The 72,089-nt window shown below is 38.2% G+C and overlaps 1 protein-coding gene and 1 long non-coding RNA gene across 3 annotated transcripts; one reads left to right on the top strand and one right to left on the bottom strand.

The window, feature by feature from the left end:
- Positions 1-42,155: 42,155 nt before the first annotated feature.
- LOC118396729 (homeobox protein SIX2-like) lies at positions 42,156-45,370 on the bottom strand. 2 transcript variants are annotated; one of them, XM_035791119.2, is made up of 2 exons: positions 44,296-45,370; positions 42,156-42,687 (listed from the first exon to the last, which is right to left on the bottom strand). In XM_035791119.2, the coding sequence occupies exons 1-2, from the start codon at positions 44,859-44,861 to the stop codon at positions 42,384-42,386; spliced, it is 870 nt and encodes a 289-aa protein (XP_035647012.1). In that variant the 5' UTR covers positions 44,862-45,370; the 3' UTR covers positions 42,156-42,383. The 2 variants fall into 2 exon arrangements, with proteins under 2 accessions (XP_035647012.1, XP_035647020.1); XM_035791127.2 differs by having other exon boundaries at positions 44,302-45,369.
- A 706-nt stretch (positions 45,371-46,076) lies between these two features.
- LOC127909438 (uncharacterized) lies at positions 46,077-48,759 on the top strand. The gene is made up of 3 exons (XR_008071107.1): positions 46,077-46,186; positions 46,728-46,804; positions 48,607-48,759. It is a non-coding gene; the product is annotated as an uncharacterized LOC127909438 (long non-coding RNA).
- The last annotated feature ends 23,330 nt before the right edge of the window (positions 48,760-72,089 follow it).

The raw sequence follows: 72,089 nt of genomic DNA, 5'->3' as shown, positions 1-72,089 counted from the left end.
CACTTCAATGGTAACTGCCCCAAGGTCCAGCCACTTCAATGCTAACTTCCTCAAGGTCCAGCCACTTCAATGGTAACTGCCTCAAGGTCCAGACACTTCAATGCTAACTTCCTCAAGGTCCAGCCACTTCAATGTTAACTTCCTCAAGGTCCACCCACTTCAATAGTAACTGCCCCAAGGTCCAGCCACTTCAATGGTAACTGCCCCAAGGTCCAGCCACTTCAATGCTAACTTCCTCAAGGTCCAGCCACTTCAATGCTAACTTCCTCATGGTCCACCCACTTCAATGGTAACTGCCCCAAGGTCCAGCCACTTCAATGCTAACTTCCTCATGGTCCACCCACTTCAATGGTAACTGCCCCAAGATCCAGCCACTTCAATGCTAACTTCCTCATGGTCCACCCACTTCAATGGTAACTGCCTCAAGGTCCAGCCACTTCAATGCTAACTTCCTCAAGGTCCACCCACTTCAATGGTAACTGCCTCAAGGTCCATCAACTACAATGGTAAGTGCCTCAAGGTCCAGCCACTACAATTGTAAGTGCCTCAAGGTCCAGCCACAACAATGGTAACTTCCTCAAGGTTCAACCACTTCAATGGTAACTGCTTCAAGGTCCAGCCACTTCAATGCTAACTTCCTCAAGGTCCACCCACTTCAATGGTAACTGCCTCAAGGTCCATCAACTACAATGGTAAGTGCCTCAAGGTCCAGCCACTACAATGGTAAGTGCCTCAAGGTCCAGCCACAACAATGGTAACTTCCTCAAGGTTCAACCACTTCAATGGTAACTGCTTCAAGGTCCAGCGACAACAGTGGTAACTGCCTCAAGGTCCATCCACTACAATGGTAAGTGCCTCAAGGTACTGAACTAATGATATCAGTGTTTGTACTGGACTAATGATATCAGTGTTTGTACTGGGCTAATGATATCAGTGTTTGTACTGGACTAATGATATCAGTGTTTGTACTGGGCTAATTATATCAGTGTTTGTACTGGGCTAATGATATCAGTGTTTGTACTGAACTAATGATATCAGTGTTTGTACTGGGCTAATGATATCAGTGTTTGTACTGAACTAATGATATCAGTGTTTGTACTGGGCTAATGATATCAGTGTTTGTACTGAACTAATGATATCAGTGTTTGTACTGAACTAATGATATCAGTGTTTGTACTGAACTAATGATATCAGTGTTTGTACTGAACTAATGATATCAGTGTTTGTACTGAACTAATGATATCAGTGTTTGTACTGAACTAATGATACCAGTGTTTGTACTGAACTAATGATATCAGTGTTTGTACTGAACTAATGATATCAGTGTTTGTACTGAACTAATGATATCAGTGTTTGTACTGAACTAATGATATCAGTGTTTGTACTGAACTAATGATATCAGTGTTTGTACTGGGCTAATTATATCAGTGTTTGTACTGGACTAATGATATCAGTGTTTGTACTGGACGAATGATATCAGTGTTTGTACTGGACGAATGATATCAGTGTTTGTACTGAACTAATGATATCAGTGTTTGTACTGAACTAATGATATCAGTGTTTGTACTGGGCTAATGATATCAGTGTTTGTACTGGACGAATGATATCAGTGTTTGTACTGGACGAATGATATCAGTGTTTGTACTGAACTAATGATATCAGTGTTTGTACTGGACTAATGATATCAGTGTTTGTACTGGACTAATGCTATCAGTGTTTGTACTGGACTAATGATATCAGTGTTTGTACTGGACTAATGATATCAGTGTTTGTACTGAACTAATGATATCAGTGTTTGTACTGGACTAATGATATCAGTGTTTGTACTGGACTAATGATATCAGTGTTTGTACTGGACTAATGATATCAGTGTTTGTACTGGACTAATGCTATCAGTGTTTGTACTGGACTAATGATATCAGTGCTTGTACTGGGCTAATGATATCAGTGTTTGTACTGGACTAATGATATCAGTGTTTGTACTGGACTAATGATATCAGTGTTTGTACTGGGCTAATGATATCAGTGCTTGTACTGGACTAATGATATCAGTGTTTGTACTGGACTAATGATATCAGTGTTTGTACTGGACTAATGATATCAGTGTTTGTACTGGGCTAATGATATCAGTGTTTGTACTGGACTAATGATATCAGTGTTTGTACTGGACTAATGATATCAGTGTTTGTACTGGGCTAATGATATCAGTGTTTGTACTGGACTAATGATATCAGTGTTTGTACTGGGCTAATGATATCAGTGTTTGTACTGGACTAATGATATCAGTGTTTGTACTGGACTAATGATATCAGTGTTTGTACTGGACTAATGATATCAGTGTTTGTACTGAACTAATGATATCAGTGTTTGTACTGGACTAATGATATCAGTGTTTGTACTGGACTAATGATATCAGTGTTTGTACTGGACTAATGATATCAGTGTTTGTACTGGACTAATGATATCAGTGTTTGTACTGGACTAATGATATCAGTGTTTGTACTGGACTAATGATAACGGTGTTTGTACTGGACTAATGATATCAGTGTTTGTACTGGGCTAATGATATCTGTGTTTGTACTGAGCTAATGATATCATAGTCATTGTTTTTATGTACAGAACATAGTCATTGTTTTTATGTACAGAACATAGTCATTGTTTTTATGTACAGAACATAGTCATTGTTTTTATGTACAGAACATAGTCATTGTTTTTATATACAGAACATAGCCATTGTTTTTATGTACAGAACATAGTCATTGTTTTTATATACAGAACATAGTCATTGTTTTTATGTACAGAACATAGCCATTGTTTTTATGTACAGAACATAGTCATTGTTTTTATGTACAGAACATAGCCATTGTTTTTATGTACAGAACATAGCCATTGTTTTTATGTACAGAACATAGTCATCGTTTTTATGTACAGAACATAGCCAGTGTTTTTATATACAGAACATAGCCAGTGTTTTTATATACAGAACATAGCCATTGTTTTTATGTGCAGAACATAGCCATTGTTTTTATGTACAGAACATAGTAATTGTTTTTATGTACAGAACATAGCCATTATTTTATGTACAGAACATAGCCAGTGTTTTTATATACAGAACATAGCCATTGTTTTTATGTGCAGAACATAGCCGTTGTTTTTATGTACAGAACATAGTAATTGTTTTTATGTACAGAATATCACCATTATTTTATGTACAGAACATAGCCATCGTTTTTATGTACAGAACATAGTCATTGTTTTTATGTACAGAACATAGTCATTGTTTTTATGTACAGAACATAGTCATTGTTTTTATTTACAGAACATAGCCATTGTTTTTATGTACAGAACATAGCCATTGTTTTTATGTACAGAACATAGCCATTGTTTTTATGTACAGAACATAGCCATTGATTTTATGTACAGAACATAGCCATTATTTTATGTACAGAACATAGCCAGTGTTTTTATATACAGAACATAGCCATTGTTTTTATGTGCAGAACATAGCCATTGTTTTTATGTACAGTACATAGTCATTGTTTTTATGTACAGAACATAGTCATTGTTTTTATGTACAGAACATAGTCATTGTTTTTATATACAGAACATAGTCATTGTTTTTATGTACAGAACATAGCCATTGTTTTTATGTACAGAACATAGTCATTGTTTTTATGTACAGAACATAGCCATTGTTTTTATGTACAGAACATAGCCATTGTTTTTATGTACAGAACATAGTCAGTGTTTTTATATACAGAACATAGTCATTGTTTTTATGTACAGAACATAGCCATTGTTTTTATGTACAGAACATAGCCATTGTTTTTATGTACAGAACATAGCCATTGTTTTTATGTACAGAACATAGTCATTGTTTTTATGTACAGAACATAGTCATTGTTTTTATGTACAGAACATAGCCATTGTTTTTATGTACAGAACATAGTCATTGTTTTTATGTACAGAACATAGCCATTGTTTTTATGTACAGAACATAGCCATTGTTTTTATGTACAGAACATAGTCAGTGTTTTTATATACAGAACATAGTCATTGTTCTTATGTACAGAACATAGCCATCGTTTTTATGTACAGAACATAGCCATTGTTTTTATGTACAGAACATAGCCATTATTTTATTTACAGAACATAGCCATTGTTTTTATGTACAGAACATAGCCATTATTTTATTTACAGAACATAGCCATCGTTTTTATGTACAGAACATAGTCATTGTTTTTATGTACAGAACATAGCCAGTGTTTTTATATACAGAACATAGCCAGTGTTTTTATGTACAGAACATAGCCATTGTTTTTATGTGCAGAACATAGCCATTGTTTTTATGTACAGAACATAGTAATTGTTTTTATGTACAGAACATAGCCATTATTCTATGTACAGAACATAGCCAGTGTTTTTATATACAGAACATAGCCATTGTTTTTATGTGCAGAACATAGCCATTGTTTTTATGTACAGAACATAGTCATTGTTTTTATGTACAGAACATAGCCATTATTTTATGTACAGAACATAGTCATTGTTTTTATGTACAGAACATAGCCATTGTTTTTATGTACAGAACATAGTCATTGTTTTTATGTACAGAACATAGTCATCGTTTTTATGTACAGAACATATTCATTGTTTTTATGTACAGAACATAGCCAGTGTTTTTATATACAGAACATAGCCAGTGTTTTTATGTACAGAACATAGCCATTGTTTTTATGTGCAGAACATAGCCATTGTTTTTATGTACAGAACATAGTAATTGTTTTTATGTACAGAACATAGCCATTATTCTATGTACAGAACATAGCCAGTGTTTTTATATACAGAACATAGCCATTGTTTTTATGTGCAGAACATAGCCATTGTTTTTATGTACAGAACATAGTCATTGTTTTTATGTACAGAACATAGCCATTATTTTATGTACAGAACATAGTCATTGTTTTTATGTACAGAACATAGCCATTGTTTTTATGTACAGAACATAGCCATTGTTTTTATGTACAGAACATAGCCATTGCTTTTATGTACAGAACATAGCCATTATTTTATTTACAGAACATAGCCATTGTTTTTATTTACAGAACATAGTCATTGTTTTTATTTACAGAACATAGTCATTGTTTTTATTTACAGAACATAGCCATTGTTTTTATTTAGAGAACATAGCCATTGTTTTTATGTACAGAACATAGCCATTATTTTATGTACAGAACATAGCCATTGTTTTTATTTACAGAACATAGCCATTGTTTTTATGTGCAGAACATAGCCATTATTTTATGTACAGAACATAGCCATTGTTTTTATGTACAGAACATAGCCATTATTTTATTTACAGAACATAGCCATTGTTTTTATTTACAGAACATAGCCATCGTTTTTATGTACAGAACATAGCCATCGTTTTTATGTACAGAACATAGCCATTGTTTTTATGTACAGAACATAGTAATTGTTTTTATATACAGAACATAGTCATAGTTTTCATATACAGAACATAGCCATCGTTTTTATGTACAGAACATAGCCATTGTTTTTATGTGCAGAACATAGCCATTGTTTTTATGTACAGAACATAGTAATTGTTTTTATATACAGAACATAGTCATAGTTTTCATGTACAGAACATAGCCATCGTTTTTATGTACAGAACATAGCCATTGTTTTTATGTGCAGAACATAGCCATTGTTTTTATGTACAGAACATAGTAATTGTTTTTATATACAGAACATAGTCATAGTTTTTATATACAGAACATAGCCATTGTTTTTATGTGCAGAACATAGCCATTGTTTTTATGTACAGAACATAGTAATTGTTTTTATGTACAGAACATAGCCATTATTTTATGTACAGAACATAGCCAGTGTTTTTATATACAGAACATAGCCATTATTTTATTTACAGAACATAGCCATCGTTTTTATGTACAGAACATAGTCATTGTTTTTATGTACAGAACATAGTCATTGTTTTTATATACAGAACATAGTCATCGTTTTTAAGTACAGAACATAGCCATTGTTTTTATGTACAGAACATAGTCATTGTTTTTATGTACAGAACATAGTCATTGTTTTTATATACAGAACATAGTCATCGTTTTTATGTACAGAACATAGTCATTGTTTTTATGTACAGAACATAGCCATTGTTTTTATGTACACAACATAGTCATTGTTTTTATGTACAGAACATAGTAATTGTTTTTATATACAGAACATAGTCATAGTTTTTATATACAGAACATAGCCATTGTTTTTATGTGCAGAACATAGCCATTGTTTTTATGTACAGAACATAGTAATTGTTTTTATGTACAGAACATAGCCATTATTTTATGTACAGAACATAGCCAGTGTTTTTATATACAGAACATAGCCATTGTTTTTATGTGCAGAACATAGCCATTGTTTTTATGTACAGAACATAGTCATTGTTTTTATGTACAGAACATAGCCATTATTTTATGTACAGAACATAGTCATTGTTTTTATGTACAGAACATAGCCATTGTTTTTATGTACAGAACATAGCCATTGTTTTTATGTACAGAACATAGCCATTGTTTTTATGTACAGAACATAGCCATTATTTTATTTACAGAACATAGCCATTGTTTTTATTTACAGAACATAGTCATTGTTTTTATTTACAGAACATAGTCATTGTTTTTATTTACAGAACATAGCCATTGTTTTTATTTACAGAACATAGCCATTATTTTATGTACAGAACATAGCCATTATTTTATGTACAGAACATAGCCATTGTTTTTATTTACAGAACATAGCCATTGTTTTTATGTGCAGAACATAGCCATTATTTTATGTACAGAACATAGCCATTGTTTTTATGTACAGAACATAGCCATTATTTTATTTACAGAACATAGCCATTGTTTTTATTTACAGAACATAGCCATCGTTTTTATGTACAGAACATAGCCATCGTTTTTATGTACAGAACATAGCCATTGTTTTTATGTACAGAACATAGTAATTGTTTTTATATACAGAACATAGTCATAGTTTTCATATACAGAACATAGCCATCGTTTTTATGTACAGAACATAGCCATTGTTTTTATGTGCAGAACATAGCCATTGTTTTTATGTACAGAACATAGTAATTGTTTTTATATACAGAACATAGTCATAGTTTTCATGTACAGAACATAGCCATCGTTTTTATGTACAGAACATAGCCATTGTTTTTATGTGCAGAACATAGCCATTGTTTTTATGTACAGAACATAGTAATTGTTTTTATATACAGAACATAGTCATCGTGTTTATGTACAGAACATAGCCATTGTTTTTATGTGCAGAACATAGCCATTGTTTTTATGTACAGAACATAGTAATTGTTTTTATGTACAGAACATAGCCATTATTTTATGTACAGAACATAGCCATTGTTTTTATGTACAGAACATAGCCATTATTTTATTTACAGAACATAGCCATCGTTTTTATGTACAGAACATAGTCATTGTTTTTATGTACAGAACATAGTCATTGTTTTTATATACAGAACATAGTCATCGTTTTTATGTACAGAACATAGCCATTGTTTTTATGTACAGAACATAGTCATTGTTTTTATGTACAGAACATAGTCATTGTTTTTATATACAGAACATAGTCATCGTTTTTATGTACAGAACATAGTCATTGTTTTTATGTACAGAACATAGCCATTGTTTTTATGTACAGAACATAGTCAGTGTTTTTATATACAGAACATAGTCATTGTTCTTATGTACAGAACATAGCCATCGTTTTTATGTACAGAACATAGCCATTGTTTTTATGTACAGAACATAGCCATTGTTTTTATATACAGAACATAGTAATTGTTTTTATATACAGAACATAGCCATTGTTTTTATGTGCAGAACATAGCCATTGTTTTTATGTACAGAACATAGTCAGTGTTTTTATATACAGAACATAGTCATTATTTTATGTACAGAACATAGTCATTGTTTTTATGTACAGAACATAGCCATTGTTTTTATGTACAGAACATAGCCATTGTTTTTATGTACAGAACATAGCCATTGTTTTTATGTACAGAACATAGCCATTGTTTTTATGTACAGAACATAGCCATTATTTTATGTACAGAACATAGCCATTGTTTTTATGTACAGAACATAGCCATTGTTTTTATGTACAGAACATAGCCATTGTTTTTATGTACAGAACATAGCCATTATTTTATTTACAGAACATAGCCATTGTTTTTATTTACAGAACATAGCCATTGTTTTTATGTGCAGAACATAGCCATTGTTTTTATGTACAGAACATAGTAATTGTTTTTATATACAGAACATAGTCATAGTTTTCATATACAGAACATAGCCATCGTTTTTATGTACAGAACATAGCCATTGTTTTTATGTACAGAACATAGCCATTGTTTTTATGTACAGAACATAGCCATTGTTTTTATGTACAGAACATAGCCATTGTTTTTATGTACAGAACATAGCCATTGTTTTTATTTACAGAACATAGCCATCGTTTTTATGTACAGAACATAGCCATTGTTTTTATGTGCAGAACATAGCCATTGTTTTTATGTACAGAACATAGTAATTGTTTTTATGTACAGAACATAGCCATTGTTTTTATGTACAGAACATAGCCATTGTTTTTATGTACAGAACATAGCCATTGTTTTTATGTACAGAACATAGCCATTGTTTTTATTTACAGAACATAGCCATTGTTTTTATGTACAGAACATAGCCATTGTTTTTATGTACAGAACATAGCCATTGTTTTTATTTACAGAACATAGCCATCGTTTTTATGTACAGAACATAGCCATTATTTTATGTACAGAACATAGCCATTGTTTTTATGTACAGAACATAGCCATTATTTTATTTACAGAACATAGCCATCGTTTTTATGTACAGAACATAGTCATTGTTTTTATGTACAGAACATAGTCATTGTTTTTATATACAGAACATAGTCATCGTTTTTATGTACAGAACATAGCCATTGTTTTTATGTACAGAACATAGTCATTGTTTTTATGTACAGAACATAGTCATTGTTTTTATATACAGAACATAGTCATCGTTTTTATGTACAGAACATAGTCATTGTTTTTATGTACAGAACATAGCCATTGTTTTTATGTACAGAACATAGTCATTGTTTTTATGTACAGAACATAGTCATTGTTTTTATATACAGAACATAGTCATCGTTTTTATGTACAGAACATAGTCATTGTTTTTATGTACAGAACATAGCCATTGTTTTTATATACAGAACATAGTAATTGTTTTTATATACAGAACATAGCCATTGTTTTTATGTGCAGAACATAGCCATTGTTTTTATGTACAGAACATAGTCAGTGTTTTTATATACAGAACATAGTCATTATTTTATGTACAGAACATAGTCATTGTTTTTATGTACAGAACATAGCCATTGTTTTTATGTACAGAACATAGCCATTGTTTTTATGTACAGAACATAGCCATTGTTTTTATGTACAGAACATAGCCATTGTTTTTATGTACAGAACATAGCCATTGTTTTTATGTACAGAACATAGCCATTGTTTTTATGTACAGAACATAGCCATTGTTTTTATGTACAGAACATAGCCATTGTTTTTATGTACAGAACATAGCCATTGTTTTTATGTACAGAACATAGCCATTGTTTTTATGTACAGAACATAGCCATTATTTTATTTACAGAACATAGCCATTGTTTTTATGTACAGAACATAGCCATTGTTTTTATGTACAGAACATAGCCATTGTTTTTATGTACAGAACATAGCCATTATTTTATTTACAGAACATAGCCATTGTTTTTATTTACAGAACATAGCCATTGTTTTTATGTGCAGAACATAGCCATCGTTTTTATGTACAGAACATAGTAATTGTTTTTATATACAGAACATAGTCATAGTTTTCATATACAGAACATAGCCATCGTTTTTATGTACAGAACATAGCCATTGTTTTTATGTACAGAACATAGCCATTGTTTTTATGTACAGAACATAGCCATTGTTTTTATGTACAGAACATAGCCATTGTTTTTATTTACAGAACATAGCCATCGTTTTTATGTACAGAACATAGCCATTGTTTTTATGTGCAGAACATAGCCATTGTTTTTATGTACAGAACATAGTAATTGTTTTTATGTACAGAACATAGCCAATATTTTATGTACAGAACATAGCCATCGTTTTTATGTACAGAACATAGCCATTGTTTTTATGTACAGAACATAGCCATTGTTTTTATGTACAGAACATAGCCATTGTTTTTATGTACAGAACATAGCCATTGTTTTTATGTACAGAACATAGCCATTGTTTTTATTTACAGAACATAGCCATCGTTTTTATGTACAGAACATAGCCATTATTTTATGTACAGAACATAGCCATTGTTTTTATGTACAGAACATAGCCATTATTTTATTTACAGAACATAGCCATCGTTTTTATGTACAGAACATAGTCATTGTTTTTATGTACAGAACATAGTCATTGTTTTTATATACAGAACATAGTCATCGTTTTTATGTACAGAACATAGCCATTGTTTTTATGTACAGAACATAGTCATTGTTTTTATGTACAGAACATAGTCATTGTTTTTATATACAGAACATAGTCATCGTTTTTATGTACAGAACATAGTCATTGTTTTTATGTACAGAACATAGCCATTGTTTTTATGTACAGAACATAGTCATTGTTTTTATATACAGAACATAGTCATTGTTTTTATATACAGAACATAGTCATCGTTTTTATGTACAGAACATAGCCATTGTTTTTATGTACAGAACATAGCCATTGTTTTTATATACAGAACATAGTAAGTGTTTTTATATACAGAACATAGCCATTGTTTTTATGTGCAGAACATAGCCATTGTTTTTATGTACAGAACATAGTCAGTGTTTTTATATACAGAACATAGTCATTATTTTATGTACAGAACATAGTCATTGTTTTTATGTACAGAACATAGCCATTGTTTTTATGTACAGAACATAGCCATTGTTTTTATGTACAGAACATAGCCATTGTTTTTATGTACAGAACATAGCCATTGTTTTTATGTACAGAACATAGCCATTATTTTATGTACAGAACATAGCCATTGTTTTTATGTACAGAACATAGCCATTGTTTTTATGTACAGAACATAGCCATTGTTTTTATGTACAGAACATAGCCATTATTTTATTTACAGAACATAGCCATTGTTTTTATTTACAGAACATAGCCATTGTTTTTATGTGCAGAACATAGCCATTGTTTTTATGTACAGAACATAGTAATTGTTTTTATATACAGAACATAGTCATAGTTTTCATATACAGAACATAGCCATCGTTTTTATGTACAGAACATAGCCATTGTTTTTATGTACAGAACATAGCCATTGTTTTTATGTACAGAACATAGCCATTGTTTTTATGTACAGAACATAGCCATTGTTTTTATGTACAGAACATAGCCATTGTTTTTATTTACAGAACATAGCCATCGTTTTTATGTACAGAACATAGCCATTGTTTTTATGTGCAGAACATAGCCATTGTTTTTATGTACAGAACATAGTAATTGTTTTTATGTACAGAACATAGCCATTGTTTTTATGTACAGAACATAGCCATTGTTTTTATGTACAGAACATAGCCATTGTTTTTATGTACAGAACATAGCCATTGTTTTTATTTACAGAACATAGCCATTGTTTTTATGTACAGAACATAGCCATTGTTTTTATGTACAGAACATAGCCATTGTTTTTATTTACAGAACATAGCCATCGTTTTTATGTACAGAACATAGCCATTGTTTTTATGTACAGAACATAGCCATTGTTTTTATTTACAGAACATAGCCATTGTTTTTATGTACAGAACATAGCCATTGTTTTTATTTACAGAACATAGCCATTGTTTTTATGTACAGAACATAGCCATTGTTTTTATGTACAGAACATAGCCATTGTTTTTATTTACAGAACATAGCCATCGTTTTTATGTACAGAACATAGCCATTGTTTTTATGTGCAGAACATAGCCATTGTTTTTATGTACAGAACATAGTAATTGTTTTTATGTACAGAACATAGTCATTGTTTTTATATACAGAACATAGTCATCGTTTTTATGTACAGAACATAGCCATTGTTTTTATGTACAGAACATAGTCATTGTTTTTATGTACAGAACATAGTCATTGTTTTTATGTACAGAACATAGTCATTGTTTTTATGTACAGAACATAGTCATTGTTTTTATGTACAGAACATAGTCATTGTTTTTATGTACAGAACATAGCCATTGTTTTTATGTACAGAACATAGTCATTGTTTTTATATACAGAACATAGTCATCGTTTTTATGTACAGAACATAGTCATTGTTTTTATGTACAGAACATAGCCATTGTTTTTATATACAGAACATAGCCAGTGTTTTTATGTACAGAACATAGCCATTGTTTTTATGTGCAGAACATAGCCATTGTTTTTATGTACAGAACATAGTAATTGTTTTTATGTACAGAACATAGCCATTATTCTATGTACAGAACATAGCCAGTGTTTTTATATACAGAACATAGCCATTGTTTTTATGTGCAGAACATAGCCATTGTTTTTATGTACAGAACATAGTCAGTGTTTTTATATACAGAACATAGTCATTATTTTATGTACAGAACATAGTCATTGTTTTTATGTACAGAACATAGCCATTGTTTTTATGTACAGAACATAGCCATTGTTTTTATGTACAGAACATAGCCATTGTTTTTATGTACAGAACATAGCCATTGTTTTTATGTACAGAACATAGCCATTATTTTATGTACAGAACATAGCCATTGTTTTTATGTACAGAATATAGCCATTGTTTTTATGTACAGAACATAGCCATTGTTTTTATGTACAGAACATAGCCATTATTTTATTTACAGAACATAGCCATTGTTTTTATTTACAGAACATAGCCATTGTTTTTATGTGCAGAACATAGCCATTATTTTATTTACAGAACATAGCCATTGTTTTTATGTACAGAACATAGCCATTGTTTTTATGTACAGAACATAGCCATTGTTTTTATGTACAGAACATAGCCATTGTTTTTATGTACAGAACATAGCCATTGTTTTTATTTACAGAACATAGCCATCGTTTTTATGTACAGAACATAGCCATTGTTTTTATGTGCAGAACATAGCCATTGTTTTTATGTACAGAACATAGTAATTGTTTTTATGTACAGAACATAGCCATTGTTTTTATGTACAGAACATAGCCATTGTTTTTATGTACAGAACATAGCCATTGTTTTTATGTACAGAACATAGCCATTGTTTTTATTTACAGAACATAGCCATTGTTTTTATGTACAGAACATAGCCATTGTTTTTATGTACAGAACATAGCCATTGTTTTTATTTACAGAACATAGCCATCGTTTTTATGTACAGAACATAGCCATTGTTTTTATGTACAGAACATAGCCATTGTTTTTATTTACAGAACATAGCCATTGTTTTTATGTACAGAACATAGCCATTGTTTTTTATGTACAGAACATAGCCATTGTTTTTATTTACAGAACATAGCCATCGTTTTTATGTACAGAACATAGCCATTGTTTTTATGTGCAGAACATAGCCATTGTTTTTATGTACAGAACATAGTAATTGTTTTTATGTACAGAACATAGCCATTATTTTATGTACAGAACATAGCCATCGTTTTTATGTACAGAACATAGTAATTGTTTTTATATACAGAACATAGTCATTGTTTTTATATACAGAACATAGCCATCGTTTTTATGTACAGAACATAGCCATTGTTTTTATGTACAGAACATAGCCATTGTTTTTATGTGCAGAACATAGCCATTGTTTTTATGTACAGAACATAGTAATTGTTTTTATGTACAGAACATAGCCATTATTCGATGTACAGAACATAGCCAGTGTTTTTATATACAGAACATAGCCATTGTTTTTATGTGCAGAACATAGCCATTGTTTTTATGTACAGAACATAGTAATTGTTTTTATGTACAGAACATAGCCATTATTTTATGTACAGAACATAGTCATTGTTTTTATGTACAGAACATAGCCATTGTTTTTATGTACAGAACATAGCCATTGTTTTTATGTACAGAACATAGCCATTGTTTTTATGTACAGAACATAGCAATTATTTTATTTACAGAACATAGCCATTGTTTTTATTTACAGAACATAGCCATCGTTTTTATGTACAGAACATAGCCATTGTTTTTATGTGCAGAACATAGCCATTGTTTTTATGTACAGAACATAGTAATTGTTTTTATGTACAGAACATAGCCATTATTTTATGTACAGAACATAGCCATTGTTTTTATGTACAGAACATAGCCATTGTTTTTATTTACAGAACATAGCCATCGTTTTTATGTACAGAACATAGCCATTGTTTTTATGTGCAGAACATAGCCGTTGTTTTTATGTACAGAACATAGTAATTGTTTTTATGTACAGAACATAGTAATTGTTTTTATGTACAGAACATAGCCATTATTTTATGTACAGAACATAGTCATTGTTTTTATGTACAGAACATAGCCATTTTTTTATGTACAGAACATAGCCATTGTTTTTATGTACAGAACATAGCCATTGTTTTTATGTACAGAACATAGCCATTGTTTTTATGTACAGAACATAGTAATTGTTTTTATGTACAGAACATAGCCATTATTTTATGTACAGAACATAGTCATTGTTTTTATGTACAGAACATAGCCATTGTTTTTATGTACAGAACATAGCCATTGTTTTTATGTACAGAACATAGCCATTGTTTTTATGTACAGAACATAGCCATTGTTTTTATGTACAGAACATAGCAATTATTTTATTTACAGAACATAGCCATTGTTTTTATTTACAGAACATAGCCATCGTTTTTATGTACAGAACATAGCCATTGTTTTTATGTGCAGAACATAGCCATTGTTTTTATGTACAGAACATAGTAATTGTTTTTATGTACAGAACATAGCCATTATTTTATGTACAGAACATAGCCATTGTTTTTATGTACAGAACATAGTAATTGTTTTTATGTACAGAACATAGCCATTATTTTATGTACAGAACATAGCCATCGTTTTTATGTACAGAACATAGTAATTGTTTTTATATACAGAACATAGTCATTGTTTTTATATACAGAACATAGCCATCGTTTTTATGTACAGAACATAGCCATTGTTTTTATGTACAGAACATAGCCATTGTTTTATGTACAGAACATAGCCATTGTTTTTATGTACAGAACATAGCCATTGTTTTTATGTACAGAACATAGCCATTGTTTTTATGTACAGAACATAGCCATTGTTTTTATGTACAGAACATAGCCATTGTTTTTATGTACAGAACATAGCCATTGTTTTTATGTACAGAACATAGCCATTGTTTTTATGTACAGAACATAGCCATTGTTTTTATGTACAGAACATAGCCAGTGTTTTTATGTGCAGAACATAGCCATTGTTTTTATGTACAGAACATAGTAATTGTTTTTATGTACAGAACATAGCCATTATTCTATGTACAGAACATAGCCAGTGTTTTTATATACAGAACATAGCGATTGTTTTTATGTGCAGAACATAGCCATTGTTTTTATGTACAGAACATAGTAATTGTTTTTATGTACAGAACATAGCCATTATTTTATGTACAGAACATAGTCATTGTTTTTATGTACAGAACATAGCCATTGTTTTTATGTACAGAACATAGCCATTGTTTTTATGTACAGAACATAGCCATTGTTTTTATGTACAGAACATAGCAATTATTTTATTTACAGAACATAGCCATTGTTTTTATTTACAGAACATAGCCATCGTTTTTATGTACAGAACATAGCCATTGTTTTTATGTGCAGAACATAGCCATTGTTTTTATGTACAGAACATAGTAATTGTTTTTATGTACAGAACATAGCCATTATTTTATGTACAGAACATAGCCATTGTTTTTATGTACAGAACATAGCCATTGTTTTTATTTACAGAACATAGCCATCGTTTTTATGTACAGAACATAGCCATTGTTTTTATGTGCAGAACATAGCCATTGTTTTTATGTACAGAACATAGTAATTGTTTTTATGTACAGAACATAGCCATTATTTTATGTACAGAACATAGCCATCGTTTTTATGTACAGAACATAGTAATTGTTTTTATATACAGAACATAGTCATTGTTTTTATATACAGAACATAGCCATCGTTTTTATGTACAGAACATAGCCATTGTTTTTATGTACAGAACATAGCCATTGTTTTTATGTACAGAACATAGCCATTGTTTTTATGTACAGAACATAGCCATTGTTTTTATGTACAGAACATAGCCATTGTTTTTATGTACAGAACATAGCCATTGTTTTTATGTACAGAACATAGCCATTGTTTTTATGTACAGAACATAGCCATTGTTTTTATGTACAGAACATAGCCATTGTTTTTATGTACAGAACATAGCCATTGTTTTTATGTACAGAACATAGCCAATGTTTTTATGTACAGAACATAGCCATTGTTTTTATGTACAGAACATAGTAATTGTTTTTATGTACAGAACATAGCCATTATTTTATGTACAGAACATAGCCATCGTTTTTATGTACAGAACATAGTAATTGTTTTTATATACAGAACATAGTCATAGTTTTCATATACAGAACATAGCCATCGTTTTTATGTACAGAACATAGCCATTGTTTTTATGTACAGAACATAGCCATTGTTTTTATGTACAGAACATAGCCATTGTTTTTATGTACAGAACATAGCCATTGTTTTTATTTACAGAACATAGCCATCGTTTTTATGTACAGAACATAGCCATTGTTTTTATGTGCAGAACATAGCCATTGTTTTTATGTACAGAACATAGTAATTGTTTTTATGTACAGAACATAGCCAATATTTTATGTACAGAACATAGTAATTGTTTTTATATACAGAACATAGTCATTGTTTTTATATACAGAACATAGCCATCGTTTTTATGTACAGAACATAGTAATTGTTTTTATATACAGAACATAGTCATTGTTTTTATATACAGAACATAGCCATTGTTTTTATGTACAGAACATAGCCATTGTTTTTATATACAGAACATAGCCATTGTTTTTATGTACAGAACATAGCCATTGTTTTTATATACAGAACATAGCCATCGTTTTTATGTACAGAACATAGCCATTGTTTTTATGTACAGAACATAGCCATTGTTTTTATATACAGAACATAGCCATCGTTTTTATGTACAGAACATAGCCATTGTTTTTATGTACAGAACATAGCCATTGTTTTTATGTACAGAACATAGCCATTGTTTTTATGTACAGAACATAGCCATTGTTTTTATGTACAGAACATAGCCATTGTTTTTATGTACAGAACATAGCCATTGTTTTTATGTACAGAACATAGCCAATGTTTTTATGTACAGAACATAGCCATTGTTTTTATGTACAGAACATAGCCATTGTTTTTATGTACAGAACATAGCCATTGTTTTTATGTACAGAACATAGCCAATGTTTTTATGTACAGAACATAGCCATTGTTTTTATGTACAGAACATAGCCATTGTTTTTATGTACAGAACATAGCCATTGTTTTTATGTACAGAACATAGTCATTGTTTTTATGTACAGAACATAGCCATTGTTTTTATGTACAGAACATAGCCATTGTTTTTATGTACAGAACATAGCCATTGTTTTTATGTACAGAACATAGCCATTGTTTTTATGTACAGAACATAGCCAATGTTTTTATGTACAGAACATAGCCATTGTTTTTATGTACAGAACATAGCCATTGTTTTTATGTACAGAACATAGCCAATGTTTTTATGTACAGAACATAGCCAATGTTTTTATGTACAGAACATAGCCATTGTTTTTATGTACAGAACATAGTCAGTGTTTTTATGTACAGAACATAGCCAATGTTTTTATGTGCAGAACATAGCCATTGTTTTTATGTACAGAACATAGCCATTGTTTTTATGTACAGAACATAGCCATTGTGTCACGTTCTGACCTTTATTTACTTTGTTTTGTCATTATTTAGTATGGTCAGGGCATGAGTTGGGGTGGGCAGTCTTTGTTTGTTTTTCTATGATTTGGGTATTTCTATGTTTCGGCCTAGTATGGTTCTCAATCAGAGGCAGGTGTCATTAGTTCTCTCTGATTGAGAATCACACTTAGATAGCCTGGGTTTCACTGTGTGTTTGTGGGTGATTGTTCCTGTCTCTGTGTTTGCACCAGATAGGGCTGTTTTAGGTTTCCACGTTTCTTGTTTTTGTTAGTTTATTCATGTATATTGTCCATATTAAAGAACCATGAATAACCACCACGCCGCGTTTTGGTCTGCCTCTCCTTCACCTCAAGAAAACCGTTACACATTGTTTTTTCCTTCTGTAGCTCAGTTGGTAGAGCATGGCGCTTGTAACGCCAGGGTAGTGGGTTCGATTCCCGGGACCACCCATACGTAGAATGTATGCACACATGACTTGGATAACGGCTTTGGATAAAAGCGTCTGCTAAATGGCATATATTATTTATGTACAGAACATAGCCATTGGACATCCTCTGCAGGATTTCAAGTTGGTCAGACCTGCTTTTTGTATAATGGTGCCATCTACTGGGCATGACATGGTTACATGTTACTTTCATGGAGATGGTTATAACAACTGTCTTACAATACTAATAAAAGTCATTTCACCATCACCCTTCTCTCCAGACATGCCATTTGAAATCTATAGTTTGTGTCCTCAAGCATGATGGAAAGAAACCACTAATGACACTACAGCCTCAATTCATTAACCATCAGTGTGGCAATAATATGATGAACTTCACTAACCTTCACTTCATTCATGCTGGGCTTCTCTTCTTTAAACATTAATCTTCACTAACTTTCACTAAGCTTCAATAATTTTCACTAACCTTCAGTAACTTTCACAAAATTGCAAAAATCTTCACTAACCTTCATTAACCTTCACTAATCTTCTCTTGATTTATGCTAGTCTTCTCTTCGTTTTCCTTCTCCATCCATATTTTTATTGTCTCCTGTTTAAATAAAAGTTGAATAAAATACAAAAAATAAAATACAAAAAAAATGTGATTGTACCATGTCATATTCAGTGTGTCCCCGTGATCAAATCAAAACAAATCTAATCACATTTTAATTGTCACATGCACCGAATACAGCAGGTGTAGACCTTACCATGACATGCTTACTTATACAAGCCCTTAACCAATAATGCAGTTCAAGAAATAGAGTTCAGAAAATATTGACTAAATAAACTAAAGTAAAAAATAAAATAAAAAGTAACACAAAATAACAACAACGAAGCTATATTCAGTGGGTACCGGTACCGAGTCAATGTGTGGGGGTACAGGTTAGTCCAGGTCATCTCTACATGTAGTTGGTGTAAAGTAACTATTCATAGATAATAAACAGCGAGTAGCAGCAGTGTAAAACAAGGGGGAGGGGGGGGGGGGCAATGTAAATAGTCCAGGTGGCCATTTGATTAATTGTTCAGCAGTTGTATGGCTTGGGGGTATAAGCTGTTAAGGAGCCTTTTGGTCCTAGACTTGGTGGACCATGATGTTTGTTGGTGATGTGGACACTAAGGAACTTGAAACTCTCAACCTGCTCCACTACACCCCCGATGATGTGAATGGGGGCGTGTTCGGTCCTCCTTTTCCTGTTGTCCACGATCAGCTCCTTTGTTTTGCTCACGTTGAGGGAAAGGTTGTTTTGCTGGCACCACACTGCCAGGTCTCTGACCTCCTCCCTATAGGCTGTCTCGTCAATGTTGTGATGGTGTTGGAGCCGTGCTTGGCCACGCAGTCGTGGGTGAACAGGGAGTACAGGAGGGGAATTAACACTGCCATGACGTTTCCCTCTTTGGGTACAGCGAGCATCCCTCCCTCTGCACTGGCCTGTTCTATGCACCATCCCCCTACCCCCCTGTCTCCTACACCCAGGCTGCTGCGGTCAGAGAGATGTCGTAAATTCCTGGAGGAGATTATCTCCTCATGGCCACAGTATAAAGACAGAGTGAATTTTCATAGAGAACAAAGTAATTTCTTCCACCTCACAGAACTGGAGAACCGAACAACATTTATGTTCTGGAGAAGGTATAAAAGATCGGTGACGAATCCAGCTACGAACTGGTCCGTTTGGTACAATTTTGTGAAACTCATGGGAGCTAATACGGCCACATTACCATAACGCTGTTTATATAATAGCCTCAGATATGAGGCTTACATCTAATTGTTGTATAAAATGAATGAGTGAGGATGATACTGTTTGTGAAATTGTGTAATGTGATTTTGGACTGTTTAATGAAGGAAACTCCAATTCCCTTTGGAGTTTAACCTGTTGCGACTCTAGGGGCAGTATTTTCATTTTTGGGAAAAAAAAACAGTCCCGTTTTAAACGGGACAGGACAAGATGCTAGAATATGCATATAATTGACAGCTTTGGATAGAAAACACTATAACGTTTCCAAAACTGCAAAGATATTGTCTGTGAGTATAACAGAACTGATGTTACAGGCGAAAGCCTAAGAAAAATCCAATCCGGAAGTGCCCCATATTTTGAAAGTGCTGCGTGCCAATGAGTCCCCATAGAGCTGTGAATTTGCTATGAACCAGCTTATGCTTTCTACGTATTCCCCAAGGTGTCTACAGCATTGTGACGTAGTTTTACGCATTTATGTTGAAGAATACCTGTAGGGGGCTACATTGCGCAAGTGGTCACATGATGCTCCCGGAGAAAATCTCGCATAAAGTACAGAGGTAGCCATTATTCCAATCGCTTCTACTGAGAAACCAATTATCCCGGTGGATATATTATCGAATATATATTTGAAAACCACCTTGAGGATTGATTCTAAACAACGTTTGCCATGTTTCTGTCGATATTATGGAGCTAATTTGGAATATTTTTTGGCTGTAGTGACTGCAATTTCTGGTCAATTTCTCAGCCAAACATGAAGAACAAACGGACCTATTTCACCTACAAAAATAATGTTTTGGGAAAAAATGAACTTTGGCTATCTACCTGGGAGTCTCGTGAGTGAAAACATCCGAAGTTGATCAAAGGTAAACTATTTAATTTGATTGCTTTTCTGATTTTCGTGACAAGGTTGCCTGCTGCTAGCAAGGCATAATGCTATGCTAGGCTATCGATACATTTACACAAATGCTTGTCTAGTTTTGGCTGTAAAGCATATTTTGAAAATCTGAGATGACAGGGTGATTAACAAAAGGCTAAGCTGTGTTCCAATATATTTAACTTGTGATTTTCATGAATAGGAAGATTTTTGAGGAAGATTTATGTCCGTTGCGATATGCTAATTAGTGTCAGATGATGACAACGGTCCCGTTCACGGGATGGGGTGTCACTAGAGGTTAACTAAATCTGAGGACCGCGCATGAACACAGTTATGGCTGAGCATCCTGGGACATGCCCCTTTCTGCAATTCCGAATAAACCCCCCCACCTTGAGAATTTCTCAACAGACCATGTTGCTCTCAATTACAAGAGAACAAAGGTTGCAGACCATGTTTCCCTCAATTACGGGAGGACAAAGTTTGCAGACCAGCTTACCTCGATAACGAGAGGGTCAAGGTTTGAATAGATGGCTGAATCTTTTAACCTCTTAAGACTAGGCCTCAATACTGCCCCCTTTGGAGGAAGTGCGTGCCCATAGTAAACTGAAAATATTTTTTCCCAAAATTGCTAATATATGCATATAATAATTATTATTGAATAGAAAACACTCTAAAGTTTCTAAAACCGTTTAAATTATGTCTGTATGTAAAGCAGAACTCCCAGGGCAGCCTTTCTCCCAAACTCTCTCTTGTCAAGAGAAAAGTTGGGTCAACTTTGACGTCATCGCCCCCACCCTTCCCAGGCAGCTACCGATCTGGGAACAGTATGTATGTGTTCAGCGCGATGCCTGCTTTCAAATGGCGCGTTCATTGTGAGAATCCCGCGAGCCCTCGTCGTTTGCCGGGCAAAAATGTTAGTGTCACTCTCAAATACATGCACTCTATTGCGCGCGGCCGCACGTTCTTTTCCAAGTAACAGCAATTGAAGGGGGTTTGTCTGTTCGCGCTGATCATTGTTTTACATGTTAAAAACATCATAAAGCTCGATTCTGCACATCGTTTGACCAGTTTAGTCGACATATAATATGTAAATTTGAAGTTTTGATGCGCAAGAGTGCGGGACCAGAAGTCATTTTGGGTGCATTTCAGCATATGCTAATACAGAGACACACAACGTGAAACCAAACGATGTATTGGGTAAGTATGACTCCTTCTACGTCTTCTGATCGAAGAACATCAAAGGTAAGGGAATATTTACGTGGTTATTTTGGGTTTCTGTGGACTCCAAACGTAGAGGAGACATACTGCTAATATCTGAGCGCCGTCTCATTGTATAGCCAGTGAACGAATTCTGTAACGTTAAAAATAAATGTAATACAGTGGTTGCATTAAGAAGAAGTGTATCTTTGTAACTATATGTAGAACATGTATATTTAGTCATGTTTATTGCTTGTTATCTGACGTTATCTGTCGGAGCTATCATCATTTCTCCGGACATTTGAGTAGCATTTTTTGAAATGTCGTCATTGTAAACAGAGATTTATGGATATAAATGGCATATTATTGAAAAAAAAATGTATTGTGTAACATGTACTATTATTGTCATCTGATGAAGATTTTCAAAAGGTTAGTGAATGATTTATTTATTAATCCTGCTTTTATAATTTTATATTTTCTAGGACAAAATGGCTGCCTCTCGTCTTTTGTTTCTGTGGTGGTCTATTATAAATATGTGCTATGTTTTCGTCGTAAAACATTTTAGACATCTGACTTGCTGGGTAGATGAACAAGGTGTTTATCTTTCATTTGAGCTATTGGACTTGTTAATGTGTGGAGGTTAAATATTTCTAAGAATATTTTTTTGCATTTTGCGTTATGGTAATGAGCTTGAGCCGTAGTCACGATACCGGATCCGGGATGGGTCGCCGCAAGAAGTTAACCATACCACGTGGTTAAACTCTTAGACTATAGATACCGACAGAATAAGAACAAGTCTTTGATATTAATTACTAGTCTGCAGCTAGGAATTCGGTATCATTGAACGCGAAGACCGACAACCGGCGAAACAGCTATACATAACGACATGAATGAATGTCACTCTGAACTATCCATTATAACTACGACAGAGAGAGAGGACGGACACTCTCCAACAGAAACAAACTTTTCAACAGAGATCCCGACGACACACTGAGCGTAAATATATATATTGATTGCAATTGTTCCCGAATGAGTCAGCGTTCATGTGCCAAGGATTAGCATTTCAATTGTTATAATTATCATCTCTGCAGTGACTTCTCAGCTGAGCCCCACTCCCCTTTTGTCTAACAAGCCACCATGCCGGTTTAGCTCACCAGGGCACACTCCCCTATCATTTATTGTAACCATATTTACATTGTTTCTTTGTGTGTGCACTTCTGTTATTGTTTAGTTAGTTAACCTCTTGCTCCTACCTGACACGCAGGCGTCCCATCTAGACATCTGGAAATGCAAATGCGCTACGCTAAATGCTAATAGCACTTGTTAAAACGCAAATGTTCATTAAAATACACATGCAGGGTACTGAATTAAAGCTACACTCGTTGTGAATCCAGGCAACAAGTCAGATTTTTTAAATGCTTTTCGGCGAAAGTATGAGAAGCTATTATCTGATAGCATGTAACACCCCAAAAGACCCGCAGGGGACGTAAACAAAATAATTAGCATAGTCGTCGCTACACAAAATGCACAAATAAAATATAAAACATTCATTACCTTTGACCATCTTCTTTGTTGGCACTCCTAGATGTCCCATAAACATCACTATTGGGTCTTTTTTTCGATTAAATCGGTCCATATATAGCCTAGATATCGATCTATGAAGACTGTGTGATCAACGAAAAAAATAGCGTTTTATAACGTAACGTCATTTTTTTAAATGAAAAAAGTCGACGATAAACTTTCACAAAACACTTTGAAATACTTTTGTAATGCAACTTTAGGTATTAGTAAACGTTAATAAGCGATCAAATTGATCACGAGGCGATGGAAATAATGTCCGGGTAAATCTCAACCAAAATATCCGGTCGGAGACCGGAAGAACTGCGCTGCCTTGTGTCTGTTTGACCAAGAAACAAATCGTAGGCAAATGACAAGACTGTTGACATCGTGTGGAAGCTGTAGGTATTGCAACCTCGGCCCCATTTAATGTGGATCACGTTTAACAATGGGTTGAAGTGGCGCATGGATATATTTTTCCATTTTCAGTGATCAGATTTTCCTGCACTTTTCGATGAAACGCACGTTCTGTTATAGTCACAGCCGTGATTTAACCAGTTTTATAAATGTCTGAGTGTTTTCTATCCACAAATACTAATCATATGCATATACTATATTCCTGGCATGAGTAGCAGGGCGCTGAAATGTTGCACGATTTTTAACAGAATGTTCGAAAAAGTCGGGGGTAGGAGTAACAGGTTAACTTCTTGCATCGAGCCATCCCGGATGCGGTATCGTGACTACAGCCTCAAGCTCATTACCATAACGCAACATTAACTATTCATGAAAATCGCAAATGAAATGAAATTAATCTATTTGCTCTCAAGCTTAGCCTTTTGTTAACCAGTTGAAGCTAGGGGGGCGCTATTTCATTATTGGATAAAAAAACGTGCCCGTTTTAAGCGCAATATTTTGTCACAAAAAAAGATGCTCGACTATGCATATAATTGCCAGCTTTGGAAAGAAAACACTCTGACGTTCTCAAAACTGCAAAGATATTATCTGTGGGTGCCCCAGAACTGATCTTACAGGCGAAACCAAGATGAAACTTCAAACAGGAAATGAGCAGGATTTTTGAGGCTCTGTTTTCCATTGTCTCCTTATATGGCTGTGAAAGCGCCACGAATTAGCCTGCCCTTTCTATCGTTATCGTTTCTCCAAGTTGTCTGCAGCATTGTGACGTATTTGTAGGCATATCATTGGAAGATTGGCCATAAGAGACTACATTTACCAGGGGTCCGCCCGGTGTCCTTTGTTGAAATTGCGTAATCTCCAAGCTGCTCGCATTCATCCATGTGATTGAGACAGAGAGGAGACTTCCAGGAATGATATATCATGAAGAGATATGTGAAAAACACCTTGAGGATTGATTCTAAACAACGTTTACCATGTTTCAGTCGATATTATGGAATTAATGTGGAAGAAAGTTTGGCGTTTGGATGATTGAATTTTCGTGTTTTTTTGGTAACCAAACATGACGCAGAAAACGGACCGATTTCTCCTGCACAACTAATCTTTCAGGAAAACTGAATATTTGCTATCTAACTGAGAGTCTCCTCATTGAAAACATCAGAAGTTCTTCAAAGGTAAATGATTTATTGAATGTTTTTGCTGTTTTTTGTGAAAATATTGCCTGCTAATGCTAATGCTAAATGCTAATGCTAAATGTTAACGCTAAATGCTAAATGCTAGTTTGCTATGGTTGAGAAGCATATTTAGAAAATCTGAGATGACAGTGTTGTTAACAAAAGGCTAAGCTTGAGAGCAAATAGATTAATTTAATTTCATTTGCGATTTTCATGAATAGTTAACGTTGCGTTATGGTAATGAGCTTGAGGCTGTATTCACGATCCCGGATCCGGGATGGCTCGACGCACTGTCATCTCAGATTTTCAAAATATGCTTCTCAACCATTGCAAAAAAAGCTAACGTAGCATTTAGCGTGGCATTTAGCATTAGCATTCAGCAGGCAACATTTTCACAAAAACCAGAAAAGCATTCAAATAAAATCATTTACCTTTGAAGAACTTCGGATGTTTTCAATGAGGAGACTCTCAGATAGCAAATGTTCAGTTTTTCCTGAAAGATTATTTGATTCGGACAAATCGCTCCGTTTTCTGCGTCACGTTTAGCTAAGAAAAACAACCTGTATCCAGGATTGTGAAAATCTATCCGCAAGCTCATTAGCATAACACAACGTTAACTATTCATGAAAATCGCAAATGAAATGAAATGAATCTATTTGCTCTCAAGCTTAGCCTTTTGTTAACAACACTGTCATCGCAGATTTTCAAAATATGCTTTTGAACCATAGCTAAACAAGCATTTGTGTAACAGTATTGATAGCCTAGCATAGGATTATGCCTCTCTTTCAGCATGCAACATTTTCACAAAAACCAGAAAATGATTCAAATAAAATCATTTACCTTTGAAGAACTTCAGATGTTTTCAATGAGGAGACTCTTAGTTAGATAGCAAATGTTCCGTTTTTACAAAAAATATTATTTGTGTCGACTAATCGCTCCGTTTTGTTCATCACATTTGGGTAAGGAAAAAAAAAAAAATATATATTAAGTCATTAAAACAAACTTTTTTCCAAATTAACTCCATAATATCGACAGAAACATGTCAAACCGATGTTTAGAATCAATCCTCAAGGTGTTTTTCACATATCTATCGACGATAAAATCCTTCGTGGCAGTTGACTTTCTCTTCTGAAGAAATGGAACGCACATGGACCTACAGATTACGCAATAATTTCGACACAGGACACCTGGCGGGACACCAGGTAAATGTAGTCTCTTATGGTCAATCTTCCAATGATATGCCTACAAACACGTCACAATGCTGCAGACACCTTGGGGAAACGACAGAAAGGGCAGGCTCATTCCTGGCGCATTCACAGCCATATAAGGAAACATTGGAACATAGCGCCTTCAGAATCTGGAGCATTTCCTGTATGAAACTTCATCTTGGTTTCGCCTGTAGCATTAGTTCTGGGGCACTCACAGATAATATCTTTGCAGTTTTGGAAACGTCAGAGTTTTGTCTTTCCAAGGCTGTCAATTCCATGCATAGTCGAGTATCTTTTCGTGACAAAATATTGCGCTTAAAACGGGTACGTCTTTTTATCCAATAATGACATAGCGCCCCCATAGGTTGAAGAGGTTTATAAATAAATGATTTAAGACAATTGATGTATGTATGACTCATAGTGAAAACTTGGTTCGTGCAGATAACCAACCATCTCTGCAGGTCATTCACTAGGTCCCCCCGTGTGGTTCTGGGATTTTTGCTCACCGTTCTTGTGATCATTTTGACCGCACGGGGTGAGATCTTGCGTGGAGCCCCAGATCGAGGGAGATTATCAGTGGTCTTGTATGTCTTCCAATTCCTAATAATTGCTCCCACAGTTGATTTCTTCAAACCAAGCTGCTTACCTGGTGTCCTTTGACAGCTCTTTGGTCTTGGCCATAGTGGAGTTTGGAGTGTGACTGTTTGAGGTTGTGGACAGGTGTCTTTTATACTGATAACAAGTTCAAACAGGTGCCATTAATACAGGTAACGAGTGGAGGACAGAGGAGCCTCTTAAAGAAGAAGTTACAGGTCTATGAGAGCCAGAAATCTTGCTTGTTTGTAGGTGACCAAATACTCATTTTCCACCATAATTTGAATTTTTTTTAAATTAAAAATCCTACAATGTGATTTTCTGGATTTTTCTTCTCATTTTGTCTGTCATATTGAAGTGTACCCATGATGAAAATTACAGGCCTCTCTCATCTTTTTAAGTGGGAGAAATTGCACAATGGGTGGCTGACTAAATACTTTTTCCCCCCACTGTATGTCATTTTAGGCTAAAATTGAAAAAAGTGTCAGATCCTTAAGAGGTTTTCATCAAATGAAATGAAATCATATCAAATTAAAACCTCTTGAGACTAGGGGGCAGTATTTAGATTTTTGGATGAAAAACATACCCAAAATTAAACTGCCTATTTCTCATGCCCAGAATCTAGAATATGCATATAATTGTCAGATTAATATAGCAAACACTCTAAAGTTTCCAAAACTGTCAAAATATTGTCTGTGAGTATGACAGAACTGATGTTGCAGGCAAAAACCTGAGGAAAATCAAACCAGGAAGTGGCTTCAAATTTGAAAGCTCGATGTTCCATATCCTGCCTCTGCTCCATTTAAAGGGATATCAACCAGATTCCTTTTCCTATGGCTTTTCCTTCCTCAAGCTATGAACAGTCTTTAGACATAGTTTCAGGCTTTTATTTTGAAAAATGAGCGAGAAAGAACCCATCACGTCAGTGGATGGCTGGGTGCCAGCAGTGTTTGTCATACACAACAGCCATTTTCTCTCTCTCGCCTATGGAAGAAGCTACATTCCGGTTGACATATTATCGATTATATATTGTAAAAACAACCTGAGGATTGATTATAAAAAACATTTGACATCTTTCTACGCACTTTACGGATACTATTTGGAATTTTCATCTGCGATGTCGTGACCGCTCGAGCCTGTGGATTTCTGAACATAACGCGCCAAACAAATGGAGGTATTTTGGATATAAAAATAATCTTTATGGAACAAAAGGAACATTTATTGTGTAACTGGGAGTATCGTTAGTGCAAACATCCGAAGATCATCAAAGGTAAGCAATTTAATATTTTGCTTTTCTGACTTTCGTGACCAATCTACCAAGCTTTTATTGAAATCTGACACGCCAGGTGGATTAACAACAAGCTAAGCTGTGTTTTGTTATATTGCACTTGTGATTTCATGAAAATTAAATATTTTTAGTAATTTATTTTGAATTTGGTGCTCTGCAATTCAGCGGAAGTTGATGACAATTATCCCAGAAATGGTGCACCAAGAGGTCACAGCTTGAGGAATCAGTAGAGTACATACATACAGTACCTAAATCTAACTGCCTGTAGCTTCAGGGCCTGAAGCATGGATATGCATATTCTTGATACCATTTTAAAGGAAACACTTTGAAGTATGTGGATGTGAATGTTCGGAGAATATAACACATTAGATCTGGTAAAAGATAATACAAAGAAAGAAACATGTATTTTTTTGTACCATGATCTTTGAAATGCAGGAGAAAGGCCATAATGTATTTTTCCAGACCAGGCGCAATTTAGATTTTGGCCACTAGATGGCAACAGTGTATGTGCAAAGTTCTAAACGGAGCCAATGAACTATTGCATTTCTGTTTCTGTTTTTATATCAAAATTGCCCACGTGCCTAATTTGTTTATTAATAACTTTTCATGTTCAAAATTGTGCACTCTCCTCAAACAATAGCATGGTATTATTTCACTGTAATAGCTCATGTAAATTGGACAGTGGAGTTAGATTAACAAGAATTTAAGATTTCTGACAATATCAGATACGTCTAAGTCCTGGGAAATGTACTTGTTACTTACAACCTCATACCTTACTGTATTTCAATGTAAAGTGATGCGTTGGAATATGGGTGCTGGTTAAGTTCCCCTCCCCTAGAGGGTGCAATCTCTCTCTCTCGCGCGCGCTCTCTCTCTCTCTCGCGCTCTCTCTTTTAGGAGTATGCACTTGTCTAAAGTGTGTGAGGAGTAATTGTTCTGGTTACCGTTGCAGCAGGAAGACACACATGCATCCTCCTCCTCCACATCTTCTTCTTAGGTTTCAATCAAACAATGCTGTCATTGACCCTGGTTCAATTACACAGTCACCTTGTTTAGGCTACCACGGTTTCCTCCTCAGCAATACTGTTGGACTCGCTGTATCCTACACCATATAGTTTACCAATGTTGACTGTGAACTGTATCTCACCAGGCTTCCTAATAATTACCTTGTTTATGTAGCAAACTCAGACATTTCATCATCATATCTACAGACCCTGATTGAAACGTCAATGATAGAGTACATCAAATCAGTAAAGTTATGTTGGTGATAGTTTACACTCATGTAGTTAGCATTAAAAACCTTTCTGCACAAACGCACAGATCACTCTTTCAGGTATTAAAGATAGTAATGATCTCTTTAAATAGTTGAAAACGTGCCTTTTAAAGTACCTAAAGCTATATATCAACATAATACACACAACAAAAATGAGCTGAAATAAAAGATCACAACATTTGTGTACACATATGTTTACATCCCTGTTTGTGAGCATTTCTCCTTTGCCAAGGTAATCCATCCACCTGACCGTTGTGGCATATCAAGAATCTAATTAAACAGCATGATCATTATATAGGTGCAGCTTGTACTGTGGACAATAAAAGACCACTCTAAAATGTGCAGTTTTGTCACACAAAACAATGCCACAGATGTCTCAAGTTTTGACGGAGTGTGCAATTGGTATGCTGACTGCAGGAATAAACAACAGAGCTGTTGCCAGATAATTGATTTGAGTTGATTTCAAAACCATCAGCCTCCTCCAACTTTGTTTTAGAGAATTTGGCAGTATGTCCAACCGGCCTCACATCTGCAGACCACGTGTAACCAGCCAGCCCAGGAACTCCACATCCGGCTTCTTCACCTGCTTGATTGTCTGACGAGGGTAAACGGGGGGACGGGGGGGCTGAAGAGTATTTCTGTCTTTAATAAAGCCATTTTGTGGGGAAAGAGTAATTTTGATTAGGGCCTAATGAATTTATTTAAATTGACTGATTTCCTTCTGTGAACTGTCTCAGTGAAATCTTTGAAATTGTTGCATGTTGCGGTTATATTTTTGTTCAGTATACATGGAAATATATTTTCTTTCCAAAACTGGATTTGTCTTGATGCTGCCAACCAACGTTGTTTTTGAGTGACAGGGCAGTTGATGAGGAATACACAGTTGTTCTGGGCATCGGTTTAATTTCTTAGTCTACCTAGTAATACCTGTTTGGCAGGAAACAAACAAAAGCCAACTGAACACCAACACAAGAGTCAAGTTACCACCTACTGGTCTAGTAGTTTCAAGTCTGTAGGGATGTTGCGATGTCATTGTGAGGTGGAAAATAGGTTCTATATATGACATTGATTTAGAATCCCATTGTCTATATTGTAAATGCAGTGCATTCAGCAAGTATTCAGACACCTTCACTTTTTCCACAATTTGTTACATTATAGCCTTATTCTAAATTGGATTAAAGTTTGTTTCTTTATCAATCTACACACAATAGCCCATAATGTCAAAGAAAAAACAGGTTTTTAGAAATGTTTGCTAATTTTTTTAAAAAATAAAATAAAATGAAATATCACATTTACATAAGTATTCAGACCCTTTACTCAGTACTTTGTTGAAGCACCCTTGGCAGCGATTACAACGTTGAGTCTTCTTAGGTATGACGCCACAAGCTTGGCACACCTATTTTTAGAGAGTTTCTCCCATTCATCTCTGCAGATCCTCTCCAGCTCTGTCAGGTTGGATGGGGAGCGTTGCTGAACAACTATTTTCAGGTCTCTCCAGAGATGTTTGATCGGGTTCAAGTCTGTCTGGGCCACTCAAGGACATTCAGAGACGTTTCCCGAAGCCACTCCTGCATTGTCTTGGCTGTGTGCTTAGTGTCGTTGTCCTGTTGGAAGGTGAACCTTCTCCCCAGTCTGAGGTCCTGAGTGCTCTGCAGCAGGTTTCATTCAAGAATCTCTCTGTACATTTCTCCATTCATCTTTCCCTCGATCCTGACTGCCACCACAATGCTTCACCGTAGGGATGGTCCCAGGTTTCCTCCAGACGTGATGCTTAACATTCAGGCCAAATACTTGAATCTTGGTTTCATCAATCCAGAGAATCTTGTTTATCATGGTCTAAGCCCTTTAGGTGCCTTTTGGCAAACTCCAAGCAGGCTGTCATGTGCTTTTTACTGAGGAATGGCTTCCATCTCACCACTCTACCATAAAGGCCTGATTGTTGGAGTTCTGCAGAGATGGTTGCCCTTCTGAAAGGTTCTCCCATCTCTACAGAGGATCTCTGGAGGTCTGTCAGAGTGACCCATCTGGTTCTTGATCATGTCCCTGACCAAGATGTTCCCTGACCATCTCCTCCGATTGCTTAATTTGGCAGGTCGGTCAGCTCTAGGAAGAGTCTTGGTGGTTCCAAACTTCTTCCATTTAAGAATGATGAAGACCACTGTGTTCTTGGGGACCTTCAAAGCTGCAGACATTTTTTGGGACCCTTCCCAAGATCTGTGCCTCGACACAATCCTGTCTCGGAGCTCTATGGACAATTCCTTCGACCTCATGGCTTGGTTTATGCTCTGACATGCACTGTCAACTGTGTGACCTTATATAGACATTTGTGTGCCTTTCCAAATCATGTCCAATCAATCAAATTACCACATGTGGACACATGTGGACAATCAAGTTGTAGAAACATATATTTTTTTTTTCACCTTTATTTAACCAGGTAGGCTAGTTGAGAACAAGTTCTCATTTGCAACTGTGACCTGGCCAAGATAAAGCATAGCAGTGTGAACAGACAACACAGAGTTACACATGGAGTAAACAATTAACAAGTCAATAACACAGTAGAAAAAAAGGGGAGTCTATATACATTGTGTGCAAAAGGCATGAGGAGGTAGGCGAATAATTACAATTTTGATGATTAACACTGGAGTGATAAATGATCAGATGGTCATGTACAGGTAGAGATATTGGTGTGCAAAAGAGCAGAAAAGTAAATAAATAACAACAGTATGGGGATGAGGTAGGTGAAAATGGGTGGGCTATTTACCAATAGACTATGTACAGCTGCAGCGATCGGTTAGCTGCTCAGATAGCAGATGTTTGAAGTTGGTGAGGGAGATAAAAGTATCCAACTTCAGCGATTTTTGCAATTCGTTCTCAAGAATGATCAATGGAAACAGAATGCACCTGAGCTCAATTTCTCATAGCAAAGGGTCTGAATACTTATGTAAATAACGCAAAATCAAAAAAAATGTTTTCTCTTTCTCTTTATGGGGTATTTGTGAGTGGATTGATGAAGACAACAATTCATTTGATCAATTTTAGAAAAAGGCAGTAACTCATTGAGTAACTCACTCAGTCCTCATTGCCCCCAGCAGCATTTTCTACAGTACATTTAGACTATTGTTAATGTGTATTTAACACTATGTTAAGGTAAAAATCTGAGTTTTAACTGCATTATAGTAATAAATTACTTTGACTACCATCAACAATTTCTGTATGCTAGCTATGCTAACCACCTTGTAAAAACGGGAGTTTGGAGATCAAGTTAATAAATTAACTGGCTGGGCTGATGAGAAAGTGGACTGCACAGTCAGATGGAATAGTGAATAAGCATTTCAATGTCATAGCCTTAGCCGGTGGTAGCCTAACTTGTGGGACATGGTTTAAACCAATCAGCATTCAGGATTAGACCCACCCATTGTATAATTGTCATACTTAAGTAAACGTAAAGATGACTCAATTAAAAGTGAAAGTCACCTTCCAAAATACTGCCTGAGTAAAAGCCTAAAAAAATGGTACTTAAAATATACTTAAGTATCAAAAGTAAATGTAATTGCTAATATATACTTAAGTATCAAAAGTATAAATATTTTCAAATTCCATATATTAAGCAAACCAAATGGCACCATTTTATTGTTTTTTAAATTGATGGATAGCCAGGGGCACAGTCCAACACTTAGACATAATTCACAAATGAAGCATTTGTGTTTCGTGAGTCAGTCAGATCAGAGCCAGTAGAAATGACCAGGGTTGTTCTCTTGATATAAGAATTGGTCCATTTTCCTGTCCTGCTAAGCATTCAAAATGTATTAAGTACTTTTTTGTGTCAGGGATGAAGTATGTGTCACGACTTCCGCCGAAGTCGGTCCCTCTCCTTGATCGGGCGGCGTTCGGCGGTCGACGTCACCGGCCTTCGAGCCATCGCTGATCCACTTTGAATTTTCCATTTGTTTTGCTTTTGCCTTACACGCCTGGTTTCAATCCCACAATTACTTGTTCATTATTTAACCCTCTGTTCCTCCGTGTTTGTTTGTGAGTAATTGTTATTGTATTGCGGTCCGTATTTGTGGCCTTGTATTTATACAACGTGTATTGTGATATATTTGAGTAAAATTGCTTTCATTACTCATATCTGCGCCTGACTCATCTCACCAGCTACACACAGACGCTTTACAAAATGGAGTAGAAAGTACACTATTTTCATTAAGAATGTAGTGAAGTAAAAGTTTTCAAAAATATAAATAGTAAATTACAGAATAAAAAAACTGACTTTAGTACAAATTATTCAAATAATACTATAAAATAGTACTACACCACTGCCATTTCCCTTTGACCGTATTCATGATACACACTGCCTTGGATATGGAATGGCATTTGGGTCCTTGTGTCAACAACGATGCACGTCAAATAACACCATTTGACGCCTCAAATAAGCTTTAATTTGACGGTCAAATAACACAATTCTATTATAGAATGTTGTGTGTGATGAATTTGCACATGCAAGCCAAGCGCCACCACTACGATCAGTAGAACTGTAGAACACCGGTCTGTGTGAGCATTTGAAATCAGATCAAATGAGCAGGATCAAAACTTTTTGCAAATATATTTGATACAGATGTTATTAGCAAATTCTGGGGTAGCTAGCTTTAGATTGATACCTAGTTAGCACCAATGCAACCAGCCTGAAACAATGACCTTCAGAAACTGCAGACATTTTGAATATTCTTAACAATGATTTAGGAATCCATGTGAGTAAGTATTAGCTTGGTAGCCACTTGTTGTTCTCCTATTGAAATCGAACTTCAGTTCGTGTAAATAACTAGCTAGGCAGCTACTTAATTCTTTGGCGAAAGCTAGTAAGGCTTGACCGGAAGATAGTTGTGAAGATCGTCACAATAAGGATTAGCCACACGCGTGGCCGTTTGCGGTTCAACTTCAAAATGAAAGTCTCTCTTTGAAAGTGACGTAGAAGATTACAATTGGTGCCATATATAGGTTACGGTCCAAACACTTAAAAGACACACCCACATCCACTTACCCTCGCCTTATGCCCTTGGGGGAATCCTCGTCACCATCTTGGAGGGCGGTCCAAATGATTAGCCAAGCAAAGAAAGTTTGCAACGTAAAGCCACTCAGCCCTCGTTTTTTTTGTCGGCTTTGCGTGTGTACAATTATGTTCACTCCGGGGCCTGAAACTCCCCATAATTCAATTCGTGATGATTGTACATCCACTAAGAAGAGTCTCCGACAACGTAAAAACAACATCAATGGAGAAGTCACATGATTTTGACTGGCTCAGAAAAAGTAGTCTCATCTCCTCTGGGCACCTTCCACTCTATATATGATAGTACAGAGATTGAAATTCTGCCCCCCACCACCCACTCTTAGTAGGCATAGGTGTGTCTGTCATGGCCAATACAGCACAGCTTGGACCACTTCTCCTCTAATCAGCATCCAGGATCCAAAACACCCAGTTTTCTGAAGCATAATAACTATTTGGTCTATGCCATGTAGAAATAGGAATCATATGATATGTTGAACATTCTGGACTATGCTGTCTATCATAGACTACAGTGATATTTTCTATTTGATTTAAAATGTGAGTTGTGATATCAAAAGAACCTACCATTATTACCCCTCCTTCCTCTGTCCAGCTCCATTATTACCCCATTATTACCCCTCCATCATCTGTCCAGCTCCATTATTACCTCTCCTTCCTCTGTCCAGCTCCATTATTACCCCATTATTACCCCTCCATCATCTGTCCAGCCCCATTATTACCCCTCCATCCTCTGTCCAGCTCCATTATTACCCCATTATTACCCCTCCATCCTCTGTCCAGCCCCATTATTACCCCTCCTTCCTCTGTCCAGCTCCATTATTACCCCATTATTACCCCTCCATCCTCTGTCCAGCCCCATTATTACCCCTCCATCCTCTGTCCAGCTCAATTATTACCCCATTATTACCCCTCCATCCTCTGTCCAGTCCCATTATTACCCCTCCTTCCTCTGTCCAGCTCCATTATTACCCCATTATTACCCCTCCATCCTCTGTCCAGCCCCATTATTACCCCTCCATCTGTTGTCCAGCCCCATTATTATCAAAAACTGCAAAGCTCAAAGGAATGTTTTTCTAGAAATCAAATAGGGCAAGCCAACTAAATGTGTTGCCCTTCCACATCTCTCAAGACAACTGGAGCACATGGCCAACCACTGTTAAATAGCAGCTGGGCCAGTACAGGTGAAACACCTTCCCACTAACAAGGTGGCAACTAGCACAGGTGTAACACATCCTGACTAATGAGGTGACACATATCTGTGCACCCTACAAAGTGCTATAGGTGCTAAAGTCCAACCTCAAAACATAAATGTAAAAATCTAAGTCTGTAACACCTCCTAGCTGCTGAGTTAAAATGTAAAACATTTTTATGTTGTCAGTTGATAAATGACATCAAAACACCAGTTAAATCAGTATTGTGTTCTAGGCTACTTATTTCATCTTCACATTGTGTTCGGAATGAATGCACTGTAAATGCATAAAGAATGGTCTAGGTAATCCTTGGGTGGACTGATTTAATAATGGTATGGTGTCATGTGACGCCTCTGGAAAAAATATCGCTGCTGAACTTCATGGAATCAATATGGCCGGCTATCTGGTCCTTCTGTGGCTCAGTTGGTAGAGCATGGCGCTTGTAACGCCAGGGTAGTGGGTTCGATTCCCGGGACCACCCATACATAGAATGTATGCACACATGACTGTAAGTCGCTTTGGATAAAAGCGTCAGCTAAATGGCATATATTATATATTATTATCTGAATTGCTAAATGTACAATTTATATGAGATGGAGTAGTTTTTTATACAACCAAACACCACAGGATATGTATACAGGTCACAAAATATACAGTCAGTATACAGTCAGCTCGACTTCCACTCCACTTGTGACAGGGTTCCGTTTGTGTCTCGATAAATCTAAGGAGGAGTAGGCCTGTGACAGGCAGCAGCGAAGTACTGTGACTGTATCCGTGCGGTATAGTGGGAGTGTAGTGCATTACTTCTAAGCCTCTGGTTATAGCCTACTCCCCTGCCTATTCGGCGCTCTTCGTTGACCGTAACACAACACCGTCCGTTTCCCCACCGTTTTATCTCGTTTTCGGGGATGCACCTGATATACGTTCTGGGCCAAGAAGCGTTGTAATCAATGTGTCCATCAATATGCTACACATCCCATTGAACCTCACTCCATGGAACGGTTCTCAACTGTGCACAAACCACTCCATCACACTACTCTAATGGAAAGTTGTTAACGGATATGGATGATTAGTAGGCTATGACAATTACAACTATAATGTATAATTAATATTATAAACCGGAGAGTTTGGGTCTTGGATGCTGATTAGCTTTCGGCTGAAAGCCGTGGTATATCGGACAATATACCAGGGGTATGATGCAAACTACTTGTTTACTGTTATAATTATGTTAGTAACTAGTTTATAATAGCAATGAGGCACCTCGGGGGTTTGTAGTATATGGCCAATATACCACGGCACTCTGCTTCACATTGTGCATAAGAACAGCCCTCAGTAGTGTAATATTGGTCATATACCACAACCTTAGGCCTTATTGCCTAATTATTTATTGAGGGCAGTAACAATAATGGGCAAATAATTCTACTAATATTTCTAATTATTATTTTTATTTGGGCGTATTTTAGTCCGTGTGAAAGGACAATTGTATGTGTCCTGGAAGTTTTGGGGCATTAGAATCTTCTTCAGTTGTATTGAATATAATGTTGTACTACTTCCTTGTCAACAGAAGTCCTATCTATGCGACTTTATAGACCAAAAATATAGGAACAACGAGTGAAACAAAACCAAACGGTTGTAATTACATCGGTGTGCCTTGTGCTATTCAGCTGACTCCGATGACTGCTGAGTAGGCTGTCAGCATGCATAAACATGAGTGAGTTTAGTATCAAAACACTGTATACGTTTTAGAGGTGTAGGTAGGCTTAGCTATAGGTCATGTAACATCCTCAAAGTCATCTGTATCACAGAATAAAATGAACGGCAGCACCTTTAAATAACTTCCGTCAAGGTTTCAGTGACGATGGTAAAAATGTTCTAAATTAGTTTACATGTAATATATTGCTTTTGATCCGTTAATATATGCATATTATGGAATGTGGCTTTATTGACAGTCTACCATCGATTAGATCAGGTCCAGCAGCTGATCATTTATACGGTTATTGATTACTGTCAAGGGTACGGTCATATTGATCACAAATAGTATTACCTTTCATCCACAATAACGTTTAGTCTACTGCCGAAACGAACCATCTATGAACCAATTACCAGAGCCTTATACAGGCCTAGAAATAAATGTGTCTAACCCATATCCTTTTTTAACTTGTAATTATGGGTATTATGTCAACATGTCCGCAAAGGTTTTAATTTAACATGTTGCTTGGTTAGGAGACTAGCCCAATCATAAAACAATAGCCTACATTCGTGGAATTGTATAATTAAAAATATATTTTAGAAAACAACAGCATTGAATATACAATTTGGTCCTTAGTTTGTTCTTCATAATTTTCTCAAATCTAAATTTAACAGGAAACCATTATCAGATTAAATAACAAAAAATGTAAACCCATGACAAAAATTACAGCCCAAAATCTTGTCAAGCAACACAATGAATAAATAACATTATGAGACGAATTATATTGTCTAGAATTACATTTCAATTTAATACTATCTTGCATTTAAATACCTATCTGACATATACTATATATAGTAATATTTGACAATTATTTATAGAACAATGCAAATGTAAATCAGTCCTACATATGCGTAATTTGACGCATGGGTATGAACTGAAGACTTATTAGTAGAGAATAATCACATATTCCAATGATTTCTAGTTTAAAAGGTCAGGCGAAATCCTTAGATAAAGTGTAAGGGCCCACACAATATGTTACCTGGTGGATTGTCTAACAACAGGCTACTCCAGTGCTTGGATGAGAGAGGTCTCCATTTGCGTAGTCTCATTGAGAAAAACCGTGCAAAAATATTACATTGCGTAAAGCTTGCATTGGGCTCGGTGAAAGATATGCCCGGAAGTTTTTCACGCACATCTCAAGTTAAAATTCAGCCTTGAACTGAATAGTCAGTATGACTGCTTAGAGGACTTATCGTTATTGGTTTTCTCATTGATTTAGGACTAATTAGTTTATGTATTTGAGGTAAGCTGGACACTTGTTTACATGTCGAAAACATTGCACAAGTCCATTGGTATATTGTTCTAAGAATTAAACAGCATGACTATACTTGTACAATTACAAGTACTGCAAGGATGTTATCTGCACCGAAGCCTAAAGTCAGAAGTAATTGTTACAGTCAGTATAATGCCACTCATATAACCAAAGAGAAAATAGGATATAACCACAGAAATTACACCTGCAAGGTCTTTAGTTCCTTTGTAAAAGTCGATAGTGAAGTGTGAAAGAGAGAGAGCGAAAGGGAGAGAAACTGTGGAATGCAGCGCAAAAATCCACTATTGTTTAGTTTGTTTCCATTGCAGTTTGGAGTAATGTTCCCATAAACTGTCTTTCCAGCATTAAATCAACACATTGCATTGCATTTATAACCACATGTTCTGTTTCGCCCAGCTAATGCCGACAGAGTTTTGTAACATCTTATGCCCAAAAAATGAACAGCCTTTCCGCCCCTCTTTAGGCACACATGCTGCACTCATACCAAGCTAGTTAACATTCGGATTTGAGCTGTTGGAGAAAGCGAGAGAAAGTCAAGAGCAAAACCGTGCACTTCCCCGGAATTAAAATATTTGGTTTGTGAGAAACAAAGTATTTGGTGTTACTCCTACCCAAACACAGACGGCTATTATTGGGCATGGTTGTTTTGAGTATCCATTAAAATGTTTGCTAATTATAAAGAGAGAGGACTGAATACAATAACGTTTTGGTCCATGAGCCAACAAGGTGTGATGCTTACCACTCAAGAAAAACCCTTGGTTATACACACATTTTTACGAATGCCTATATAAATGCACACTTTGAATAGCATCTTGCTTATATCTGAATGCACATGTATTCATACCTTTATTTAACTAGGCAAGTCAGTTAAGAAAAAAAATCTTATTTACAATGACGGTCAAGGAACAAGGTTAACTGCCTTGTTCAGGGGCAGAACGACACAGAACGACAAATGACTATGGGTAGCCTAGTGGTTAGAGCATTGGACCAGTAACCGAAAGGTTGCAAGTTCAAAATCCCCGAGCTGACAAGGTAAAAATCTATTGTTCTGACCCTTTTCAGCTCTGGTGCGGCAGGGTAGCCTAGTGGTTAGAGCATTGATCTAGTAACCGAAAGGTTGCATTTTCAAATCACCGAGCTGACAAGGTACACATCTGTCGTTCTTCCCCTAAACAGGCCCTTATTGAAAATACAAATTTGTTCTTAACTGACTTGCTTAGTTAAATAAAGGTTTTTAAAAAATCGGTTACTGGCCCAACGCTCCAACCACTGCCGTCCGACAGTGTTAAAACAGTTTTTTTTTCATTGAGAATATCTGATTCGAAACACGGAATTGGTTCGATGCATTTCAAATGTATTATCCCGCAAGGTATCCATAGGGCGCATAGAAGGGATCTAATTTGAACAGAGATGAAACTATGTAAGGACAAAAAAATGAAGACCGACAATTCCTGAAAAATGGAATATGTCAATGTTGTTTTTAGACATATTCAACAAGACTTTGAAAGTAGGAGAGATTGGTTTATGGGAGGTGGTGGCTTAAAGTTATTCAAACAAAGTGCCATCTTTCAACACGTTTCTAGTTTTGTGTTTGTCTCTGTGAACACCACACTTTTGTTCTCATTTGCCGGAGGAAAGATTAAGTGTCATCACTTGAACATCAAGCTCCGTTATGGTCTACGTCATTTCGGTCAGCTTTTTTTTGATAATAGTCATGTGTAAAAGTGTAACACGCATGGGCACCGGGGTTCTGAACCTATAAGGCTGCGTTTAGACAGGCAGCCCAATTATGTTTGTTTTTCTCTGACTAATAGGTATTTTAAAAAATCAGATCCATGCTGCATCATATCCGGCCGTGATTGGGAATCCCATAGGGCGGTGCAGAATTGGCCCAGCTTCGCCCTGGATAGGCCGTAATTGTGAATAGGATTTTTTCTTAACTGCCTTGCCTAGTTAAATAAAATATGTGATTGGTTAAAAGACCAATTAGTGTGAAACATATCAGAATTGGGTTGCCTGTGTACCCATAGATCTTAAAACACAAACCCAACAACGCAAGCAAAACGTATAACGTAAAAAATGCTTTTACGTTTTTAAATACTTTCTAAGCTACTTTGACAATGTTTCTGGTCATATTACATTTCGAGAAATGCTATAGACCTAGGTCTTGGCTTATTGCAAGAAAAATAGAAAACAACCAGGTCTCATATTGCGATGCATTTGCATCCGGTTTATATGGTATAGGTATAGCCTGCTTGATATACTAATCATACTCAGATGCATAACACGTCTCTTTTCACGCTAGACATTCTGTTGCCTTTCCGAAATAATTAATCAATGTAAATCAAGGGCTCCTCCTATTCTTGACGCACCTGTTGACATTAAGGTCAACAATAGTTTTAAATGTGAGTTCTAAAGCATTTCACGTCTACGGTGATGTTTTCCATCATACGATATATTTCTTAATGGACAACTGTGATATGCAAAAACACACTAGACAAAAATTAATTGCTATGTTTCAAAGAAAAAGCTGAAATATTTCAATTTAAATAAGTTCTCCTGTTTATTCGTTTTAATTGTAAAGGGTATATAAAACTATAGTGGGATCTATTTGTTTATGTTTTTTTCTTAATCGCAGAGTTTACACGCAGTCTCTCTCCAAATGATTTCAAAATACAAATAATAAAAGATAATAGTCTGTAATCGTTAACATACGGCTCTCATGATAGTAAAACACTTAGCGATGATAACCCAAAATAAAAACAAACTGAATGGGGCTCTCTTGGAAAACCTATGTGTAAACGAAAGGACATGGGGTATACCTGACTTGGAGTTTATGCATCTGTTGATATGTATCCCTTAAAATAATAACGATAATAGAAACAAGAATTAAGACATTTTATTGTTATTGTTTTCAACAGTATGACATGTTATTACATTCCGGTAAAATACCTTTCAGTCCAGCCTGTTCAGCTAAACACCTACCATCTCACCTCTCACCGCGTGTGTCACATTTTTCCGACTCTGTTCTTTCCTTTTGCCTCAAGTGCCTGAAGCTTTTCTCAAACATCCATGTGCACTCAGAAAGGTCTTTCCCAACAGGGTCCCATGTTTAAGAGCCGAGTTCGACCAGGTTAGACGACATAGGGTTCAGTATAGTGTCGTGCAAAGAGTGATGATGGTGCACGGAGTCAAGGCTGGACACGAGGATGGCGCTAGGCCCAGGTGGAGGCGCGAGGCCGTGCATCTGCAGCCCGGAGTTTGAAGCGAGGAGCATTGCCGGGCTCGAGGAAATGTGATCCGGAGTCCCTGAAGGCGTTTTGTCGTCGTCTGAGCTCCCCAAAAGTGTTTTATTTCCATTCATGGAAGAAGTCAATGGGTTGTGGCTGTTGGTGTTGGAGTTTTCGTTGTTTTCCCTGTAGAAAGGAAAGATACTAATATAGTAAAGTATAACGTAGCCTACATCATTCCACATTGTCATGTAGCCATTACAAACATGCATTCGCTTGCAAACGACACATAGGCCTATAGGCTCATCATAATTATCCTGAGCTGTTAGATTAAAAATGTAGTATTAGTACAGTTTTTGATTGACACGTTTCAGGCCTGTAGACTAAAATGAACTGGTAAATGAAAAGTGCAGGTTATGTCGTCGCTGTCATTGGCCTATGCTGTATTTTTATAAGAAGTTGTAGCAGGCTATGTAGCTATTAAAATAACAATGTGTGAAACTCATGAGTCAAAGCCTATTTGAAACTAGGATCAGTGTTCGATTTTATTGCATCATCTAGTCTCATTATACGGATCTTGTTTGTATTAAAAACTGGACTATGTAATATTTAATAGACACATATGGGCAACTATATGCACTTGTCACAAGCGCGTTAAGTCCGCATGGCACTTATTTTGAATGCAATGGAGACACACACACACACACACACACACACACACACACACACACACACACACACACACACACACACACACACACACACACACACACACACACACACACACACACATACATACATACACACACTAGGTAATTCATTTTATATTTATAGCTAAACTGTTATTATTGAATTATCTAATTAGACTCTGAATTGCATTTAGCCGTTTCTAAACATATTTGATCAAACAACACGTACCCTATAATGAGGTCGAATAAATAGACACATTTGTCATTACCGTATTCCATCAAGTCAACGTTAGGAAAAAAATGTTGAGCCATTTGAATGATATCTAAACTGGTCTATACGGTTAGTTTGGGCTTATATGGGTATGAAGGCATACGGTCAAACCTCAACTGTGTATACACAGGCTGGCAGGCGTTAATGACAGACCTAATTATTGCTAAAAGTGTATTAGGCATACATTCACAGTCACAGCGCAATGACTCATGGTTTTAAAGTGGAAAGGCATGATTTACGCAGTGGTTTCAGCTTGAATTAGTCACCAGCGGGTGAAAGAAGACACCCTCTGAGTGAACACCTGACTAAAGGCATTAAAGGTCCTCTTTACAGTAGGCCTATAATTTCGAAACTTTGAAATGTACAAACAGCTCAGTAAGCAATAGCAAAATAACTACCACCTACTAGCAGAATATCAACATATTGACATTCAAGGAACATTTTTTGTTGTTGTGCGAAATAGTTAAACCAGGCCTAAATGTTCAAGTACTCAGGTTTATATCTTTAAGGATGATTCCTTAGGGTTTCTTTAAAATTCATCCAGTGTTCATATTTCTAAGCATGCGTCAATTAGTCATATGGATAGGTTAAATGGTCCAATAATAGCATGCTATTAGTTTGCTTGTGTTTATCAAAGTTATACATATTATTAATGATCGCTTATAATAAAATATTATATCATTTAGAATAACCTGATATGAATAGAGAAGATAGTATGTATGAGTCGGTTTCTACTAACAGATAATCCAGGGTAAAGTCAGCTTCCAGACTTTTACGCACACATAAACATTGAAACAAATGTACCAATAAGACAAAGAGTAAACAGCTACTTACTCGTACCTTTCCTTAGCTTCTGCCGCGCGGTCTCTTTGCCGTCTGTTTTTGAACCAGTTACTGACTTGTGTGGTTGTCAACCCTGTGCCCTCGGCGAGCTCCCTCTTCTCCCGCGGGGAAGGGTAGGGGTTATGCGTGTACCATTCTCTGAGTACGTTCCTGCTCTTCTCTTTGAAACAGTAACTTGTCTCCTCGCCGTCCCAGATAGACCGAGGCAGGGGGAACTTTCTGCGGACGCGGTACTTTCCCACAGCCCCGAGAGGGCGGCCTCGAAGCTTCTCCGCCTCGACGTAGTGTGCTTTGAGCCAAAGCTGTTGCAGCTTCGGGTGATTGTGAGGGGAAAATTGGTGGCTCTCGAGGATTTTATAAAGCTCTCTGAAATTGCCTCTGTGAAAGGCGACCACAGCTTTAGCTTTGAGAACACTTTCATTTTTGTGGAGGTGCTCACACGCGGGTAAAGACCACAAAAATCGCCCGAGCCGTTCGATGTTTCCACCCTGTTGGAGGACCTCGCAGACGCACGCAACTTGCTCTTGCGTAAAGCCAAAAGTTGGAAGCATAGACATGGTTGCTAGTTAATAAACGCGTATATTTTGCTCTACTTCCACGTCCTCTGTTATGACTAAGACATTAATGCAAGTAGCCTACACTGTAAGTCCACGAACAACCATGAAGTTCTCCAAAAGTAGGCTGTATCAAAATATAAAATCCAATCGACATGTAAAAACTAAAGTCCCGTTCATGAATGGCAATACAAAATGCATAGCATTCCCATCAAGTATACTGAGAGAACGTGTTTACTCCTTCCACAGTCGTTGTCCACCTTTTCTATTTCGTTTCAACATAACCTATTCCTGAAGACCAGGCTCGCTCACTAGTTTTAATAATATTATTCTAAGATGGAAAGAAAAGCGATTATGTGAACTGTGATTGGTTGGTTATCTGACCCGTGGATGGCGAGGAAAATACAATAGTTTTAGTCAAATGATTTTGTCATGGTTACGCTGTCATCCAAAGTAACCAGATATGCTTTGAGATGGCTCCGTGGTCCCACTGACTGATAGTCCCCTTCTATCCAAGCTCGCCTACCAATAGAAATATTGCTCAGATTTTTCCTGTAAATATTTTTTCTCTCCCAATTTTTGACAGACATTCGAGGCAGCCAAAGAGTGCGAAGCTGTGGAGCAGTGATCCCTTTTTTCTGGGGAGGATGGCGCCAAAGCGCGTAGCAAATGTATACACAGTCTCCACTATTCCTGCTCTTTAATGATGTGCCATCTAATGTTTACATTGTAATACGGAATTTTATGTAGGCCTACACCACGCATCTGGCACATCATGGTATAGATATCATACTTAAACTATAGGCTCGGCGTAAATAAACATTACTGGGGGAACAACACAAATTGTTACCTGAAATATGTGGTATAATTTGACCTGTTTCGACACGGTGACAAAAGTCTATAGATATAGTATTTCCCCAAGTTAAAAAACGTGGGCAAACTGGGGCCACTGTTGACGTGTTCCAGGGAAAAAACGGTCATAGAAAAGTTCCAGGATTTGAAGACAGTTCCCTCGCCTTCCAATCGTGGTTTAACCCCTGTTAGATCATGTGCCCATTGACAACATCTGGTGTAATTAACTATGCATTATTTAATACACATGAGGATATGACAAAATACCAAGGCAGGCAGGCATCCTGTGGGCACACCACCAGGAACTGTACACTGTGGAATACTGTAGCATTAGGGCAAAGCACAAGGTGTCTGAATAATAAAACAAACGGTTGAGAGAGGTGTTTTCTGCAAAGACTGGTCTGGGAGAGAGGGGAGGGGACAGCTCGCGTTCTCTAAGGCTTTCTGATGGGAACGAAAGGTTGAGCTTGATGCCGGTAAGACAAATTAACCTGTTGTTTGGAGATTGTATTTAAGAAATATATGTTAATAGTTCATAAATATAGATCTTCTATCTCCCGATAAAAATAATTGTTCTGAGTGAGAGTGCCTAGGCTACCTGTTGTGAATATGTTATTATCTATTGCCTGGTGGAGTGGAGAATTGACCAGCTGATAGATTTCTATTGCATCACAGGGGGACCTCTTCATTAAGTCAATTTACGCTCACCAGTATCATATCACACTAGGCCAGGTCTCTTTCCATCCACAGATATTAACAGCGTCTGAATGATGTGCTTTCTGTAAAATAGAGCGCAAAAAATCTGTTTCAGCTTTCATCCGAAGAGCTTTGTAATTTTGCTGCTAATTTAAGAGCACCTCAGACCACAAGAAAGCTCAGCAAAATTATATTTTGTGTGAAATTATAGAATCACTAACGCTTGTAGTAAAAAAACGAAAGGGTTGTAAAAATAGCAAGACATGAACACGTGTTCTGCTCTGTGTTGTTTTGCCTTCAATGAAAATGTGCCTCTTTCAGGCGAGGGTGTAGCCAACCCAAGAGTCTCCACAAATCTGAAGCCAAAGTGTAGGCTCCTCTTCTAGTCAACACTCAAGGTTAGTACATTTGAATATAGAAATATTGCCATTATTGTCAACCATGAATATAGGGCCATTTTCATCGGTTATATTATTTTAAGATTTAAAGATATATTGCCCAATTTGTAAGTCGCTCTGGATAAGAGCGTCTGCTAAATGACTTAAATGAAATGAAATGAAATGAAATTGCCATTCGGCCAGTACTTTGAATTAGGCAAAGCACACATTGCAAATTTGAAAGACAAAATGATTAGGCTATACTGGCTCAAAAAGCTCAACAATATTTATGGTAATATTTAGGCTATAGTCCTATGCCTCTATTTCTCTTTAAAATTGTAGTTTAGTTTTACTCTAGCTTAATTCAGACCACTGCGCTCTAAATTTGACCCAGTAAACGAAGCCACTTAATAGCAAGAAAACAAGTCTTTAGTGAAAGGACCGTGGGATGTCTCATATGCACTTGTAGGTTAAAATTCATCCATACTGTAGTCATAAATTACATCATCCATTTGAACATGCTTCTCAGTATTTTATATCTTATGAAATTTCGCCGAATGAAAACACACACTAACTAATTTCCCTTTTATCATCAATATGAATAATCCTGAAAGAAAACCCTTATCCGTTTCCATGTTATGTTTTCACTCGCGGAAGGAACAGACTTTAATAAATTCGCCTGGAGCGAAGTTTGCAAAGTGGTATTTAGGCATTAGCTTGACTGATGCTAATCATCAGGGGACAAGGCTGCTGAAATGGTAATTCTTAGAGGTATACACATTCCCAATGTAATGATATTAGACTGAGCATTAGTTATATACACCTCTACTCAGAGGTGTATATAACTAATGCTCAGTCTAATATCATTAGTTTGTTCGTCTTCATCCACTTACAAGATGTATTATCACATAGGGAAATGTAATAATAATGCTAATGCAAATAATACTACTACCACTACTACTTATAATAATAATATTAATAATAATAGTAGGCTACATCTATGCGTAATTAAACAAATATGTGTGGTATTCAATTTAAATATAAGGCCACACGATGCAATTATGTTTAATACATGTTTAATAACATACACAAAATAACCCGTGCATAATAGGCTATAATTTCCCATTGAGTATAACTTCAATCAATTACACGAAATAGTGCTTCAAGTCAAATCTATAGGAGATGTTGAAGAAACGTGTCCATGGTACAAAAGCAACGAGCACACCAGCCACTACCGGCATAAAGCTCCCAGATCGTTTATGATAACGTTTTGGGATGAGCGGGAGCAACGAGCACACCAGCCACTACCGGCATAAAGCTCCCAGGTCGTTTATGATAACGTTTTGGGATGAGCGGGAGCAACGAGCACACCAGCCACTACCGGCATAAAGCTCCCAGATCGTTTATGATAACTTTTCGGGATGAGCGGGACAACCGTCGTCCCCACTATTTTCCACACCCTTTTTGTTAAATGCTTATGAATAGGATATTTGTATATTGAGAAAATGTACGAACCTGGCTATAGGCCACATAAACGTTAGGGCTATACCGATCTAGAATAAAATAATATTTCATTAAATTAATTTTAAATTCTGTTCTGAGATGGGCCTTTATGTATGTCTATGTGAAAAAATAGTTTAAGCTATTAGGAACTGCCATGAAAAGAAAACGCTAAGAGCCAACCTGGCGTACACATAAATCAGGCTTACAATTAGAGAATAGGCCTATATTGTTCCAACTCCTTGTCAATAGCAATGCAATGCCCTATACAGGTGTAGTGCTCCTTGCGGTTAAATGTGCGCCTATTCGTTTATTCCTTGCAGGCGGAAAGTGCCTGCTGGGACACTGCGCAGTCACAAGTGCTGATCAAAGCCTCTGCTGCAGGTCGAAGGAACCTGACAGTGACAGGCCGAATCAAGGTACCGGTCACGCCTTGACAATGTTTGTAAACCTCTTGTTTCCACGGATCAGTTTGATCAGAGCTTTGCTGGACCCGCGTGGCTGGTCTGAGCGGTGATTATTACAATGCTGATGAACGGGGATCGCGTTACTTCTAATAGTCGCCCCCTATTTTCACAACCTCCCATCGCTAACCCAAAAGCTCTTTGCCACGACCTCCACTAATTGGACTGATTATTGCAATATGTTTTTGGGGAGCGCAGGGTGGATGCGGGACGTGGCTTTTCCGCTGGCTACCCCGAGACAGGCCCGAAGTGGGTCGATGAGCTACATTCGTTCAGACATGTCATGTTGAGCAGACAGAGAGAACGAATTAAATCCAGGCGATTGGTGTCTCTACTGTTTAAGGACATAATAATGAGGGGCTAGGCAATAATTCAATGTTTATATCTATCTTGTTACCCAATAGGCCTACACAGGAAGGATTATTGGAAGGACTGATGAGATATTGTCTTAATGTACAGACAGAATAGGCGTTGGCTAAAAAGGTTCACGCAGTGGATGATAGGCTATCACTAACACAGATCAAGCTGGTTTTCAGAGCTGATTTCAAATGAGACCTATACTAAGGAATACGCAATGTTATCCTGTTCTCATTAAGAAACATATCGAACTATTGACACTATGAGAATATATGTAGCGCAAGGTTCTCTCTGATTTACAGAATTACGCATGCACTTTCTCTTGGGCATTGGGCATAAATCTGCGTCCAAGGCATGTATGAGCGAACGCTGGAAGCAACAAGTGTCTTTCTTCAGTCTCTCCACCGGGGCTAGAGTGTGGGCCCTGCGCCGCTACTTAGACTAATTAATTCAATCAATCATTTGTTTGGATTCCTGCTTATTTTCAGTGCTTGCTCGGTTACTTCACCAGTACACTGAGTATATTATGCATTTCCCCCTCACATGCTTAGCACGCACTTTGAAGTGGAGTGCTACTCCAGCTCTCCTGATACTTCACGCTTGGCAACATTTACTGTCCCAGGAGACCCAGGCTGCGCGTGACATGTCATTGACCTCTTTCTTGTCAGGGCGATATGCGACGTGTGCAGTTTTGGAAACAAATTTAGCCCCCTTAATTCTTGTGACATACAAGGACAAAATATAGTTTATGTTATGGATAATGAAATGTCTAATGATGTTTTAGCCTATACCAGAGCCTCTGAAAGTGTGATATTATTATTATTTGTATTATGTTAGGTCAGCGTCTGCTTAAATTGCATATAAAAAAATCAATTTTCACAAACAACCCCAGTCTGAACCGCGTGCGTGACTGTTATGCCAGGAAGATCGCCTTTGAAGAGAGGAGAGCACCCGCGGTCTGCATTTTTCCCTGCTGACCGGCCTACCTTTCCAAAAACAACAATGCGTTAAAAGTTGTTTGACAATTAAACAAACTATTGTCCACATTGATTCTCAAAAGGGCTAGGCTAGTCTATAAAGGTAATACTAACAATAAGTACAAATTAGGGTAAACATATAAACAATTAAAAAATAACCCTTTAGGGTAGGCCCAATGTAACTTGCTATAGGAACAAAGGGTCAGCTATCAATGAATTACACACATATCTGATTATAAAGATCATGAAGAGGAAGATGAAAAACATCCATTATTATTGTTATTTAGATTGATTGTTATGCAAAATTACGAATTCATTAGACAGTCCCTAGCAGTAGTACATTCAAATTGTATCCTATTCAAATTGTGTTTTTTTTTCCTGCAGGTAGGACTATTGCTAATCACGTTCTGATGACACTGTAGAAGGCTCGACTGAGCCAGCATGGCCCATAGAGGGCACATAAACCCTAATGATAACATGCGCCAACACTGTAAACAATTTCTCAGGTGCCAATGCATCGAGTTCAAAGGCAGATCAGCGAACGACATTGACCAAAAAAAATAAAAAAAATTGACATTTAATTTTGGTCATTTCTTGTGGCAATACACATTGTGATTTCAATGTCATCTTATTTTGTCTATTGACCTCTCACCCCCTTCATGAAATACTGGCATACTTGTTATTTTAGATGTGAGACTAATACTATATAAGGTATAGATTATGATCCCTGACATACATGTTAAATTCCTTGACATATTGGGAAATATACAAATGTTTATATTTCCACCTTCCAAGAAAATAAACCAAACAAATGTACAGTTTTTAGACTGAAAATGTCTGCTCCAGACTGCTCCCACTTCAGACTGCTCCCACTTCAGACTGCTCCCACTTCAGACTGCTCCCACTTCAGACTGCTCCCACTTCAGACTGCTCTCACCCAGACTGCTCCCACTTCAGACTGCTCCCACTTCAGACTGCTCTCACTCAGACTGCTCCCACTTCAGACTGCTCCCACTCAGACTGCTCCCACTTCAGACTGCTCCCACTTCAGACTGCTCTCACTCAGACTGCTCCCACTTCAGACTGCTCCCAATCAGACTGCTCCCACTTCAGACTGCTCCCACTTCAGACTGCTCCCACTTCAGACTGCTCCCACTTCAGACTGCTCCCTCTTCAGACTGCTCTCACTTCAGACTGCTCCCACTTCAGACTGCTCCCACTCAGACTGCTCCCACTCAGACTGCTCCCACTTCAGACTGCTCCCACTTCAGACTGCTCTCACTCAGACTGCTCCCACTTCAGACTGCTCCCACTCAGACTGCTCCCACTTCAGACTGCTCTCACTCAGACTGCTCCCACTTCAGACTGCTCCCACTTCAGACTGCTCCCACTTCAGACTGCTCCCACTTCAGACTGCTCTCACTCTGACTGCTCCCACTTCAGACTGCTCCCACATCAGACTGCTCCAACTCACACTGCTCTCATTCAAACTGCTCTCACTCAGACTGCTCCTACTTCAGACTGCTCTCACTCAGACTGCTCCCACTTCAGACTGCTCTCACTCAGACTGCTCCCACTTCAGACTGCTCCCACTTCAGACTGCTCCCACTCAGACTGCTCCCACTTCAGACTGCTCCCACTTCAGACTGCTCCAACTCACACTGCTCTCATTCAGACTGCTCCCACTCAGACTGCTCCTACTTCAGACTGCTCTCACTCAGACTGCTCCTACTTCAGACTGCTCTCACTCGGACTGCTCCTGCTCCATATATTCTAGTCAGCATTATCAGCCAACTTTTCTTACAAAGCTGTACATTTATTTTTTCAGAGTTTCGCCAAAGACTGACTCAATTATTATTTGAGTTATTCTAGCATTATTTTTGAATGATCATTAACAGGAGACACTGTTTGCTACTTATTTTCGTGCATATTGCAACAATCAACACACATGTATCCATTGTTCTCCTGAGTTGGCTTTATTGTTCAATGAGCACTAGACTATACTGAACAAAAATATAAATGCAACATGCATCAATTTCAAAGATTTTACTGAGGTGCAGTTCATACAAGGAAATCACTCAATTTAAATGAATTCATTTGGCTCTAATCTATGGATTTCACATAACTGGGCAGGGGTGCAGCCATGGGTGGGCCTGGGAGGGCATAGGCCCACCCACTTGGGAGCCAGTTCCACCCACTGGGGAGCCAGGCCCAGCCCATCATAATGAGTTTTTCTCACAAAAGCACATTATAAAATAAATAAATACTCACCAGCATATACTCCTTTGCAGTATCTCAGTATCTCAACTTGCACATTCATCTTCTGCACATCCTACCATTCCAGTGTTTAATTGCTATACTGTAATTACTTTGCCACCATGGCCTATTTATTGCCTTTACCTCTCTTATCCTACCTCATTTGCACATGCTGTATATAGACTTTTTCTACTGTATTATTGACTGTATGTTTGTTAATTCTACGTGTAACTCTGTGTTGTTGTATGTGTCAAACTGCTTTGCTTTATCTTGGCCAGGTCACAGTTGTAAATGAGAATTTGTTCTCAACTAGCCTACCTGGTTAAATATGCCCGGAAAGATTTTATTAACATTGATCCACAGTAATTAGCTATGTGCCTAATGCTGCATTTGTATCCATTCCTGTCCTTGCAATTTTACTGTGATTTGGGGTTTCACTTGAAACTAGGAGTTCACGGGGTGTCACAAGCCATATGGCCAATAAATACTTCCATGATACAGTCAGTAAGCCTACACTGGCGCTGCACCATATACGTACACACTGCAGGACATACTCTACATGTTTTTGTCATGCAGACCATTAACCAACTGAACTTTACTCATAATCATGCAATGCTTTACTGTACTTTGAAGGACTGTTTATGTGTTTGTGTCCAGCATTAAATCATTTTCTCCATCTTCCAGTACAGTGAGTTCATGAGTTCAAGACAACAGCAGTTCTTTCCTAGTTTTCTCCATGTATAGCAGAATAGCATATATTAGAACAACTAATAGATTATAACTTTAGAGTTTCTTACACCAATCCATCTATGGCGGATCCCTCCGTCTGACTAATGTGTGTTTTTAGCATCCAAAACAAATCTCTTTGTCTTTTTTTTTCATAATCATAATGAGTTCCTTCTCAAACTCTCCGATTGTCCATCAAGCATGTCAGTATTTACAGTGGAGTGCCTTTAATAATGTAATATGAAACCACATGTTGTAGAAATTAGGCAAAACATGTGTGCATTGTAAATGTACGTATGCACACTTTTTTTATATGGAGGAGTTGAATTTTATGATTGCTTTTTAATTCTGCCAGTCTGGCAAATTAAACGCCTGCAAAATTCAGGAAGTTAATAATTACAATCAATTTGAGTGTGCAACCACAGCCATACACCATTTGAGAGTATTGAGGACTTACATTAGGCATTTTTCCTATTCTGTTGCATTACAACTGGTAATTTAAATGTATTTTTATTTGGATTTCATGTAATGGACATGCACAAACAGTCCAAACTGGTGAAGTGACATTTAAAAATTAAATTGTTTAAAAAAATTCAAAAGAATTCAATCGAAAAAGTGGTGTGTGCATATGTTTTCACCCCCTTTGCTGTGAAGCCCCTAAATAACATCTGGTGCAACCAATTACCTTCAGAAGTCACATTATTAGTTAAATAAAGTCCACTTGTTGTCCAATCTAAGTGTCACATGATCTGTCACATGATCTCAGTATATATACACCTGTTCTGAAAGACTCCAGAGTCTGCAACACCACTAAGCAAGGGGCACCACCAAAGAATATAGCACCACAACAAACCTGCCAAGAGAGAGCCACCCACAAAACTCACAACCCAGGCATGGAGGTTGTTAATCAGAGAGGTAACAAAGAGACCAAAGATAACCCTGAAGTAGATGCAAAGCTCCACAGCAGAGATTGGAATATCTGTCTGTAGGACCACAGAGCTGGGTTTTACGGAAGAGAGGCCAGAAAAAAAGGCATTGCTTAAAGAACAAAAATAAGCAAACACGTTTGGTGTTCACCAAAAGGCATGTGAGAGACTCCCCAAACATATGGAAGAAGGCACTCTGGTCAGATGAGACTAAAATTGAGCTTTTTTGCCTTCAAGGAAAATGCTATGTCTGGCGCAAACAAAACACCTATTATCACCCCCAGAACAACATCCCCACAGTGAAGCACGGTGGGGGCAGCATCATGCTGTGGGGATGTTTTTCATCACAGGGACTGAGAAACTGGTCAGAATTGAAGGAATGACGGATGGTGCTAAGTACAGGGAAATTCTTTAGGGAAACCTGTTTCAGTCTTCCAGAGATTTGAGACTGGGATGGAGGTTCACCTTCAAGCAGGACAATGACCCTCAACATACTGCTAAAGCAACACTCAAGTGGTTAAAGGGGAAACATTTAAATGTCTTGGAATGGCCTAGTCAAAGCCCAGACCTCAATCCAATTGAGAATCTGTGGTATGATTTAAAGATTGCTGTACACCAGCGTAACCCATCCAACTTGAAGGAGCTGTATCAGTTTTGCCTTGAAGAATGGGCAAGAATCCCAGTGGCTAGATGTGCCAAGCTTATAGATACATACGCCAAGAGACTTGCAGCTGTAATTGCTGCAAAAGGTGGCTCTACAATGTATTGCCTTTGGCGGGGTGAAAAGTTATGCACACTCAAGTTTTCAGTTTTTTTTGTCTTATTTCTTGATTGCTTCACATGAAAAAATATTTTGCATCTTGCATGTTGTATAAATCAAATGATTACAACCCCCCAAATCTATTTTAATTCCAGGTTGTAAGGCAACACAATAGGAAAAATGTTAAGGTGTGAGGAAATGGGGCATATGAATCATGGCATATACAGTCAATAGTAGTTCTCCTTTCCTATGCTGATTTTGATAGTGTTAACATGCAAAAAACCTCATGTTAACACAACTCATTTAGAAACTCATTCCTGGCACGGATCCTTCTTTGTAACAACCTATTGAATGAATCAATATGGAGTTCAACTTTTGTCATAAAAGTTCAAATGTTCTGAGTCAACATGTAAGATTTGTTAATTGAATCCTTGTTTTATGTTGAACCTTATTTATTCCAAAGTTAATAACATGTTTCTCACTTCTGCAGGTCGGTATCACGTTCCGTCATCATTGAGGTGGAATAGTGTGTTCGATTGTGAGCTTGATGGTCAGTCTGCCTTTCAATGTGGATAAAAGCCACCTTGTTGGTGTGTGATTATGATATTCTTTTTTGATATTTCAATAATATTCCTATTATATTGTTATTCTTCACATTAGGTTATTTAAACACTGTCAATGAGCAGTATGAAACGATAATTAAATGCACGTTAGTTCAAGTTAAGTTAATGATACTGATATGTAGGCTATGCTAACTTTTTCACACCGAATTCATTTGGATCATTTGAATTGTTGGTTTGTTAAAGACGCTTTTCATTCTTCAGCATTGCTCATTTAAAACCAGACAAACCTGTTTTTGGCAAACAGATGAATATCTCAGCAGAAAGCCGTCAAGTATTCTAAAATAGGGACATTTTATGAGGCTCAAATGAAACTGATATTGAGCTATGACGAATTCCTCGATGAAAATAACCCCCATACAACTATGTGCAACGCCATCAAACTGCACAGACATGTAGAAGGTGTGTCTGTTTCAAACGTTTTCATGAGATTAATTCATAGTTACGCAACTGCTTCTGTAACCATTCTCTAGCTGTCTATAGTCTACAGCAGAGCCACATATTTCAATATGTCTGTGGTCTACAGTATAGCGTATCAGCATGTACATACATATGGTGGGAGAGTATAGGGTTTCTGTAGGATGAGCCCTAGTGAAGATGTGTTTGTCTGCATGCAGAGGACAAGATGGGCCTTTACGGGGAGAGGGGGATTACTGTCAATTGCTCACAAATTGCAGTAATGCCCAGAGCTCGGCCACCCACATGCGCGCAGAGAGACAATTGCTACATGTGTCCATTCCACATTGGCACGTGGAGCTTACACAGGCAACACTATCTTCATTCTTTACACTGACACTTAGAAAAAGCATGTGTGAATTACCAAACCCTCTAAATCCTATTTATTTCTAATTGGGTATTTAAACGTATGAACATAATGAAACATACATTGCTTTCATTGAATTAATTTATTGATAAGAGGATTTTGTGTGTGTACAGTATACCATATAATGAGTATTTTTTTTATGAGTATAAATAGCGTCAACAGAGCAAAACAACTGAGTACCATGCATGCACAGTAACATCCCCACTCCTCTGTTCATTCTTCTCCCTCACAGCTAGCAGATGACATGCACAGTAACATCCCCACTCCTCTGTTCATTCTTCTCCTTCACAGCTAGCAGATGACATGCACAGTAACATCCCCACTCCTCTGTTCATTCTTCTCCCTCACAGCTAGCAGATGACATGCACAGTAACATCCCCACTCCTCTGTTCATTCATCTCCCTCACAGCTAGCAGATGACATGCACAGTAACATCCCCACTCCTCTGTTCATTCATCTCCCTCACAGCTAGCAGATGACATGCACAGCAACATCCCCACTCCTCTGTTCATTCTTCTCCTTCACAGCTAGCAGATGACATGCACAGTAACATCCCCACTCCTCTGTTCATTCTTCTCCCTCACAGCTAGCAGATGACATGCACAGTAACATCCCCACTCCTCTGTTCATTCTTCTCCCTCACAGCTAGCAGATGACATGCACAGTAACATCCCCACTCCTCTGTTCATTCATCTCCCTCACAGCTAGCAGATGACATGCACAGTAACATCCCCACTCCTCTGTTCATTCTTCTCCCTCACAGCTAGCAGATGACATGCACAGTAACATCCCCACTCCTCTGTTCATTCTTCTCCCTCACAGCTAGCAGATGACATGCACAGTAACATCCCCACTCCTCTGTTCATTCTTCTCCCTCACAGCTAGCAGATGACATGCACAGTAACATCCCCAATCCTCTGTTCATTCTTCTCCCTCACAGCTAGCAGATGACATGCACAGTAACATCCCCACTCCTCTGTTCATTCTTCTCCCTCACAGCTAGCAGATGACATGCACAGTAACATCCCCAATCCTCTGTTCATTCTTCTCCCTCAGAGCTAGCAGATGACATGCACAGCAACATCCCCACTCCTCTGTTCATTCTTCTCCTTCACAGCTAGCAGATGACATGCACAGTAACATCCCCAATCCTCTGTTCATTCTTCTCCTTCACAGCTAGCAGATGACATGCACAGTAACATCCCCACTCCTCTGTTCATTCTTCTCCCTCACAGCTAGCAGATGGCTAATCGAGTAACGGAGTTTAATAAGCACTGCTGAGAATAATAATGAAATAAGGGCCCTTCATATTGCTATCTTCACTGTCTGGACCTGCTTTCATCCAGCAGATAATATTAAATCACCAAGGAGATGGGGAAGAGTTCACTCATTGAAACCACATGTACTTCCTGCTTTGGCTGGTGGAAAGGCACAGGGTTTAAATTGTATTGAACACAAATCTCCCCTCAGTGAAGGAATGGAGTGTGGGTGGACTACAGGTGTGGTATCTGACTCTGACTCACGTGTGTGGCTCTTTAGCTCCAGTAGCGAGGACAGTAGAAGAGTCAACAATCAGGCATTAAAGCTGACTTGAAACCCTCAGGTCAGGGCACATGAAAGACCTAATCACTGGGACTAAGATCAGTCTGTCTGCACACCGTCTGCAGCTGGCACCGGAGGAGAGACAAGATGGCAGGCTGTGTGTGTGTTTGCACACATGTGCATTAGTGCGTGTGTGTAAGTGCACGCTTGTGTTAGAAAGACTGAGCCTCCCCGTGCAACAGAGCATGTGTGCAATACACTGTACCAACCAACAGTATAGATAACCAATGACATTTCAGCTCTCTTGTAGTAACGAGGCCTGTTGCCCCGAGAAATCTGAGGAAGAATATGTTAACGGCTCTGTGTGAATATATGGCTGGGAGGAGGAGGGGGGGAGGATGTTGGGGAAAAGGTAAAGAACACAAAATAACACTCTATAAAGTACAAAACCTTTGTCAAAAAAGTGGGGGAATATTTATTATGGCCAACTTCACTTATGGCTTCCTGCAAGCGGCAGCCGGTGCTGTGTGCTCCACCTTGGGGAGCTGTGAGCAGGTCAGGGTTTTGGTTTGCAGGCCAGCCTCGACCCACGCTGAGGAGGAAAGCCACCACAGTCATATTTACATCAAGTACTATAATATTATCAATAAAAGCTCAGAGCCAGGCACCTTGCTGTAACTCACTGGGGACAAGTGGGGACAAGTGGCTGTGCAGCTGTTCTGGCTTCATCCTCAGGGCAAGGAGGGGGGTTGAGAGACAGGTGTCCCAGCCAAGCTAAGACAAGGACAAGAATTGTGGCTTCTTGTCCTTTGTGTAAGATTTGGCAAGATGTCCAGGGAGTCTGAGTAGATTTATGATAAGATAATAGGTGACAACAAGTGAATTTGTGACTGGAGAATTACATTACAAGATGATTAGCCAAGTCCTGCTTTTCCAAGGCAGCAACAGAGCATCATTACCCCCACTTACAAAACAAAACATGATACAGTTCCTTCCTTTTTGGGGATATGATGATGCAAAACAGCTGTACTCATCTCAATGAGGTATCTAAGTCATATTCTTCTAAATCAAGGGGTGTATTTCATTAGTTGAAATTGTTGGATAACTAACAGAGTGGCTTTATTAACATCACAAGTAGAACACTAACATGACATCGTAGTGATGTTTATCTCTGTCCCTGCTAGACGTTGTTACTTGGCTTCCAGCAGCAGGCTATCTGTATGACCTCATTACATGACCTCATCAGCCAGAGATAATACTCCACCAGAGCTGGAGCAACATGAAGAGCATATATCACTGTGTCTCTATCTGAACACAGCACTGGTACCGTAACTCTGAAACAGATCATTTAAAAACCGGGGGGTATAATCTGGTGGGGGTCTCAGGGTCCTCCCTCAGAATGTTTTGGGCATTTAAAGCTAATTTCCAGAATCTCTACACAACCTAATATGACCTTTGGCCATTCTAGTCATCTATATTTAGAAAATCCTAGTCATCAAGCTTGGTATGAGATCCTTATTAAATATGTTCAAGTGATTGATAAGATTAAACTAGATCAAATATCATTTTATAATCAATAGTGTGTTGCACCTTTAACCAATAACCTAACAAAGTAACAACTTAAAGTATGAAGACGTAACTTTTGATATTCTTTAAGACAACGTCTACTGTATGTATCATTTTAGCCCGACCGCCCTGCCAGCCCGACCCCCACCAGTCTAGTCAACTCTCTTCCCAACTATTTCCTTCCCATCTTTTTTTAATGTCTCAAGGGAAAGGTTTGGAAAACAAAAGTTGAATAAAAACACACATCCACCTACACATATACATTAACACTCAGAAACAGGACATCCTCCTTATACAGTGCCCTCAGTAATTACCGGGACAGTGAAGCCTTTTTCTTCATGTCGCTCTATACTTGACAACTTTGGATTGGAAATCAAACTATGACTACGAGGTTAAGGTGCAGACTGTCAGCTTGAATGAGAAAGTTATAGAAGCACAAATATCATACCCCACCAAAAAAATGCTAACCTCCACTGTCATTGTAATGGTGAGAGGATAGCATGTCTTCTCACTCATCATTATTCACGATTGATTTAGGATTATCCGTAGTCATGGTAGCATCCACATGAATGTAGAAGTTTTTAGAAACACATGCTATTCTTATTTAAAATAAAAGTGACTCCATAATGTCACAATGCATTATTTACCAGTAATTTCTATTGGGCACAAAATAATCTGAAACACAACCAAAACAAACAGCAAATGCATCCAACAAGTTTGTGAAGTCAAACGCTTGATGTAATCATGTAGGGTCAAATACTACAAATTTTTACTACTTTAATAAACATACAAATATTTTTTTGTGGGGGGGTATGTACAAACAGTGCTGTAATTTCTAAACGTTTCACCAATAAAATACCCTCAAATTGAAGATCACAGTCTGCACATTAGCCGCATAGTCATTGTTTGATTTCAAATCCAAACGTTTGGAATGTAGAGCCAAAATAAGTAACAATTCTGCACTGTCCCAGTAATTACAGAGTGCACTGTAATTCATATCATAGGTCTAATAGTACTGTAGAGCTCTTTTTACTTGCACACAATATAGTTGAATCACCACATCCTGTCTCTAGGGGTCCACTGCCCTGCAGCACCACACCACAACCCAACACACCCCACTCATCTTTAGGATCTTAATAGAATATTCATTATTGGTTTCTGGTGTGTTAGGCTAAGGCCAGAGTGACAACTAACAATATGGCTGACCGCCAGTGCCAGGACTGAGCAGCCCAGGAGCTAGGGATTGCCTAAATAGTTATCTCCCCTGAAGTGGGCATGTTTTCAATACAGACTCCTTTTGTCATACACTATTCCATATAAGGCATCCAGACCTTATGAAAGTTGCACAGTATACCCTTAATCTTGTAATACATCAAATCTAGTGATACATAACTTGACATTTCTTTCATCCATTGTGGCATTGCAGGACAACCAACCTTCACTGGCATATACAGTTGTGGCCAAAAGTTTTGAGAATGACAAATATTAATTTTCACAAAGTGTGCTGCTTCAGTGTCTTTAGATATTTTTGTCAGATGTTGCTATGGAATACTGAAGTATAATTACAAGCATTTCATAAGTGTCAAAGGCTTTATTGACAATTACATGAAGTTGATGCAAAGAGTCAATATTTGCAGTGTTGACCATTCTTTTTCAAGACCTCTGCAATCCATCCTGGCATGCTGTCCATTAAATTCTGGGCCACATCCTGACTGATGGCAGCCCATTCTTGCATAATCAATGCTTGGAGTTTGTCAGAAATTGTGGGTTTTGTTTGTCCACCCGCCTCTTGAAGATTGACTACACGTTCTCAATGGGATTAAGGTCTGGGGAGTTTCCTGGCCATGGACCCAAAATATAGATGTTTTGTTCCCCAAGCCAATTAGTTATCACTTTTGCCTTATGGCAAGGTGCTCCATCATGCTGGGAAAGGCATTGTTCGTCACCAAACTGTTCCTGGATGGTTGGGAGAAGTTGCTCTCGGAGGATGTGTTGGTACCATTCTTTATTCATGGCTGTGTTCTTAGGCAAAATTGTGAGTGAGCCTACTCCCTTGGCTTAGAAGCAAACCCACACATGAATGGTCTCAGGATGCTTTACTGTTGGCATGACACAGGACTGATGGTAGCGCTCACCTTGTCTTCTCCGGACAAGCTTTTTTACGGATGCCCCAAACAATCAGAAAGGGGATTCATCAGAGAAACTGACTTTACCCCAGTCCTCAGCAGTTCAATCCCTGTTCCTTTAGCAGAATACCAGTCTGTCCCTGATGTTTTTCCTGGAGAGAAGTGGCTTCTTTGCTGCCCTTCTTGACACCAGGTCATCCTCCAAAGGTCTTCGCCTCACTTTGCGTGCAGATGCACTCACACCTGCCTGCTGCTATTCCTGAGCAAGCTCTCTACTGGTGGTGCCCTGATCCCGCAGCTGAATCAACTTTAGGAGACAGTCTTGGCACTTGCTGAACTTTCTTGATGCCCTGAAGCCTTCTTCACAACAATTGAACCGCTCTCCTTGAAGTTGTTGATGATCCGATAAATGGTTGATTGAGGTGAAATCTTACTGGCAGCAATATCCTTGCCTGTGAAGCCCTTTTTGTGCAAAGCAATGATGTTGGCACGTGTTTCCTTGCAGGTAACCACGGTTGACAGAGGAAGAACAATGATTCCAAGCACCACCCTCCTTTTGAAGATTCCAGTCTGATATTCGAACTCAATCAGCATGACAGAGTGATCTCCAGCCTTGTCCTCGTCAACACTCATACCTGTGTTAACGAGAGAATCGCTGACATGATATCAGCTGGTCCTTTTGTGGCAGGACTGAAATGTTTTTGGGGGGATTCAGTTAATTTGCATGGCAAAGAGTGACTTTGCAATTAATTGCAATTCATCTGATCACTCTTCATAACTTTCTGGAGTATATGCAAATTGCCATCATACAAACTGAGGAGGCAGACTGTGAAAATTCACATTTGTGTCATTCTCAAAACTTTTGGTCACGACTGTAGTATGTTCTATGGATGGTCTTAAACTGCAGTTATTTATGTCTGAGATGATATGTCTGTATGATATGATATGATATGTATGATATGATGACGTGACTGGACATTCTAACATATCTGTACCCTTTCATCATCATCAATAGCGTCTCCCAGGTCTTCCTCACATTTCCGTGGCATCGGGAAAAGCCTCAATCAACCCTTGATACAGTTTGGAAATCAACTTTAGAGGTCTGTCAGAGTGCCTTAAAATAGTTTCAATCTTTGAAACTTCTGGTTTGTCCAGTGTTTTCTACACACAGAGAATAAAGTGTTGTATCTGCAAAAGTTCACCTCAGCTCTGTCATAGACTCATCTTCCCTGGCTGCATGACCCTGCTGAGAAACTTTCACCATCTGATCCTCCTAAGAATTATCTTGGTCTATATTTCTACATTATATTATCCAAGAATAGAATACATTTCCATTATTCCATGATCCCAGACTGTAGTCTACCCATCAACTCAAGATGGAACTTTGTATCCATTCACTGATTGTTATAATATACAGCAAAATTCACCTGAGCTCCGTGGACTTGTCTTCCCTGGCTGTCTGACCCTGCTGGGACACCTGTCACTATTTATTTAAAATAAGGACAAAAGAAGGACAGAAGAAAAAGGAAAAGAAAGAGGACAACAAAGTGAAACAGTCAGCATTGCAACTTCGTATTTCGTCGTCCTAACGTAGTCTACACTGCTATCTGCCCAGCAGCTAGCCAGCTAGCAAACGTCCACCGTCTACCGAATAGCAGCACTGTAGAAACTATTACACTCAACTGAACGACTTGATTAGTGTAGTGTTAGCTAGCTACATAGTTGTCTTTGCTGTCTTCGTATCCAAGATAATTGTGTAGTTTAGAGCGTGTAGTCTTAGAGTGATTATCTTAATTTACCGAGGTTAGCTAGCCAGCTATTTGTCGTCCTTAACGTAGGAGACACTGCAAGCTAGCCAACAGCTAGCCAACGTCTACTGAATAGAACTTCCGCACTCAACAACCCGGTCGCATTCCGCTTCGCTCCACAGGTAGTATCACATTTTCATTTCATTTCATTACAGCACAACGGTTTGATTTGTTTGATCGTAGCTAGCTACATAGCTAGCTACATAGCCGTCTGTGTATCAAAGATAATTGTGTAGTCTAGAGCGATTTTCTAGGTTAGCTAGCCAGCTATTGTCGTTCTTTTAACGCAACGTAACATAATCAACACTGCTAGCTAGCCAGCTAGCCCCCCGAATAGCAGCACTGTAGAAACTATTACACTCAACGGAACGACTTGATTAGTGTAGTGTCAACAACGCAGCCACTGCCAGCTAGCCTACAAAGTCAACAACGCAGCCACTGCCAGCTAGCCTACTTCAGCAGTACTGTATCATTTTAATCATTTTAGTCAATAAGATTCTTGCTACGTAAGCTTAACTTTCTGAACATTCGAGATGTGTAGTCCACTTGTCATTCCAATCTCCTTGCATTAGCGTAGCCTCTTCTGTAGCCTGTCAACTATGTGTCTGTCTATCCCTGTTCTCTCCTCTCTGCACAGACCATACAAACGCTCCACACCGCGTGGCCGCGGCCACCCTAATCTGGTGGTCCCAGCGCGCACGACCCACGTGGAGTTCCAGGTCTTCGGTAGCCTCTGGAACTGCCGATCTGTGGCCAACAAGGCAGAGTTCATCTCAGCCTATGCCTCCCTCCAGTCCCTCGACTTCTTGGCACTGACGGAAACATGGATCACCACAGATAACACTGCAACTCCTACTGCTCTCTCTTCGTCCGCCCACGTGTTCTCGCACACCCCGAGAGCTTCTGGTCAGCGGGGTGGTGGCACCGGGATCCTCATCTCTCCCAAGTGGTCATTCTCTCTTTCTCCCCTTACCCATCTGTCTATCGCCTCCTTTGAACTTCATGCTGTCACAGTTACCAGCCCTTTCAAGCTTAACATCCTTATCATTTATCGCCCTCCAGGTCCCCTCGGAGAGTTCATCAATGAGCTTGATGCCTTGATAAGCTCCTTTCCTGAGGACGGCTCACCTCTCACAGTTCTGGGCGACTTTAACCTCCCCACGTCTACCTTTGACTCATTCCTCTCTGCCCCCTTCTTTCCACTCCTCTCCTCTTTTGACCTCACCCTCTCACCTTCCCCCCCTACTCACAAGGCAGGAAATACGCTCGACCTCATCTTTACTAGATGCTGTTCTTCCACTAACCTCATTGCAACTCCCCTCCAAGTCTCCGACCACTACCTTGTATCCTTTTCCCTCTCGCTCTCATCCAACACTTCCCACACTGCCCCTACTCGGATGGTATCGCGCCGTCCCAACCTTCGCTCTCTCTCCCCCGCTACTCTCTCCTCTTCCATCCTATCATCTCTTCCCTCTGCTCAAACCTTCTCCAACCTATCTCCTGATTCTGCCTCCTCAACCCTCCTCTCCTCCCTTTCTGCATCCTTTGACTCTCTATGTCCCCTATCCTCCAGGCCGGCTCGGTCCTCCCCTCCCGCTCCGTGGCTCGACGACTCATTGCGAGCTCACAGAACAGGGCTCCGGGCAGCCGAGCGGAAATGGAGGAAAACTCGCCTCCCTGCGGACCTGGCATCCTTTCACTCCCTCCTCTCTACATTTTCCTCCTCTGTCTCTGCTGCTAAAGCCACTTTCTACCACTCTAAATTCCAAGCATCTGCCTCTAACCCTAGGAAGCTCTTTGCCACCTTCTCCTCCCTCCTGAATCCTCCCCCCCTCCTCCCTCTCTGCAGATGACTTCGTCAACCATTTTGAAAAGAAGGTCGACGACATCAGATCCTCGTTTGCTAAGTCAAACGACACCGCTGGTTCTGCTCACACTGCCCTACCCTGTGCTCTGACCTCTTTCTCCCCTCTCTCTCCAGATGAAATCTCGCATCTTGTGACGGCCGGCCGCCCAACTCGACCCTATCCCCTCCTCTCTTCTCCAGACCATTTCCGGAGACCTTCTCCCTTACCTCACCTCGCTCATCAACTCATCCCTGACCGTTGGCTACGTCCCTTCCGTCTTCAAGAGAGCGAGAGTTGCACCCCTTCTGAAAAAACCTACACTCGATCCCTCCGATGTCAACAACTACAGACCAGTATCCCTTCTTTCTTTTCTCTCCAAAACTCTTGAACGTGCCGTCCTTGGCCAGCTCTCCCGCTATCTCTCTCAGAATGACCTTCTTGATCCAAATCAGTCAGGTTTCAAGACTAGTCAGTCAACTGAGACTGCTCTTCTCTGTATCACGGAGGCGCTCCGCACTGCTAAAGCTAACTCTCTCTCCTCTGCTCTCATCCTTCTAGACCTATCGGCTGCCTTCGATACTGTGAACCATCAGATCCTCCTCTCCACCCTCTCCGAGTTGGGCATCTCCGGCGCGGCCCACGCTTGGATTGCGTCCTACCTGACAGATCGCTCCTACCAGGTGGCGTGGCGAGAATCTGTCTCCTCACCACGCGCTCTCACCACTTGTTTCCCCCAGGGCTCTGTTCTAGGCCCTCTCCTATTCTCGCTATACACCAAGTCACTTGGCTCTGTCATAACCTCACATGGTCTCTCCTATCATTGCTATGCAGACGACACACAATTAATCTTCTCCTTTCCCCCTTCTGTTGACCAGGTGGCGAATCGCATCTCTGCATGTCTGGCAGACATATCAGTGTGGATGACGGATCACCACCTCAAGCTGAACCTCGGCAAGACGGAGCTGCTCTTCCTCCCGGGGAAGGACTGCCCGTTCCATGATCTCGCCATCACGGTTGACAACTCCATTGTGTCCTCCTCCCAGAGCGCTAAGAACCTTGGCGTGTCGTTCTCAACTAACATCAAGGCGGTGGCCCGTTCCTGTAGGTTCATGCTCTACAACATCCGCAGAGTACGACCCTGCCTCACACAGGAAGTGGCGCAGGTCCTAATCCAGGCACTTGTCATCTCCCGTCTGGATTACTGCAACTCGCTGTTGGCTGGGCTCCCTGCCTGTGCCATTAAACCCCTACAACTCATCCAGAACGCCGCAGCCCGTCTGGTGTTCAACCTTCCCAAGTTCTCTCACGTCACCCCGCTCCTCCGCTCTCCCCACTGGCTTCCAGTTGAAGCTCGCATCCGCTACAAGACCATGGTGCTTGCCTACGGAGCTGTGAGGGGAACGGCACCTCAGTACCTCCAGGCTCTGATCAGGCCCTACACCCAAACAAGGGCACTGTGTTCATCCACCTCTGGCCTGCTCGCCTCCCTACCACTGAGGAAGTACAGTTCCCGCTCAGCCCAGTCAAAACTGTTCGCTGCTCTGGCCCCCCAATGGTGGAACAAACTCCCTCACGACGCCAGGACAGCGGAGTCAATCACCACCTTCCGGAGACACCTGAAACCCCACCTCTTTAAGGAATACCTAGGATAGGATAAGTAATCCTTCTCCCCCCCCCCTAAAAGATTTAGATGCACTATTGTAAAGTGGCTGTTCCACTGGATGTCATAAGGTGAATGCACCAATTTGTAAGTCGCTCTGGATAAGAGCGTCTGCTAAATGACTTAAATGTAATGTAAATGTAAATGTCTCTATTCATATCTTCCGTGCCGGTTCTATAAGCCAGCCTCTCAGAAGCTTTGTCTTCACACAGCCTGTCTGCACACTCTGTGGTGTCCGTGTGGTCCTAAATCCAGCCATCTGAAACCCAATGGTGGAAGATCAGGAAAAAATACTTTAACCTCACTAGGATATGCATATAATTGGTAGATTTCGATTAAAAAACACTCTAAAGTTTCCAAAACTGTTAAAATAATGTATGTGAGTATAACAGAACTGATATGGCAGGCGAAAACCTGAGTAAAATCTATCCAGGATGTGGGGTATTTTTGATGTGGGTGCTTTTCTCTTGCCTGCCTGTACAGCCTGTACAGTAGGTCAATGGTTAGGACCTAGATTGCAGTTCCCATGGCTTCCATTAGATGCCAACAGTCTTTAGAAATTGTTTCAGGCTTGTATTCTGAAAAATGAGGGAGTAAGACCACTTTGAGTCAGTGGATATTGGGAAGTCCCCAGAGCTTTTTGCTGTGCAAGACCGAGAGCACGCCTTTCTTGTTTTTCTTTTATATTGACGAAGCTATAGTCCAGTTGAAATATTATCTAAAAACAACTAAAAACAACCTGAGGATTGATTATAAACATCGTTTGACGTGTTTCTACAAACTTTACTGATAGTATTTGGATTTTTCATCTGCCTGTTGTAACTGTCTTTGAGCCATTGGATTAATGAACAAAACGCAGCAACAAAATTGAGGTTTTTGGATATAAAGAGGGACTTTATCGAACAAAACAAACATTTGTGTAACTGAGAGTCTTGTGAGTGCAACCATACAAAGATAATTAAAGGTAAGTTATTCATTTTATTGCTATTTCTGACTTTTGTGACTAATCTACTTGGCTGGTAACTGTATGTAATATTTTGTGTGCTGGGGGCTGTCCTAGATAATAGCATGGTATGTTTTCGCCGTAAAGCCTTTTTGAAATATGACACCGCAGTTGGATTAACAAGAAGTTCATCTTTAAACCGATGTATAACACTTGTATGTTTTATGAATTTTTATTATGAGTATTTCTGTTTTTTAATTTGGCGCTCTGCAATTTCACAGGATGTTGGCCAGGTGGGACCGTAGCGTCCCACACCCCCTAGAGAGGTTAAAGTACTATTTAAGTAGTTCTTGGGCTATTTGTACTTTACTATTGATATTTTTTTACTTCTTTTACTTTTACTTTACTACTGGTCATCCCTACTGCCTGGTCATCCCTACTGTCTCTGATCTGGTGGACTCACTAACACAAATGCTTAGTTTGTAAATTATGTCTATGTCTTGGACTGTGCCCCTGGCTATCTGTAAATTAAACAAACAAGAAAATGGTGCCATCTGGTTTTCTTAATATAAGCTATTGGAAATGATTTATACTTTTACTTTTGATACTTAAGAATATTTTTTCAATTACATTTACTTTTGATACTTAAGTATATATTAAACCAAATTATCTTTGTATTTTACTCAAGTAGTATTTTACTGGGTGAATTTCACTTTTATTTGAGTAATTTTCTATTAAGGAATCTTAATAGTATGACAATTTGCTACTTTCCCATCCGCTGCTGAAACCGCCAAACAGCCTAACTGACTGCTCTGAGGCGGCTGCATGGCCCTAAAGCACACCAATGGTGTTTTTTGTATCACAGTGCAATAATAAAACTGGGGGGACTACAATTTCAGATAGTTGGGCTGTAATGTTCCCCCAGTCTCCAGTGAAAGTTGCACCCCTGCAAATATTAAATGAACAAATCGATGTAATGAATAAATATTTGTGAGATCATTTGGAGAAAAAGTTTGATTGAGAGTTTGATTGCAATACTCACCAAGATCTATGGGGTGGGTTGGGGGCCGCTGAGCATGTAATATTTGTCCTGTTGCGAGGGGAAGTGACGTGAGATACTTAAAGACCAAAATTGCCCCACTTAGCCAAACAAACTGCCATGTCTTAACCCCCATTGTAATGGCCAATATAACCAGGATGAGCCTCTCCCTCCTTGGCCCAGCAAAAGCTGTGCAGAAATTAGCCAGCATAAATACATTCCAGTGGAGATTGAAATAATGAGCCTTTCCCTCATTGGCTGTGCAAAAAACTGGGCAGAATTTAGCCAGCATGTCAGGGCTTTCCTCCTCTTCTTCCGAAGAGGAGAGGCGAAAAGGATCAGAGGACCAATATGCGGCGTGGTAAGTGTCCATGGTTCTTTTAATACGTAAATGTACACTACAAAACAATAAACATGGAAAACCTAAACAGTCCTATCTGGTGCAAAGACAGAGACAGGAACAATCACCCACAAACACACAGTGAAACCCAGGCTACCTAAGTATGATTCTCAATCAGAGACAACTAATGACACCTGCCTCTGATTGAGAACCATACTAGGCCGAAACATAGAAATACCCCAAAACATAGAAAAACAAACATAGACTGCCCACCCAACTCACACCCTGACCATACTAAATAATGACAAAACAAAGGAAATAAAGATCAGAACGTGACACAGCATGAATAAATTCTAGTAGAGGTTGAGATAATTAACCTCTCTCTCCTTGGTCTTGCAAAAACTGTGTACAAATTAGCCAGCATAAATCAATTCCAGTGGTCATTGAGCCTCTCCCTCCATGGCTCTGCAAAAACTGGGCAGAAATTAGCCAGCATAAATAAATTAAAGTAAACTGCCTGCTACTCAGGCCCAGAAGCTAGGATATATGCATATTATTAGTAGATTTGGATAGAAAACAGTCTGACGTTTCTAAAACTGTTTGAATGATGTCTGTGAGTATAATATAACTTATTTGGCAGGCGAAACCCCGAGGACAAACCATCCAGGAAATTAATTTTTGAGGTCACTCTCTTTTCACTGGATATTCAATGGGAATCTAGAATTCTAAGGCAGTTGCTTGCAGTTCCTATCGCTTCCACTAGATGTCAACAGTCTTTCGAATCAATGTCAATGTCAATGTTTTTCCTTTGAGAAATGAAGAAGTAGCCCTGTTCAGAACGAGGGTTGAGTGAAGTGTACTGTTGTGGTTGGGGCGCGTGACCTGAAAGCTCACTCCACTTTGTTTTCCTCCGGTATTGAACACAGTTTATTCCGTCTTAAATTTGATTGATTATTTACATTTAAAAATACCCAAAGTTGTATTAGGAAATGTTTGGATCAAGTTTACAAGTAACTAATTAGATAACGTGTAGTCATGTTGCGCGAGTTGGAACCTGGTGTATTTTCTGAATCATATGCTCCAAATAAATGAACATTTTGGATATATAACGACAGAATTTATCGAACAAAAGGACCATTTGTGATGTTTAATGGACATATTGGAGTGCCAACACAAGAAAATCTTCGAAGGAAATGCATGAATTATATGTAATTTCTGATTTTTGTCTTGTGCCTGGCGGGTTAAATTATGATTTTCATGTGTATGTTTGATGGGGTGCTGTCCTCAGATAATCGCATGGTTTGCTTTCACTGTAAAGCCTTTTTGAAATCTGACACTGTGGCTGGATTAACAAGAAATTAATCTTTAAAGCCATGTATAACACTTGTATGACTTATGAATTATTGTTATGAGTATTTCTGTTATTGAATTTGGCGCGCTGCTATTTCACTGGATGTTGTCAAATCAATCCGAAGGGAAGGGATCACGAAGAAGTTTTAATGAGTGCTTATTTGTGGACGTCTTGTGAAGGACCTCATCTAGAAAACAGACCCTCACATAAAAACCAGACCTCACCTAGAACACACACTTTCACATTAAAACCAGACCTCAACCTAGAACACACACCCCCACATAAAAACCAGACCTCACCTAGAACACACACCTTCACATAAAAACCAGACCTCACCTAGAACACACACACCCTCACATAAAAACCAGACCTCACTTAGAACACACACACCCTCACATAAAAACCAGACCTCACCTAGAACACACACCTTCACATAAAAACCAGACCTCACCTAGAACGCACACCCTCACATAAAAACCAGACCTCAACTAGAACACACACCTTCACATAAAAACCAAACCTCACCTAGAACACACACACCCTCGCATAAAAACCAGACCTCACTTAGAACACACACACCCTCACTTAAAAACCAGACCTCACCTAGAACTCATACCTTCACATAAAAACACACTGAATTCTGAACATCGACTTTGAAGTTCTGTCTGACCTCTCCTTTATAGGCACGGATAGTGAGGATATAAATGATGGTCCCTGTTCAGCTGTAACTTTACATCCCAAGGTGTCATTGTTGCAGTGTCTCATCGTCTCACGTCACACTAATACATTGGTAATTAGAGGGACACTTCTCCAGCCAGTACCTTTTCTCTCTGGGTCACTGATAGCAAAAGGCTCTTAAACTTTATATTCCCTGATGGAGTGGAAAAGCTAGTGCGACATTACAGTTGAATGATTTGGTAAAATCTCATTACGGACCCTTTCTTTTTTAGGACTTAGTGTTTACCTAGAGTGGAAAGGGTAATTGCAAGATCCAGGGTGTCGTTTTCATGCCCAAACCAGGTTTGAAGGGCTCATAAATGCTAACAGATACAGTAAACCCAATTTAGACTATACTGTTAAACGATGAAAGGAAAATGTTTGCTGTATTTCCCAGACTGTTTTTATACTAGTTGACAGCAGGCCATTTTCCCTTGTTTATTCAGATAAATACGGTGACTGGATAAATAAAACACACATTTAGATAAATATACAGTCTGTTAGTCTGTTCACCTCTATGAAAACCACCCCGGTGTTCAAACATTTATAGAATGCACTTTCATATGATTGTATTTTTTATCATATTTATGAAGGTGATAGATTTTTATCATAAGCATGATTATTGTTATTGTTCAAAGTATTAGTTGTGGTGCTTGTAGTTGAATTTGAATGAGTCAATCTTTTTTGGAATAATAGCTAGTAAAGCTACTGTGTACATCTTCAGTGCATCTCCTGTAATAGTTTTCTTCCAAGCTATTTCCTTAGTTAGTGGGAGGGGATAAATGTGGCACTTAGTTATACAGGTTCCACCAAGTGAAAACTGTCTATGAGCGGTAATTTCCGTGCAAAAATGCTCGCTCTGTGCACTAACAGATAGGCAACTTTGAAAGCTTATCTTGTGCATCTCAGCATATTTGAATACTTTTTTCATATGTAATCTTGTAGGTAATTGAATACA

The sequence above is a fragment of the Oncorhynchus keta genome, chromosome 2 (assembly GCF_023373465.1).
Source record: "Oncorhynchus keta strain PuntledgeMale-10-30-2019 chromosome 2, Oket_V2, whole genome shotgun sequence".
Lineage (NCBI taxonomy): Eukaryota > Metazoa > Chordata > Actinopteri > Salmoniformes > Salmonidae > Oncorhynchus > Oncorhynchus keta.
The sequence above is the reverse complement of the archived record's forward strand: the minus strand, read 5'-3'. Positions and strand labels throughout refer to the sequence as shown.

Excerpts from the sequence above, each read along its gene's own strand:
- LOC118396729 (XM_035791119.2), bottom strand. The coding sequence starts at position 44,861 with ATGTCTATGCTTCCAACTTTTGGCTTTACGCAAGAGCAAGTTGCGTGC. Across the intron at positions 42,688-44,295 it reads GAAGCTAAGGAAAGGTACGA|GGAAAACAACGAAAACTCCA; the intron begins GTAAGTAGCTGT and ends TCCTTTCTACAG.